At 53.7% G+C, this 71,823-nt stretch overlaps 1 protein-coding gene across 1 annotated transcript; it reads left to right on the top strand.

Annotated features, from left to right (window-relative positions):
* Positions 1 to 43,682: 43,682 nt before the first annotated feature.
* LOC140390515 (zinc-binding protein A33-like) lies at positions 43,683 to 55,319 on the top strand. The gene is made up of 6 exons (XM_072475684.1): positions 43,683 to 44,415; positions 44,506 to 44,601; positions 44,695 to 44,928; positions 47,902 to 47,924; positions 48,022 to 48,137; positions 52,702 to 55,319. The coding sequence occupies exons 1-6, from the start codon at positions 44,005 to 44,007 to the stop codon at positions 53,256 to 53,258; spliced, it is 1,437 nt and encodes a 478-aa protein (XP_072331785.1). The 5' UTR covers positions 43,683 to 44,004; the 3' UTR covers positions 53,259 to 55,319.
* The last annotated feature ends 16,504 nt before the right edge of the window (positions 55,320 to 71,823 follow it).

Below are 71,823 nucleotides of genomic sequence, written 5' to 3'. Positions count from 1 at the left end.
TTCTGACTCAGAGCCAGGGACCTGACCCACTGCACCACAAGACCTCCCAGTAACCAATGGTTGATCCCTCACTCTGAGATTGTGATCCCTAGTTCTATTCTCCCCAGCCAGGGCAAACATTCTCCCAATATACACTCTGGGCAGGATTTTCCAGTCCCCCCTGTTGCCAGGATCATCCACTCCCACTGAAAGTCATTGGCTAGGCCACTGAATCTACCGTGGCGGGTCTCACCTCGACAGGCCGCAACATCCCTACCTCTCAAAAGCCCCTTAACCATTGTGCATTTCAATGCGACCGCTGCTCATTAATCTGAACACCAAGGTGGGAATTTCACGTGCTTCCTGCCCGCGGTGTGTTCCGGTCCCACCGAAGTCAACTCTCCACAGCGGGTTCTTTGGTGGCCACGCAAGAGGGGGCGGCATGTGTGGTGGGATAATTCCGGCCTAAGGAAAATAGGCCTGGGGTGAAATGTCCCAGTCCAGCCAGTGGAATGTTCCAGTCCAGCCCGTGGAATGTTCCAGTCCAGCCCGTGGAATTTTCCAGTCCAGCCAGTGGAATATTCTAGTCCAGCCAGTGGAATGTTCTAGTCCAGCCAGTGGAATGTTCCAGTCCAGCCCGTGGAATTTTCCAGTCCAGCCAGTGGAATGTTCCAGTCCAGCCCGTGGAATGTTCTAGTCCAGCCAGTGGAATGTTCCAGTCCAGCCAGTGGAATGTTCCAGTCCAGCCCGTGGAATGTTCCAGTCCAGCCCGTGGAATTTTCCAGTCCAGCCAGTGGAATGTTCTAGTCCAGCCCGTGGAATGTTCTAGTCCAGCCAGTGGAATGTTCCAGTCCAGCCAGTGGAATGTTCTAGTCCAGCCAGTGGAATGTTCTAGTCCAGTCAGTGGAATTTTCCAGTCCAGCCCGTGGAATGTTCCAGTCCAGCCCGTGGAATGTTCCAGTCCAGCCAGTGGAATGTTCCAGTCCAGCCAGTGGAATGTTCTAGTCCAGCCAGTGGAATATTCTAGTCCAGCCCGTGGAATATTCTAGTCCAGCCAGTGGAATGTTCTAGTCCAGCCAGTGGAATGTTCTAGTCCAGCCAGTGGAATTTTCCTGGTCAGCCAGTGGCATGCATCACCACAGGATCCCATCCCTCGACTAATGGGAAGGGCAGGAAAATCCCAGCCCTCGTCTACTCAATTTTTCCTGTTATGGTACCTGAACCAGATCCCAATTCATATTGAGACCCCAACTATTTTTCAATTTGTAAACTGTGAGGAAAGGCATCTTCACTCCAGGAGCGATTCCACTGACGAGTATTAAAGGAAACTTTATTATTCACACAGAATTTATCGCATTGTATTCCAAGAGAAAAATGCCTTTTTATAATAGTTAAACAGTTCTATAAAAACAACGTAAGGTCTTTTCTAAATTTGTGAAGTGATTAGTGTAGCCGCTTAAAATGGCTAACTCCCGATTAGAATGGCCAAACCCCGATTTAAAATGGCGAACGGAAGAGGCTGATGGGAAAATCAGCCAACAGGACTCAAACAGACAGCTGCAGACAAAACTGTGTATTCGCCTCTGGGGAGGCCAGACAGAATTGATACTTGCAGCCATCAACACAACAACACACCAGCTATCTGCATAGGAAGTAGCAATCCCGGGAACAATATGCTACAAATTAGAAACACAAAGCCAACCCAGACGTTTCGGCGCCAACAGGAGCTTACACAAAGAGAGGTGAATGACCACCCCTCGATCAAGGAATCGCTCCAGCATTGGAGAATATCAAACCAAGTGATTGGGACCAAGTCCAATCACTTGGAACCGGGTACAAGGTCCGCCCCGAGAGGCGGGAAGCCCCTGGGGACTATAAGAATAGGGGCCAAGTTCAAATCGACCCTTCTCCTCTTCTGCACACCCTTCGAGACCCTTCTGCTGACCTTCTACAACAGCCGCAAGAACCGTAAGTCTTACTCCAACGCTCGCTACGAGATAGGCACTCCTGACTATCGACCTGTACCCGCTTTGAATCCCGCAGGCTCAGAACCCATACGAAAGGCCATTCGTTTCCCTGACCGGGTGGGCCATTTCCAAAGTTAAGTATTGGCCTGTTAGTTGTAGGAAGTAGCTTAGAAGTAGAATTAATGTATAAGTGTTGATTACTGTATATAATAAATGTGCATTGATTTAACTCTTACTAAGCGGTGTGTTGGATAATTGATCATTACTCGGACTTGAACCACGTGGCGGTATCCGAAAGATACCTGGCGACTCAAGAGCAAAGGTGATAGAACAAGAGTAATTAAACTAATGCTAAAACGAGCAACATTTTGGCGACTCCTGACGGGACCCGATCTAGAAGTGGAAAACCACTCCGGTAGAACCCAAGAAATTTTGAATTTGAATCCAATTGGAAACAGAAAACCACAAGTGTTCAAGCAGTTCTAATCAATAGTCATAATTCGGAAGTGTGTGCATGCATGCGTAACTAACAGGGCTAGAAGGTAAAACTGATCGATTTTTGTTGCGTCAAAACTGTCGGAAGTCTGTATTTTCGGAAAGTAGCGAAAGCCGTACCCGCATTTACAACACCGCCTTAGCCCCCTGTTCCAAATTTAGAAGAAGCAGTCGGATAGCAAAGATGGCCATGCAGGCAATGCAGCGCCTCATGAACCCTGAGGAATTTGCGGTCGCAGCGACCAGCAGCAGTAGAGTGGGACAGTGTCCCATTTGGGAGGAGGAAATCCGGAAATATCTCAAGGGCAAAGGATGGCCCCTGTGGAATGATTTCTGCGATAATGAGGAATCAGGCCCCGGGAGTATAGGACATACTTGGTGGGAGAACCTGAGCGAGATACACAAAAAGAGCTTGGAAAAAGCTCGCAAGCTGATGACAATCGTGTCCTGTTTGGCACAATTGCGAGGCACAGAGGAGGTCGTCAAGATGCTCCGCAAAGAAGTTGAGGGCATACATCGGATGAGTAAAGTCGATGTAAGCGAAGTTGTAAAAGAGAATTTAGAATTAAGGAGGAAATTGGCAGCAAAAGATGGAGAGGTGACTGACGCCAAACGGGGTCACCAGTCTTGTCTGGCGCATTTAAGCAGTTTCCAGTCGCAATATGAAAAGGCTTATCAGGACACGCAACGTGCAGTCCTGGTAAGAGAAGAGACAGAAAAACAGGTAGAGACGCTACAGAAACAGCGTAGTGATCTCAAGGCAGCGTTAAGAGCACTCCACGCTGCCACCACAGAACAAAGGCAGAGCACCATAGATCACGCAAAGTGCCGGAAGCAGATTGCAGAGCTGCAGTCACTGCTCTCTGTTCAGAAAGGTTTTCAGGAAACCTTTGTGGATAAGTTAGACCAGGAAGACGGCCCTGATTGGGAAGAGTTACACGAAACAGCGCAGAGATATGTTCAGAGAAGATGTGCGCAGGGAAAGCCCCAAAAGAGAAAAGCACCCCAACCTCCCACACAGCAGATAGTTCACGCTCCGATGAACCCTGTAACCACCCTCCGCACAGCCACACCGGACGATGCGGAATATCTATATTCCACCCCCTTAACAGTGACCCAATTACGGGACGCGTGCGAGAAGATCACACCGTTCCTCCCACCTCAGACCCCCACCATTTCTTTGCCACAGTTAGACGTCAGGCGCACATGTACGGCCTGGACGAGAGAGAGCATGTAAAGCTCATGGCTTTAAGTTTAGATCTGTCGGTAGCAGCAGCCCTTCCCGACCCACAGAATGTAGGAGGCACCCTTGCAGAAATGCATACCGCGATCCTGGATGCGATCGGGTATAACCAGGGTGACCCCGTAGATGGCCTCAATAAATGTAGGCAGAAGAAATCTGAGCACCCCACAGCGTTCGCTGGACGCCTGTGGATTCACTTCGCAGCAGTCTTTGGAGACGTAGACCGTGCCCATTTGTCCCCAGACAACATGGCCAAATGGACCCGCACCCTTATCTCCCATGCCACAGAAACAGGACAAACAGCTTGTGCGAATTATGACCCCTCAGAGGAAGCCCACAATGAGAAATGGGTTTTAAAAAGATTGTCCCGCGCCTGGGAGCAGTCTGTACAAAACAAACCCGCAGTTAAAAATCCCGAAGAACAGCAGGCAGAAGCAGACAAACCCGCAGTTAGGGAACCCGAGGAAGAGCAGGCAGACATGCATCCAGATAAAACGCACCAGAACCCCGCATGGGTAAACAAAGGAAGGAACAGCCCCCCACAGAAACCACCGGAATGTCACAATTGCGGACAATTAGGACATTACGCACAAGAATGTCAAGCCCCCCTGAAACAGCAACGGAATCAGCCCACAAATGCCCCCCGAACCAGCAAAGACACCAACAGCCCCGACCCCCCACCCAGGGAACCATACCCAAGGGAACAATGCACCAGAGAGTCTGCTCCACCTTATGTGCCCCAGGGGTCATGTTACAACTGTGGGCAGCCAGGACACTTGCCCGAGATTGCAGGAGACCCCCACCAGCTAGACTAGCCCCCAGATATGAAAGAGAACACCACCCACAGCAGCTACAAGGTCCCAGCTGCCCCATGCAAACTGGGAGCGCTTACCCACCACTTCTCATGGCAGCGTTACCTCAGCAAGGCCACTTCATTTTTGTTTCACGCCTCCTTCCTTTCTTCTTCGGTCACGCTGCACTCCCTTCATATGCTAATTACACCCCAGCCCAAAGGTGATTTACGATGTCCCGTATTCTGATGGAACCTGCAGAATGTTTTATGTTGTTAGTAAGTTTGTTTAATGTTGTATGTCCGACAGGAGAATGTTTCCACCCGCTTGTTCAGTGGAACTAGCTTATCTGCAGAAACTGGTCAAGAGACCACACGCTCGTTCAGAGGAACTAGCTTTTCAGCTGATACTTGTTCGGGTATCAGACGCCCGATCATAACTGCCCTTCTGGTTCGAAGGATAGAACCACTACGGCAGCCCCACCACGATGACTACATTTTTGCCCGTTCTTGTCGGTTGCTCAGGCAGTGGAGAAACGGCTTGAGACCCGCCCTGCCTGGGGACCCCCCCGCTGGTCAACTACGCTCGGGGAGGAGAGATACGGCATTGGTAGCCGTCCTACCCGGGGACTCCATCCATCTCTTACCCGTCGCGACCCATACGCACCTCATTTTGACATTTTTCATTTCAAAAAGTTTTGTTTGTTTCGGGAACCTTTAGGTTGCCGCCATCTGCTATTTACATCCTGGAACATTTGGATGGTAACTCAGCACTGGTTCATGATTGGGAAGTGTGCCGTGTCCTAAAATTTGTTTTTGGAAAAAAAAATAAGGGAGTCACACATAGTGACCAATTATAAAGGGAATAATTATCACCAAAGGACAGACACACTAACATACCGGATATTAAACAAAGATAGTTACAGATACGATGCTTGTTTCTACAGAACTCCAGAAGCTCCAGGACCGGAGAAAATAAAGAGAAGAGAAGAAAGAGAAGGAAAGAGAACAGCCATGAAGACTTCCTTCACCTTGATCAACACACTGTTTGTGGACATTTGGTTGCGCGTGAACGCGAACCCCATGACTTCAAATCCCCCAGCCGTTAATGTTTCACTGTCCCGCAGTACCCAGAGCCCAGTCACCAACGACACTGCATCATCCTGGTGTGCCAGGTTCATAACCTGGTACTCCCTGTCCTATGTGATCGAAACACTGTTCGCGTTGGTGATACTCTGCTGTGTAGTGCAGACTATGCGCCTACGTAAATGGAGGAGAGCCTACCGCGAAAACCCCGGTATATAGGATCAGATCCCCTATGTTCGGTTACGACCAGACCCCCGACCCCCGCGAATAAAATATTAAAGTGCATTCACTTGCGTTTATTGTTGTAAATAAAGAGATGTAAAAAAAAAACTTTTTCATGAGCAAAAATTGTACGATCCTGAGCTTGACTGCCAAGCCAGGAAAGACTGTATGCAATGCTGTGATTTTGTTGGATGATTGAGGAAGGTAGGAAAATGGAATGTTTAGCGAGGGTAGTATATTAAGGATAAATTAGAGGTTCCAAGTTTATTGTTTTGTAATGCATGTCCCTGTCTGACATAGCGCCCTTAGAATTGTTAGTTTAATTTTTTTGTGCATAGGTCAATGCAGAGGCCATGTAGGAGGTGTGTTCCCCGGTCAGGGAATGGAAAGTAACAATCATGATGTGATTCTTCACGCTTCGCGTTAGGATCACAAGGAGGGTAGTGTAGCCACTTAAAATGGCTAACTCCCGATTAGAATGGCCAAACCCCGATTTAAAATGGCTGAAGAGGCTGATGGGAAAATCAGCCAACAGGACTCAAACAGACAGCTGCAGGCAAAACTGTGTATTCGTCTCTGGGGAGGCCAGACAGAATCGATACCTGCAGCCATCAACACAACAACACCAGCCATCTGCATAGGAAGCAGCAATCCCGGGAACAATATGCTACAAATTAGTAACACAAAGCCAACCCAGACGTTTCGGCGCCAGCAGGAGCTTACACAAAGAGAGGTGAATGACCACCCCTCAATCAAGGAATCGCTCCAGCATTGGAGAATATCGAACCAAGTGATTGGGACCAAGTCCAATCACTTGGAACCAGGTACAAGGTCCGCCCCGAGAGGCGGGAAGCCCCTGGGGACTATAAGAATAGGGGCCAAGTTCAAATCGACCCTTCTCCTCCTCTCCGCACCCTTTGAGACCCTTCTGCTGACCTTCTCCAACAGCCGCAAGAACCGTAAGTCTTACTCCAACGCTCGCTACGAGATAGGCACTCCTGACTATCGACCTGTACCCGCTTTGAATCCCGCAGGCTCAGAACCCATACGAAAGGCCATTTGTTTCCCTGACCGGGTGGGGCATTTCCAAAGTTAAGTATTGGCCTGTTAGTTATAGGAAGTAGCTTAGAAGTAGAATTAATGTATAAGTATTGATTACTGTATATAATAAATGTACGTTGATTTCACTCTTACTAAGCGGTGTGTTGGATAATTGATCATTACTCAGACTTGAACCACGTGGCGGTATCCGAAAGATACCTGGCGACTCAAGAGCAAAGGTGATAGAACAAGAGTAATTAAACTAAGGCTAAAACGAGCAACATTAGTTTATTTTGATGATGTCATCCACACACCCAGTGACACACACAGTTACACACACAGTTGCACACACACACCCAGTTACACACACAGTTACACACACACAGTTACACACACACACCCAGTTACACACACACAGTTACACACAGACAGACTTTGGATGAAAAACAGTTTCTGAGAATCTGCTCCGGTTCTGAACCGGATCTGGGAAAAGGTCGGGGGCTCAGGGTGTTGACATCATCCCTGACATCACAATGACTTGACCCCGTGATCAGGGTCAGAGGCAGAGGTCAGGGGTCAGAAACCGCCATTGACAACAGGTTGTCACTAAATGTGTTGTTTAATTTGCAAATTGTAAAATCCCAATCAGACTGTAAATAAAAACAACCCAAATAAAAATGTCAGAGAATTAAAATGAAAAGGAAATTAAATATCATGAACTTTCCCCTGCATTGTAGTGCCACTTTCAGCCAGACGATGGTGATGTTGAGCTGTACAAAGTTCAGTGAAGTTTTACAGCGCAATATCGCCACCTGCTGCTGGATACCTGGTACTGGCAAGAATACCAAAAACCCAAAATGCTTAAACACTCGCTGATCAGACAATTCAGTCAGGACCTTTCTTCACAACTGAAAGAGAATTGGATCAGAAACAATGGAGAGAAAATAAACACGATTCTGAACTTTCCACTTCTATGTTGCTGTCACACACCAAGACCCTATCGGGAAATTCCACCCAGCCGGTATGGACAATATTCCAAAAAGCCCAGGTTGGGAGAGTGAATTTCCCAGTTTGGGGTCCTGCTGTGTGTCAGGAGCTGAATTCACAAATCTGGGTCTAGATTCCGAATACAGAGAGGATAAGAATGACCTCCTGGTTAGGGCAGCACGGTGGCGCAGTGTTAGCACTGCAGTCTCATGGTACTGAGGTCCCAGGTTCAATCCCGGCTCTGTGTCACTGACTGTGTGGAGTTTGCACAATCTCCCTGTGTTTGCATGGGTTTCGCCCCCACAACCTAAAGATGTGCAAGGTAGGTGGATTGAACATGCTAATTTGCCCCGTAATTGGAAAAAATGAATTGGGTACTCTAAATTTATACTTAAAAGAAGAATGACCTCCTGGTTTAATAACTGGGACATTGGTGGATAGTTAGAATGGGAGAATGAAAGTGAAATTAGACAGAGCAACACCACCTCCCCCTGGCTGACAATGGTATTGCAGCAATAAAATTGGATTTTTAAAACCAGTGCAGCAGCTCCTGGTGAGACTGGAACAACATGTTTCCCTGTTCAATTAACCAGCAGATCAAATTAATAACAAAAACAGAAAGTTCTGGCAAAATGTACAGCAGTTTCATTTTACTGTTTGTCTGCACGTTCTCCCTGCGTCTGCGTGGGTTTCCTCCGGGTGCTCCGGTTTCCTCCCACAGTCCAAAGACGTGCAGATTAGATGGATTGGCCATGATAAATTGTCCTTAGTGACCAAAAAGATTAGGAAGGGTTATTGGGTTACAGGGATAGGGTGGATGTGTCACACCCAGGACCCAAATCACACTGCAGCTAAGCTCCCAGCAGACACACACTGCCCAGCCTCACCCCCATCTGTAGGACCTGCCCACACACAAGCCTCTAAGCATGGAGGCGATTGGAGGCACACGGTTACCCTCTCCACTCCACGACCAGGTGCCACCATGCTGGTGGGATAGCACACAGCCCACCCAGTGAGGAGACCCACAGTAAACCCCACTGGAGGAAACAGGACACAGGCCGCTGACACAGGTTTCGGCACCCACTGGTACCCCTGTCGATAGGGATGATCGGTGAGGATAGAGCCTCCCACATCACAGGCCCTGTCCCTCCTCCCTTCACTCCACCTTCCCTGTCCCTCCTCCATTCCCTGTCGCTCCTCCCTTCCCTGTTCCTCCTCCCTTCCCTGTCCCTCCTCCCTTCCCTGTCGCTCCTCCCTTCCCTGTCGCTCCTCCCTTCCCTGTCGCTCCTCCCTGCACTCCAACCCACTACCCCAGCTTCTTCTCCCTCCCTCCGAGGGTCCTACCAGCATCACCACAGGGTGTTGGCGCTGGGTTGGCAGTATCAGCGGGTCTTGTCCGCGGGACGGAGGATGATGACGACTCGCTGGGAGATGAGCTCTGGATCTCCTCATCGTTTGATACAGTCTGACTCCTGCCTTTAGGATCACATTCCACTGTCCACCCGGGTCATCCCTGCATGTGTGCCGGCCAATCCACCTCACAGGACCATATAGCTTGTGGGGAGGGGGTTTGGGGAGATAGTGAGTGGTAACGGCTCACTCACTGGGTAAGCTGACATACACGGAGGCCTCACACTTCTGGCCCTGTTTCCTGCCACCTCTCACTGAGGAGGACCCCAGGTGGGACGTTCAAGTGCACTGGGGCCCTGCCCCCGCCGTACATTCCAGAAGCTCGATACCTGTCCGGATTACAGCTGGTTCCTGGGATCGGGCAGCCCTCCGACTGCCCGCTCCCTCGGGAGTCCCTGCCTCCACCTGATGTGCTGCAGCCTGTGTGAAGTGAGCACCAGAAGGTGACCCAGGAGCCTCTTCACTAAAATGCCCCCCGAGGTGATAGTCTCTGCGATGGTGGAGGGTGCAGGTGACAGCAGTGACGAGAAGTCGCTGTCTTCCCCGGACTGGTGCTCCGGGGTGTTCTGGGGATGTGGCTGGGGGCCAGCGAGCGGAGCTCCTCACTGCACAAAACGGGGCGATGTGCGGCCTCGGCCCCGCGTTCCCCACAGGCACCTTACCCAACGTGGGGGGCGTTTTATCGCCATGTGTTTCTCGGCACTGCGAGCGCCGGGAAACACGCGGTTAAACACGATCACTCCGGGATTTTGTTCCCTTTTAGTTGAATCGCGCCCTTACTCTCCCAAATGGAGAATCCCGGCCATAATATTTGATATTAGGCCACATGTGGAGGTGGTTATTCAATGTGATCCTCCACAGACAAACCTCTACCTGAATCCTCTCCCTGGATGTATAAAAGATATTCATCTGGAGTGAGTGCAATGTTTCCTCAAGGCAATTGAGAAAATGGGCTTTGCTGACACTTTGAGGAAATGGATTGCAATCCAGGGCTTGTTCCCCAGGCCCACAGTGAACAGCAGCTGACTCCATCGCCCTCAGCTCTCCTCCTCCCTCAACAGGCAGACAAAGCCTCATTCCCAGGCTTCCTGCCCCAACCTTGGTCATGGACACGAGTCTGGTCCACAAGGTGGAGATGTATCAGGAGGATGAGGATTGTAGAGGAAGAAAGGTTCAGCTGGGAATGGCGGAGTTTCCACTTGCTGAAGTTTGTAAAGTATGGATGGGTTCTGGAGACAGAGCTTCATCTGAGAGTTCCTGTGTTGGTGATGTTTAGGGAGCCGACAGTTTCAGCTGACCGAGCTGAGAATGATGTTTAGAAAGTGGATTAGGTGCATGAATCAGACATTAATTCCAATCAGGACCATTTTTATCCTCATTTCTTTATAACAAAGCATTTAAACATAAACTCTCTTTGATATTTATCTATATAATGATTCAAATATAAGGCGCGGGATTCTCCGTCCGGCCGCACCGGATTTCAGGTTCACCCCGCCGGCGGGATTCTCCGTCCGGCCGCACCGGGGGCGAAATTCTCCGTTATCGGTGGAACCTCCGCCGATCGGCGCAAAAAACGGCGCAAATCCCACTTGCGTCACGTCATAAAAATGGGCCGATAGTCTGCGGCCCGAAATGGGCTAGCAGCGACGTAACGGGATCCGCGCTTGCGCAGTGGTTCACGCCGTGCAGCGTCATACGCGCTGCACGGCGTGACGGCTCATAAGGCCGCGCAGCTCCCCCCCCACCCGACCGGAACAGCCGACCGCAACACCCGACTTGATGGCTGGCCGTCGCTCAGCCCCGAGGTTCGAGTCACGCGATGTGGAGGCGCTCCTGGATGCGGTGGAGCAGAGGAGGGACGCCCTGTATCCCGGGCACGGCCGCAGAGTTGCCCCACGCCACAGCCGGCGTCTGTGGAGGGAGGTGGCAGAGGCCGTCACCGCTGCGGCCCTAACACCACGGACAGGCACCCAGTGCCACAAGAAGGTGAACGACCTCGTCAGAGCAGGCAGGGTGAGCGTCCCCCATATCCCCCATATCCCCTCTCCCCCAAATCCCCCCCTCCCCCATATCCCCCCTCCCCCATATCCCCCCCTCCCCCATATCCCCCATATCCCCCATATCCCCCCTCCCCCATATCCCCCCCTCCCCCATATCCCCCCCTCCCCCATATCCCCCCTCCCCCATATCCCCCCTCCCCCATATCCCCCCTCCCCCATATCCCCCATGTTCCCCCCTCCCCCATATCCTCCTCCCCCATATCCCCCATATCCCCCCTCCCCCATATCCCCCATATCCCCAAGTGAATCCAGCCCTAACCTTAACCTCTGCAATGCACGCGCAACCGATGGCGTGCATTCATATACCTGCCTAACACTGTTGCCTTTTACCCCTGCCACCACCCCCCCGCCCCCCCCCCCAGGAGAAGCGCGCACACAACAATAGGGAGCATGTGAGGACTGGAGGAGGGCCCGCTGATGAGAGGCCACTGACCGTACACGAGGAAAGGGCCCTGGAACTGGCTGGCGGACCTGAGGACCGGGAGGTTGCTGATGCAGAGGTCGGGGCCCCACGAGCAAGTGAGCCACCAACAGCCCGTCCCCATATCCCCCCCTCCCCTATATCCCCCTCTCCCGTATCACCTGATCACTGCCTGATGTCTAACCATGCATGCTTCATTGTGTATCGCAGGACCAAACGTCCAGGCACCCATCCCCGCAGATGCAGACCGCCCGCAGGATGCCCCTCGGAGACCACGGGAGACGGAGAGACCCGAACCCTCCAGCATGCGACGCCCGCAGGATGCCCCTCGGAGACCACGGGAGACGGAGAGACCCGAACCCTCCAGCATGCGACGCCCGCAGGATGCCCCTCGGAGACCACGGGAGACGGAGAGACCCGAACCCTCCAGCATGCGACGCCCGCAGGATGCCCCTCGGAGACCACGGGAGACGGAGAGACCCGAACCCTCCAGCATGCGACGCCCGCAGGATGCCCCTCGGAGACCACGGGAGACGGAGAGACCTGGAGCAACAGGGAGACGACACCCCCGTCACGTGCGGGAGCGACCACCCAGCGATGAGGGGGGCAGCCACAGGCCCCCGTCACATCCGAGCCAGGACACCACTACCCAGGACACCACTATCCAGGACACCCCTACCCGGGACACCACTACCCAGGACACCCCTACCCGGGACACCACTACCCGGGACAGCACTACCCGGGACAGCACTACCCGGGACAGCACTACCCGGGACAGCACTACCCAGGACACCCCTACCCGGGAAGACGAAATACCGGACAGTGACTCAGAGTGGATGGGTGGAGACGAACCCCCACCCCAAAGTGCCATGGACTCAGTGTGGGACGAAGAGCACGACACAACGCCACTGCTGTCACCAACACCCTCCACCATCGCAGAAACACTCACCACGGTTGGGCACTTTAGTGATGAGGCGTCTGGTACACTCACTGGTGCGCACAACACAGCCGTCCCGGTACAGCAGGTGGAGGTAGGAGCAGCAGAGGGACCGGGCGGTCGGAGGGCAGCCCAGGCCAAGCGAACATCTGCCGCCCAGATGGATCCCGGGTTCCTGCAGTTACCACACCCACACATAGATCCGATGCAACCACCGACACGGAGACGAGCGAATAGGGTGACGGGTGGCTTGCGGCGGCTGCGGTCGCAGGTGGAGGAGTCCACCCGCGTCCAGGAGCTGGGAGTGGTCCCGGTCATGCGTGCCACCCAGGCTGACACCGCACGGGTGGCGTCCGCGGTGGAGGCAATGGGTGCGACGGTGTCAGACATGGGGAACGGTTTGCGAGGCCTGGGGCCTTCCGTGCAGGCGGCGTCTGTGGCCCAGGAAATGGCTGCCCTCTCACAGGAGGCCATGAGCCAGTGCCAGCGCCAGATGGCAGAGGCGCTCAACGCCATAGCCCAGTCTCAGCAGGCCATGGCCCAGTCTCAGCAGGCCATAGCCCAGTCTCTGCAGGCCATGGCCCAGTCTCTGCAGGCCATGGCCCAGTCTCAGCAGGCCATCGCTGAGGGCATCGGCGCCAGTGGCCATGTGCGAGCTGGCGTCGCACTGTCGCAGACAGGGTTCGACAACCCCCTGGGCTCCATGGCTGCAAACCTGCAGACCCCTGTCGATACCAGCACGGGCCTCCAGGACTGGCAGCGCCAGATGTCGGGGGCGCGTCGGATGGCCAGTCCGTTCGCATCCCCCACCCATGTAGAGGCCTGGGGGCCATCGGGCACCCCGAGGGAGGAGGAGGTGGTGTGGTCCGTCCCGGCTCCCTCTGTAGGGGAGGTCCCGGTACACCGCGACACCTCGGACTCCCCCCCTTCCGTCCCAGGTGCATCGGGTGGGCAACGGGCAGGACAGGCTGGCAGCTCGCCATCCCAGTCGCCCGGGCCGCAGCCTGGCCCATCTAGGCCAGGACGCCCCAGGAAACGGCCGCCAAAGGGATCCAGTGTCAGAGGGCAGGAATCACAGGAGTCCACCTCCAGTTCTGCTGTACCGTCTGGGGAACCACGTAGACGTAGTCAAAGGGCCCGTAAGGCCAAACAATTAGACACTGAGTAAGTTGGCACGGGTGCAGGGCACAGATGAGTTTTAGGCGCTAGGGCACGTGCATGAACTCCTTTGGTTATTAAAGTCAATGTTACACCTACCGAAGCTGCCTTTGTGCTCTGTCCAAAGTGTGCGGGGGTGTCATGTACGTTGAGCGCAAGTGTGTGTGTGAGGGGTGGTCTTACCTCAGCCCCAGGTGAGTCTGCCCCCTTCCCCCTGGGCCGCCATCAACATCCCCCGGGCAGAGGACGGGACCGTGCGCTGCAGTGTCACAGCCGCATGCAGGGATGGTCCGGGTGGATGGTGGTACTGTGGCCATGGGTCAGACATAGTCCAACGATGTAGAGCCAGGAGCTCATCGGAGGCGGGTTGTCATCATTCTCCATGGCCTGCGATAGACACGCATCCACCCGCAACTGGGTGAGCCCGGCCCGTTGTGCCGCCGGTGGATCGGCAATTGGGAGTGGGGGGGTGGTGTGCATGCGGGTGGGGTGTGTGGGGTTGGGGAGGGGGGTGAGGGTGCTGGGTGGGTGGATGGGTGGGGGGTGTGGGTGATCGGCTGTTGTCATGGTGTGCGGTCTGTGGCCATACTACCCGATTCCCACGCCCATCTAGTCAGTGAAGCGGGCGTCTATCAGTCTGTCCCGTGCCCGCTGGGCCAGCCGGTAACGGTGGACAGCCACCCGTCTGTGTCTACCCCGTCTGCCCTGACCATTGCCCCCATCCCCCTCATCTGGGGAGGACTGGGCCTCTTCCTGCTGCTCCTCCACTCCGCCCTCCTCTGCCTGCGGCACATCGCCCCTCTGCTGGGCTATGTTGTGCAGGACGCAGCACACCACAATGATGCGGCCGACCCTATCTGACCGATACTGGAGGGCGCCCCCAGAGAGGTCCAGGCAGCTGAAACGCATCTTCAGCATGCCAAAGCACCTCTTGATCACTCCCCTTGTCGCTACATGGGCATCATTGTAGCGGTTCTCCGCCTCATTGCGTGGCCTCCGTATAGGCGTCATCAGCCACGATCGCAATGGGTAGCCCCTGTCGCCCAGCAACCAGCCCCTCAGCCGGGGATGGCGTCCCTCGTACATGCCGGGGATGGATGACCGCGACAACACGAATGAGTCGTGTACACTGCCTGGGTGACGGGCGCAGACGTGCAGGATCATCATGCGGTGGTCGCAGACCACCTGTACGTTCATCGAATAGGTCCCCTTCCTATTAGTGAACATGGCCCTGTTATCTGCAGGTGGCCGCACGGCGACGTGCATCCCATCGATCGCGCCCTGGACCATGGGGAACCCGGCAACGGCAGAGAAGCCCACGGCCCGGGCATCTTGGCTGGCCCGGTCCACGGGGAAGCGGATGTAGCGGTGCGCCATGGCATAAAGGGCATCTGTCACTGCCCGGATGCACCGATGCACCAATGTCTGCGATATGCCGGACAGGTCCCCACTCGGTGCCTGGAATGACCCCGTTGCATAAAAGTTCAGGGCCACCGTAACCTTGACGGACACGGGGAGAGGGTGTCCCCCGCCAGTGCCACGCGGTGACAGGTGTGCCAGCAGGTGGCAGATGTGTGCCACGGTTTCCCGGCTCATCCGGAGTCTCCTCCTGCATTCCCGGTCCGTGAGGTCCTGATATGACTGCCGGGGCCGGTACACACGGGGCGCCCTCGGGTGCCTCCGTTGCCGTGGGGCCGCGACGTCCTCCTCCCCCTCCTCGTCCTGTCGGTCAGGTGTCCCTCCAGCCTGGGCGGCTGCCGCCTGCCCCTCTGCGGCAGCCTGCGCCGCCTCTCTGGCACGCTCCTCCTCCTCCTCCTCCTCCTCCTCCTCCTCATCCAGGGCAACATAGACATGAGCGGCTGCCACCACGGCGGCCAACATCGCTGGATGGTCTGAAAACATGACGGCCTGGTGGGGGGGAGGGGAACGACGACATGTCATCATTGCCCATATCCCCTCCTCCCCCCAGCCAGGTGGCATGGACCGCATGGGTCCAACTGTTGGAGGCTGGCACCTGGCCAGGTGGACCAACTCATTTGCCCTCCCATCACCCACCCCGGCACGGACACCCCCCCCCCCAACCTCCACCCCGGCACGGACCCCCTCCCCAACACCCACCCCAGCACAGACCCCCCCCCAATCTCCACCCCAGCACGGACCCCCTCCCCAACCCCCAACCTCCACCCCGGCACGGACCCCCCCCAACCTCCACCCCAGCACGGACCCCCTCCCCAACCCCCAACCTCCACCCCGGCATGGACCCCCCCCAACCTCCACCCCAGCACGGACCCCCCCCCAACCTCCACCCCGGCACGGACCCCCTCCCCAACCTCCACCCCAGCACGGACCCCCCCCCAACCTCCACCCCGGCACGGACCCCCTCCCCAACCCCCAACCTCCACCCCGGCACGGACCCCCTCCCCAACCCCCAACCTCCACCCCAGCACGGACCCCCCCCCAACCTCCACCCCGGCACGGACCCCCTCCACAACCCCCAACCTCCACCCCGGCACGGACCCCCTCCCCAACCTCCACTCCGGCACGGACCCCCTCCCCAACCTCCACTCCGGCACGGACCCCCTCCCCAACCTCCACCCCGGCACGGACCCCCTCCCCAACCCCCAACCTCCACCCCAGCACGGACCCCCCCCCCAACCTCCACCCCGGCACGGACCCCCTCCACAACCCCCAACCTCCACCCCGGCACGGACCCCCTCCCGGCACTCCCCCGGAGCCCAGCCTACTCTAACCACCCCCCCCCCCCCCCCCCGCCGCACACACACACAAGCCGAGACACACCTCTCCTCACGCAATCAGTCTGCGGCCACGCCATTTCATGCCCAGAGCCAACCCCCCAGGCCGTCACTCACCTCCTCGCTGGTCGGCGTGAGCCTGGAGCACCGGGTCACGCCGATGAAAAGGAGGTTTGATTCACGTCGACGTGAACGGTCATCACGTCGACGGGACTTCGGCCCATCCGGAAGGGAGAATATCGGCAGGCCGAAAATCGGCTGCCTTGCGCAGACCCGTGACATTCTCCGCGGCAGCGGCGCCATTAACGCCCCGCCGACTTTTCTCCCTTCGGAGACTTCGGCGGGGGCGGGGGCGGGATTCACGGCGGCCAACGGCCATTCTCCGACCCGGCGGGGGGTCGGAGAATGACGACCCGGATTTCAGGTTCACCCCGCCGGCGGGATTCTCCGTCCGGCCGCACCGGATTTCAGGTTCACCCCGCCGGCGGGATTCTCCGTCCCGCCGCACCGGATTTCAGGTTCACCCCGCCGGCGGGATTCTCCGTCCCGCTGCACCGGATTTCAGCTTCACCCCGCCGGCGGGATTCTCCGTCCGGCCGCACCGGATTTCAGGTTCACCCCGCCGGCGGGATTCTCCGTCCGGCCGCACCGGATTTCAGGTTCACCCCGCCGGCGGGATTCTCCGTCCCGCCGCACCGGATTTCAGGTTCACCCCGCCGGCGGGATTCTCCGTCCGGCCGCCCCGGATTTCAGGTTCCCCCCGCCGGCGGGATTCTCCGTCCCGTCGCACCGGATTTCAGGTTCACCCCGCCGGCGGGATTCTCTGTCCCGCCGCACCGGATTTCAGGGTCACCCCGCCGGCGGGATTCTCCGTCCCGCCGGCTGGTCAATGGGGTTCCCCATTGTGGGGCAGCCCCACACCATCGGGAAACCTCCGGGCTGCCGGCAAAATGGAGAATCCTGACGGCGGAGAATCCAGCCCAAGATATAAATCAGGACAGAGGAACTTATCTGAGTTTTACCAGGGTTAATGACATCCAGCATTCCTCTCCACACTGGGAACGGGAAAGGGCTGTTGAATTTTCCGATGGACAGGACACATCTGCTCCTGACAGCTTTTTACCCCGATTGTGAATCCTGTAAATAGTTGATTATAAATTGACCATAAACACTTTGCTGAGTAATTTTCCCAACTTGCACTGAGTTTCAGTAAAGTTCATGTCCTACCGGTCTTCCGGTGACAGCCATGGAGTGAGTGGTCGCACATTTGGGAGCTCCCGCTCGTGGCGGTCTTTTTGGGGCTTTGCCCCCGGTTTTCAAGTGGAAGTGAGGCGGAAAAAGGTTCAGGAGTGTGAGTCGAGGAGATTGACCCTCTAGTTTATGGAGCTGAGGACCAGAAGTGCCCGAAAAAGAAGGAACAAGTTGGTCGAAGTGGGTGTGGAGCTGGAAATGCACGTGGAGATGGCGAAGGGGCAGGAAGCGGCCTTGCCGGCTCAGTGGTCGGCGGAGCAGCTGGTGAGCTTCTTGAATGAGGAGTTCACCCAGCAACGAAAGGAGAGTCTGGAGGACCTGGTCCAGGCGGTGGACTCGATCAAGGCTGTGGTTGACCGCGTGGAGACGAGACTGGCAGCTCAGGGTCGGGCAATCCAGACGTTGGAGGAGTTGGCGGGGGAGCTCGACGAGCAGGTCACCTCGATGGCAGTGGAGATGGGGCTGATGTGGGACCACCAGAAGCAGTTGGAGGAGAAGGTGGAGGAGGTGGAGAACCGGTCACGCAGGCAGAATATTGGGATCATGGGTCTGCCGGAGACGTGCGAAGGGGCCGATGCCGGCACGTCCACAGGGAAGATGCTCGAGAAGCTGCTTGGTGAAGGTGCGTTTGACCGGCCGTTGGAGGTGGACCGAGCTCACAGGGCGTTGATGAGGAGGCTCCGGGGGGAACGAGCCGCCGAGGGCGATGGTGGTGCGGCTGCACCGGTTCCTTGGTAAGGAGCGAATCATGAGGTGGACCAGGCAGGCGAGGCGCTGCGCCTGGGAGGGCAGTGAGATTCGCGTGTACCAGGACCTGAATGCAGAGCTGGCCAAGAAGAGGGCAAGTTTCAATAAGGTCAAGGCGTCCCTCTACAAGAAGGGGGTGAAGTTTGGACTATTGTACCCGGCACGCCTATGGGTGACGTATGGGGCCGGGAACTATATTTTGGATCTTTGGAAGAGGCAGCGGTGTTTATGACAGACAATGGACTGGCAGGAGAAGGTAGACCTTGAACTCTGGTGGAAGGACTTTTGTTCGGGACCATTCCTGTTTTCCCTTGGTTTCTGGCTTCAGTTCTGTTTTTTTCTTTTTTGTTCTTTGTCAAGGGATGAGGGCGGCTGGTTTCTTTGTTCTGTTCCTATTGATTGTTTGCACTAATGTTTGAGCAGGGGGAGGGGAGCGGGGGGAGGGGAGCAGGGGGGGGGGGAGGGGAGCGGGGGGGAGGGGAGCGGGGGGGAGGGGAGGGGAGCGGGGGGGGGGGGGAGGGGAGCGGGGGGGAGGGGAGCGGGGCGGAGGAGGAGGTGTGTGGGCGGGTGAGGAAGGCAATCCGGGGGTAGATAAACATCAACGATACGGGTGAGGTGTCGGCGGGTATGGTCTGGGAGGCGCTGGAGGAAGTTATCGGGGGGAATTAATTTCTATTCAGGCACACCAGGAGAAGGCGGAGCAGGGGGGAGATAGAGAGGCTGGTGGGAGAAATCCAAAGGTGGACAGAATGTTCGCAGAGAGCCCAGAGGAAGGGCTTTTGAAGGAACGCCAGAGGCTACAATTGGAATTTGGTCTTCTATCCACGGGCAAGGCGGTGGGACAGCTGAGGAGGGTGAGAGGGGAATTAGCGAGCAGGATGCTCGTGCATCAGTTGTGGAAGCAGGAGGCGGCGAGAGAGATGGGGAAAGTGAGAGATACGGGGGGGGGAAGGTGGTCTTGGATCAGGCGGGGTGAATGGAGTGTTTTGAGATTTCTACAGCAAGGTGTATAAATCAGAACCCTCAGCCGGAGAAGAGGGGCTGAGGCAATTTTTGGGAGGACGGGGAGCTGGTCAAGGGCCTGGGGGCCTCAATTGGGCTTGGGGAGGTAATGGAGGGGCGAGAGGCAATGCAATCGGCTAAGGCCCAGTGACCGGAAGGATACCCGGTGGAATTCTATAAGAAGTTTTGCGGGGTGCTGGGGTCACTGTTGGTAAGGGCATTTAATGAAGCAAAGGAGTTAGGAGTGCTCCCCCCGACGTTGTCGCAGGCGTCGGTCTCTCTCATTTTGAAGCAGGACAAGGACCCGGAAAACTGTGGATCATACAGACCAATCTCCTCACTCTTGGAGGAGTGTCTATGTAGCTGCAGCTTGTCAGCCTCCTGAGTGTCAATCTCAGGCCTGGCGAATCCAGCACCGTTTCTCATTGGAATCGATTGTGTTCCACGTGGCGTCGGTGCTAATCCCTCAACAGTCGCTGAATCGCTACAGATGCGGCGCCAGTTTTGCTGTTGTGGAACTCCACGAATCCTGCCCCAGAGTCAACACTGAGCCTCATGAACAGAGAATTCAGCCCAATGTAGTTACAAATATATCCAATAGGGAGTTCAGGAGAAGCGTCTTTACTGAGAGAGTGATGACAGTGTCGACCTCAGGATCACACAGTGTGTTTGGGGTGAAGGGTAAAGATATATTTAATGAGAAACTAGATAAGAACATGAGGGGGAAAGAAACAGAAGGGCATGTCGACAGGAATCAAGTGTTCCCGGAAATCCCACATCAATTTCCTGTCAGTTTCTCAAAACAGCTTCAGTTCTTCCTGGTGTTCCTCACAGTGAAGTTTACTTTCCTTCTCTTTCCCATTCAGCTTTAATTTTCGAGCTTTCTCAGACAGATTCAACAAAGAACAATACAGCACAGGAACAGGCCCTTCGGCCCTCCAAGCCTGTACCTGTCATGATGCCAACCTTTGCCAAAACCCTCAGCACTTCCTTGTGCCGTATCCCTCTATACCCATCCTATCCATGTGCTTGTCAAGATGCCTTTTGTTTTGTTATAAAACATTTTATTGAGGCATTTATGGTTTTAAAACAACAAAAGACACAAGTGCAGATATTTTTTTAAATTTTAGAGTCCCCAATTATTTTATTTTCCAATTAAGGGGCAATTTAGCGTGGCCAATCCACCCAACCTGCACATTTTTGGGTTGTGGGGGAGAAGCCCACGCAGACACGGGGAGAATGTGCAAACTCCACACAGACAGTGACCCAGGGCCGGGATTCGAACCTGGGTCCTCAGCGCCGCAGTCCCAGTGCTAACCACTGCGCCACATGCCGCCCTGCATGTTCGCCCATAAACATAGTTCAACGCGTAACACACCAACACACCCCTCCATCTCCCACAGTTCTTGGCTAAGCTAGACCGACATAGTCTAACTCCCTCCCCCCTACCCCCCCTTGCTCCCTGACCCCCCCAAGAAGTCGATAAACGGCTGCCACCTCCGAACAAATCCTAATGATGATCCTCTCAGGGTGAACTTGATTTTCTCAAGCCTGAGAAACCCATCCATGTCGCTAACCCATACGCCTGTTTTCAGGGGCTTTGAGTCCCTCCACGCGAGCAATAACCGTCTCCGGGCTACCAAGGAGGCAAAGTCCAAAACCTCAGCGTCTCTCGCCCCCTGGACTCCCGTGTCTTCCGACGCTCCAAAAATCACCTTTAACGCCCTGGACATGACATAAATTTTAAAAAATAAAACATCTGCAAATCCCGGCCTGAATCCCCTAACATGTGGACATGATTTGCGGGCCGTCCTGCACATCGCCCACACCTTCCTCTACCCCAAAAACCTGCTCATCCGGGCCACAGTCATGTGTGCCCGGTGAACCACCTTGAATTGTATCAGGCTGAGCCTGGCACATGATGAGGACGTATTGACTCGGCTCATGGCGCTGCCTCTACCCGCTCCCACACCGACCCCTCCCCAACTACCCACTTCCTAATCATGGTTAAATTCACCGCCCAGTAGTAGTTCCTAAAGTTCGGCAGTGCCAGCCCTCCCTCCACTCGGCTCCGCTGCAGCAACATTTTCTTTACTCGCTGGGTTTTATGCGCCCACACAAACCAAGTTCACCCGCTTAAAAAAGGCCTTTGGAATAAAAATAAGGATACACGGAAAAGCTAACAAAAATCTTGGGAGAACCGTCATCTTTATGGTCTGTACCCTCCCCGCCAGTGACAACCGGAGCATGTCCCACCTCCGGAAGTCCTCCTTCATTTGTTCAACTAACCTTCCCAGATTTAATTTGTGTGGCTACTCCCATCTCCTTGCCACCTGAATACCCAGGTACCGAAAACTATCGTGAAGTACGCCACGCCTCCTGGGGGCCATTGCCAAAGGGCCGCTCAGAAATCTTCCGCTCACGATCGGCTGAGTTCCCGACGGCGTGGAACTAACCACCTATTGCCGGTCGGGATGCTCGCGTGGAGCTATGAAGCAATTGTGCTATCCACAATGCTACCGTGCTGCCCTATAGGCGGCTGGCGATTTAATGTGCGGGGGTTGAGGCTCGGGCGCATCATCGGGATGGCTCCACAGTCCGAGTCCGCCATGGAGCACGGCGCGGCCGCTGGAGGTCACCGCCGTGCGCAGGCGCGGCCTCTGACCCAGAAGTGCGGGGGCGCATATCTGCAGCAAAAGCTGCGAGATTCACTCCGGGTCCCTGCTAGCCCCCTGCAGGGCTATGAATTCATTTAACATTTTGCAGGAATTTCAGGAGTAAAACTCCACGGTTTTTACACCGGCGTGAGGGACATAGCCTCAATAATGGAGAATCCAACCCCTTTTCTTCGGTCAACATCGATGCAAACTACTCATTTAGTACCTCGCCCATTTCCTCTGGCTCAACACATAGATTCCCCCCACTGTCCTTAAGTGGTCCAATCCTTTCCCTGGCCACCCTCTTGCTTTTTACATATCAATAAAAAGCTTTGGGATTCACCTTAACCCTACTTGTCAAGGACTTTTCATGAACCCCCCTAGCCCTCCTAATTTCCCACTTCACTACCTTCCTACATTCTTTCTGCTCCTCAAGAGTTTCCACTGTCCCCACGCTTCTAGACCAGACAAAAGTCTCCTTTTCTTTTTGACGAGGTTCACAATATCCCTCGTTATCCAAGGCTCCTTAAATTTCCCAGACTTATTCTGCGTTCTCTCAGGAACGTGACTTTTCTGAATCCTAATCAACTGTCACTAAGACCCGATTGGCTCTGAGGTTTCTTTCTGGAAACTCCTGTCTACATCCCGGGCAGGAGTTTCTCTCCTTTTCCCAACTTTGGGTGATACAGGAGCGGCAGAAGTTGTGTCCACACTCCAGTGAAACCGGATCAGTGAAGAAATCAAGACAAATGGGACAAATTACCTTCTCGGACAAACTTTTCTCCTGCTGTCTGGAAGCCATGTTCACACTCAGCACTTCCTGATTCAAACCACTTTCAGTTCCAATGTCCCTGCTCTGCTGCTGAACACATTCAGTTCAGTAATTCCCTCATGACGCCCACTGCAATCCTCAAGGAATTATTGTTATTTGCTGCTCTCGGTCCCGCCCACTTTGAGAGCTGGAGACATAACCCGGAGCAGAATGGAGAATAAACAGGGTTAGAGTGAACGACAGGGAATAATTGAACCCAGGCGATGGGAGTGAAGGTCTGTTGGTGGTGGGGGTGGCTGGAGAGAGGATGGGAGGAGGTGGGGATTGTGTCCTGTGAGTGACTGGCAGCCTGCTGCTCTCCTTCATATACTTCTGTCTCAAAGCAGCCCCAGGCACGGATGGTCAAGTTGTGTTTTACTTTGTGGGAAACACAAACTGAAACATATTGTCCAGCTCCTCCTGACCTTCCCTTTAAATCCACCATGATCCTCTCAATTGTCACTTTGGGAGCCACTCCACACAACTGAAGACCCTCATCCCGGGTCCCATTCTGGGAAATCTCCCCTTGCACCATCCCTTCAGCCTTGACATCCTTCCCAAAGTACGGTGTCCAGAATTAGCTGTAACCTCGGTGGACAAGCAGTGGAAATCCTGTCGGGTCTGTTGACACCAAGTTGTTTGTAAATTATCAGACATGTCGACCAGTTTATTATCCAAACATTTTAACCAGATGCCCTTATTTGCGAGATGAACACAGGAGAAACACAGGTTTACAATTCAACCCAAATGTATTCACAAAAACAATAAAACAGTTATTCTCCCAAATTACCCCAATTATAAACTGCCCAAGACTCTAATACTACCGTGCCGATGAACTCGATTGAGCTGCGGGTCCAATTCTCTGAGTCTCAGTCATCTCAGGGCTCTCGTCTGCGAAGCCAGGTCTCGTACGCCTCTTCCATCCATTCTCTGGTCCGCTGTTGAGTTTTCTCCCCTGACTCTGCGTCAATTCTGAGCTGGGGAGGGTCCCAGGACGTCACCATCTTTTCTCCCTCTTCGCGTTCTTCCAGAAGTTTCTCTGGCCCTCAGCCAATGAGGTCACTGGGTGGCGGTTGCAATATCCAATGGAGTTACCGATTGCATCGCTGTGGGAACACAGACCAGAATGGGGCCGATTGTCTTCCGATCTTCTGTTGATAGAACAAGCCCAGGCATGCCCCAGCTGTGCGTATTCAGGCCCCTGACCTTCCCGTTGCTTGCCATTTTAACACAAGACCCTGCTCCCATGCCCACATGTCTGTTCTTGACCTGCTGCAATGTTCCAGTGAAGCTCAACGCAAACTGGAGGAACAACATCTCATCTTCCGGTTAGGCACGCGACAGCCTTCCGGTCTCAGCATCGAATTCAACAACTTCTGATGATTAGTTCTACTCTACCTCGACCCCTCTTTTCACTCCATTTCATTTTAATTGTCTTTTACCTTTTCTTTCTTTCTTGTCTTTCTTTATATATATTTACCCCCCCCCCCCCCCCCCAATCTTATCCACCTTTCCTTACCCTTTCTTCTCTTTGCTTCCACCTTCCCCTCCCCCCACATCTACATCTGTCACAGTTTACCCTCTGATGTTAGTTTCTCTGCTGTTTGGCCTTTCACACCTTTTGTTCTCTCCGGGGACTGCCATTAACACTCTTTCCCCTTGGTTTCTGTGGCTATTCACACCCTGTTTCCCTGGGTTTCTGGGATTATGACTCATCTTTCATTCTCACTCCACAGTATAAATATTTCCCACTTTCTCTGTCTGTTAGCTTTGACAAAGGGTCACCTGGACTCGGAACGTTAGCTCTTTTCTTTCCCTACAGATGCTGCCAGACCTGCTGAGATTTTCCAGCAGTTTCTCCAGCATTTGGAGTATTGCGTGCAATTCTGGCCGCCGCATTATAGGAAGGATGTGGAAGCATTGGAAAGGGAGCAGAGGAGATTTACCAGAATGTTGCCTGGTATGGAGGGAAGATCTTATGAGGAAAGGCTGAGGGACTTGAGGCTGTTTTCGTTAGAGAGAAGAAGGTTAAGAGGTGACTTAATTGAGGCATACAAGATGATCAGAGGATTGGATAGGGTGGACAGTGAGAGCCTTTTTCCTTGGATGGTGTGATGTCTAGCACGAGGAGACATAGCTTTAAATTGAGGGGAGATAGATATAGGACAGATGTCAGAGGTAGGTTCTTTATTCAGAGTAGTAAGGGCGTGGAATGCCCTGCCTGCAACAGTAGTGGACTCGCCAACACTAAGGGCATTCAAATGGTCATTAGATAGACATATGGACGATAAGGGAATAGTGTAGATGGGCTTTAGAGTGGTTTCACAGGTCGGCGCAACATCGAGGGCCAAAGGGCCTGTACTGCGATGTTCTATGTTCTAAGTTCTCTTTGCCCCAGCTGTTTTTCTTTGTCCTGTACATTCAAACTTGGCTGTTTGAATTCCATTCAGGCCTGTCTGTGGTTCTGACTGTGGTTCAGTTAAAGTATCCAATTGTCTATTGGCCATTTTACCACAATCATTTCTCCGGGGTCACTGTAGGTTCCCACTTAATTCAGTCCAGAGATCCCTCCATGGAAATGCAACCTCAAGGTTAGGCCATAATAAGACCATGAGGCAGAATTGGCCATTAAGCTCATCGAGTCTGCTCCGCTATTCAATGAGGTCATGGCTGATCTGATATAATCCTCCACTCCATTATCCCGCCTTAGCCCCAAAATCCTTGATTCTGGACTGGACTGTACGCAGAACAATACTTTTCACTGTAACTTATATGTACACGTGACAATAAAACAAATTCAACAAATCCAATCAAATCCGATTCCCTCGCTGATTAAAAATCTGTCTATCTCAGCCGTGAACATGCTTAACGACCCAGCCTCTACAGCTCTGTGCGGGAAAAAATTCCACAGATTCACTCCTCTCTGAGAGAAGAAGGGCGGGAATCTCCCTTCTGGGGACTAAGTCCAGGTGATGTCTAACTCGTGCCTTGTACAGTTTTAGCAAGATTTCCCTATTTTTCTCCTCCATTCCCTTTGAAATAAGGATCCACATTCCATTTGCCTTCCCCATTACCTGCTGAACTTGCACGTTGTTTTTTGTGATTTATTCACGAGGACCCCCCAATCCCTCAGTGCTGCAGCTTTCTGCAGTCTCTCTCCATTTAAATAATATTCAGCTCCTTTATTCTTCCCACCAAAACATTTTCCTGCATTATATTCCATCTGCCAAGTTTTTGCCCACTCCCATACCTGCCTCTGTCCCTGTGTCGACTCTTTGTGTCATCCTCAACACTTCCCTTCCCACCTATTTTTTGTAATTTGCAAACTCGGCAATTCTTAATCAAATTGTAAACATGACAACAATTCACCTTTAAATGGTACCTCCCTCTCCTGGAGAGGGGGTGGGGGGGACGGGGACGTGGGTCATCCATGAGACCCAGTGTCCTTTTCTTCATTTCAGCGTTCAGTTGAATTCACAAAGAGGATCCAGTTTCAGTGTCAAGGATTCTAGATCAGTGATCATACAGCGGGGGGAGGGATTCTCCCTTAGCTGCCACCGAAATCGCCGTTAGCACCTCCGCGATTCTCCAGACCCGGTGCCCTCCAGCACCTCCGCGATTCTCCAGACCCGGTATCCTCCAGCACCTCCGCGATTCTCCAGACCCGGTACCCTCCAGCACCTCCGCGATTCTCCAGACCCGGTACCCTCCAGCACCTCCGCGATTCTCCAGACCCGGTACCCTCCAGCACCTCCGCGATTCTCCAGACCCGGTACCCTCCAGCACCTCCGCGATTCTCCAGACCAGGTACCCTCCAGCACCTCCGCCATTCTCCAGACCCGGTACCCTCCAGCACCTCCGCGATTCCCCAGACCCGGTACCCTCCAGCACCTCCGCCATTCTCCAGACCCGGTACCCTCCAGCACCTCCGCGATTCTCCAGACCCGGTACCCTCCAGCACCTCCGCGATTCTCCAGACCCGGTACCCTCCAGCACCTCCGCGATTCTCCACACCGGTACCCTCCAGCACCTCCGCGATTCTCCAGACCCGGTACCCTCCAGCACCTCCGCGATTCTCCACACCCGGTACCCTCCAGCACCTCCGCGATTCTCCAGACCCGGTGCCCTCCAGCACCTCCGCGATTGTCCAGACCCGGTACCCTCCAGCACCTCCGCGATTCTCCAGACCCGGTACCCTCCAGCACCTCCGCGATTGTCCAGACCCGGTACCCTCCAGCACCTCCGCGATTCTCCAGACCTGGGGCGTCATTCTCCGACCCCCCCCAGAGGGTCGGAGAATGGCCGTTGGCCGCCGTGAACCCCGCCCCCACCGGTTGCCGAAGTCTCCGAAGGGAGAAAAGTCGGCGGGGCGTTAATGGCGCCGCTGCCGCGGAGAATGTCACGGGTCTGCGCAAGGCAGCCGATTTTCGGCCTGCCGATATTCTCCCTTCCGGATGGGCCGAAGTCCCGTCGACGTGATGACCGTTCACGTCGACGTAAATTAAACCTCCTTTTCATCGGCGTGACCCTGTGCTCCAGGTTCACGCCGACCAGCGTGGAGGTGAGTGACGGCCTGGGGGGTTGGCTCTGGGCAGGCGATGGCGTGGCCGCAGTCTGAATGCGTGAGGAGAGGTGTGTCTAGGGTTGTGTGTGTGTGTGTGTGCAGCGGGGGGGTGGGGGGGGGGGGGTGGTTAGAGTAGGCTGGGCTCCGGGGGAGTGCCGGGAGGGGGTCAGTGCCGTGGAAGGGGATGGGGGGGTCCGTGCCGGGGAGGGGGACGGGGGGGGGTCTGTGCCGGGGACGGGGATGGGGGGTCCGTGCCGGGTTGGAGGTTGGGGGGGGGGGTCCGTGCCGGGGTGGAGGTTGGGGGGGGGTCTGTGCCGGGGAGGGGGATGGGGGGTCCGTGCCGGGGTGGAGGTTGGGGGGTCCGTGCCGGGGTGGAGGTTGGGGGGTGTCCATGCCGGGGAGGGGGATGGGGGGTCCGTGCCGGGGAGGGGCATGGGGAGTCCGTGACGGGGTGTAGGTTGGGGGGGGTCCGTGCCGGGAAGGGGGATGGGGGGTCCGTGCCGGGGTGGAGGTTGGGGGGGTGGACCGTGCCGGGGAGGGGGATGGGGGGTCCGTGCCGGGGTGGAGGTTGGGGGGGGTCCGTGCCGTGGAGGGGGATGGGGGGTCCGTGCCGGGGAGGGGGATGCGAGGGCAAGTGAGTTGGTCCACCTGGCCAGGTGCCAGCCTCCAACAGTTGGACCCATGCAGTCCATGCCACCTGGCTGGGGGGAGGAGGGGATATGGGCAATGATGACATGTCGTCGTTCCCCTCCCCCCCACCAGGCCGTCATGTTTTCCGATCATCCAGCGATGTTGGCCGCCGTGGCGGCAGCCGCTCATGTCTATGTTGCCCTGGATGAGGAGGAGGAGGAGGAGGAGGAGGAGCCTGCCAGAGAGGCGGCGCAGGCTGCCGCAGAGGGACAGGCGGCATCCACCCAGGCTGGAGGGACACCTGACCGACAGGACGAGGAGGGGGAGGAGGACGCCGCGGCCCCACGGCAACGGAGGCACCCGAGGGCGCCCCGTGTGTACCGGCCCCGGCAGTCATACCAGGACCTCACGGACCGGGAATAAAGGAGGAGACTCCGGATGAGGCGGGAAACCGTGGCACACATCTGCCACCTGCTGGCACACCTGTCACCGCGTGGCACTGGCGGGGGACACCCTCTCCCCGTGTCCGTCAAGGTTACGGTGGCCCTGAACTTTTATGCAACGGGGTCATTCCAGGCACTGAGTGGGGACCTGTCCGGCATATCGCAGACATCGGTGCATCGGTGCATCCGGGCAGTGACAGATGCTCTATATGCCATGGCGCACCGCTACATCCGCTTCCCCGTGGACCGGGCCAGCCAAGATGCCCGGGCCGTGGGCTTCTCTGCCGTGGCCGGGTTCCCCATGGTCCAGGGCGCGATCGATGGGATGCACGTCGCCGTGCGGCCACCTGCAGATAACAGGGCCGTGTTCACCAATAGGAAGGGGACCTATTCGATGAACATACAGGTGGTCTGCGACCACCGCATGATGATACTGCACGTCTGCGCCCGTTACCCAGGCAGTGTACACGACTCATCCATCCCCGGTATGTACGAGGGACGCCATCCCCGGCTGAGGGGCTGGTTGCTGGGCGACAGGGGCTACCCATTGCGATCGTGGCTGATGACGCCTATACGGAGGCCACGCAATGAGGCGGAGAACCGCTACAATGATGCCCATGTAGCGACAAGGGGAGTGATAGAGAGGTGCTTTGGTGTGCTGAAGATCCGTTTCAGGTGCCTGGACCTCTCTGGGGGCGCCCTCCAGTATCGATCAGATAGGGTCGGCCGCATCATTGTGGTGTGCTGCGTCCTGCACAACATAGCCCAGCAGAGGGGCGATGTGCCGCAGGCAGAGGAGGGCGGAGTGGAGGAGCAGCAGGAAGAGGCGCAGTCCTCCCCAGATGAGGGGGATGGGGGTAATGGTCAGGGCAGACGGGGTAGACACAGGCGGTTGGCTGTCCACCGTTACCGGCTGGCCCAGCGGCACGGGACAGACTGATAGACGCCCGCTTCACTGACTAGATGGGCGTGGGAATCGGGTAGTATGGCCACAGACCGCACACCATGGCAACAGCCGACCACCCACACCCCCCACCCATCCACCCACCCAGCACCCTCACCCCCCTCCCCAACCCCACCCACCCCACCCGCATGCACACCACCCCCCCCCATTGCCGATCCACCTGCGGCACAACGGGCCGGGCTCACACAGTTGCGGGTGGACGCGTGTCTATTGCAGGCCATGGAGGATGATGACAACCCGCCCTGCGGTGAGCTCCTGGCTCTACATCATTGGACTATGTCTGACCCATGGCCACAGTACCACCATCCACCCGGACCATCCCTGCATGCGGCTGTGACACTGCAGCGCACGGTCCCGTCCTCTGCCCGGGGGATGTTGATGGCGGCCCAGGGGGAAGGGGGCAGACGCACCTGGGGCTGAGGTAAGACCACCCTCACACACACACTTGCGCTCAACGTACATGACACCCCCGCATGCTTTGGACAGAGCCCAAAGGCAGCTTCGGTAGGTGTAACATTGACTTTAATAACCAAAGGAGTTCATGCACGTGCCCTAGCCCCTAAAACTCATCTGTGCCCTGCACCCGTGCCAACTGACTCAGTGTCTAATTGTTTGGCCTTACGGGCCCTTTGACTACGTCTACGTGGTTCCCCAGACGGTACAGCAGAACTGGAGGTGGACTCCTGTGATTCCTGCCCTCTGACACTGGATCCCTTTGGTGGCCGTTTCCTGGGGCGTCCTGGCCTAGGTGGGCCAGGCTGCAGCCCGGGCGACTGGGATGGCGAGCTGCCAGCATGTCCTGCCCGTTGCCCACCCGATGCACCTGGGACGGAAGGGGGGGAGTCCGAGGTGTCGCGGTGTACCGGGACCTCCCCTTCAGGGGGAGCCGGGACGGACCACACCACCTCCTCCTCCCTCGGGGTGCCCGATGGCCCCCAGGCCTCTACATGGGTGGGGGATGCGAACGGACTGGCCATCCGACGCCCCCCCGACATCTGGCGCTGCCAGTCCTGGAGGCCCGTGCTGGTATCGACAGGGGTCTGCAGGTTTTCAGCCATGGAGCCCAGGGGGTTGGCAAACCCTGTCTGTGACAGTGCGCCGCCGGCTCGCACATGGCCACTGGCGCCGATGCCCTCAGCGATGGCCTGCTGAGACTGGGCCATGGCCTGCTGAGACTGGGCCATGGCCTACAGAGACTGGGCTATGGCGTTGAGCGCCTCTGCCATCTGGCGCTGGCACTGGCTCATGGCCTCCTGTGAGAGGGCAGCCATTTCCTGGGCCACAGACGCCGCCTGCACGGAAAGCCCCAGGCCTCGCAAACCGTTCCCCATGTCTGATACCGTCGCACCCATTGCCTCCACCGCGGACGCCACCCGTGCGGTGTCAGCTTGGGTGGCACACATGACCGGCACCACTCCCAGCTCCTGGACGCGGGTGGACTCCTCCACCTGCGACTGCAGCCGCCGCAAGCCACCCGTCACCCTCTTCGCTCGTCTCCGGGTCGGTGGTTGCATCGGATCTATGTGTGGGTGTGGTAACTCCAGGAACCCGGGATCCATCTGGGCGGCAGATGTTCGCTTGGGCTGGGCTGCCCTCCGACCGCCCGGCCCCTCTGCTGCTCCTACCTCCACCTGCTGTACCGGGACGGCTGTGTTGTGCGCACCAGTGAGTGTACCAGACACCTCATCACTAAAGTGCCCAACCGTGGTGAGTGTTTCTGCGATGGTGGAGGGTGTTGGTGACAGCAGTGCCGTTGTGTCGTGCTCTTCATCCCACTCTGAGTCCATGGCACTTTGGGGTGGGGGTTCGTCTCCACCCATCCACTCTGAGTCACTGTCCGGTATTTCGCCTTCCTGGGTAGTGCTGTCCCGGGTAGGGGTGTCCTGGGCAGTGCTGTCCCGGGTAGTGGTGTCCCGGGTAGTGGTGTCCCGGGTAGTGGTGTCCTGGGTAGTGGTGTCCTGGGTAGTGGTGTCCTGGGTAGTGGTGTCCTGGCTCGGATGTGACGGGGGCCTGTGGCTGCCCCCCTCGTCGCTGGGTGGTCGCTCCCGCACGTGACGGGGGTGTCGTCTCCCTGTTGCTCCAGGTCTCTCCGTCTCCCGTGGCCTCCGAGGGGCATCCTGCGGGCGTCGCATGCTGGAGGGTGCGGGTCTCTCCGTCTCCCGTGGTGTGCGAGGGGCATCCTGCGGGCGTCGCATGTTGGAGGGTGCGGGTCTCTCCGTCTCCCGTGGTGTGCAAGGGGCATCCTGCGGGCGTCCCTGGAGGGTGCGGATCTCTCGGTCTCCCGTGGCCTCCGAGGGGCATCCTGCGGGCGTCGCATGCTGGAGGGTTCATGTCTCTCCGTCTCCCGTGGCCTCCGAGGGGCATCCTGCGGACGGTCTGCATCTGCGGGGATGGGTGCCTGGACGTTTGGTCCTGCGATACACAATGAAGCATGCATGGTTAGACATCAGGCAGTGATCAGGTGATACGGGGGAGGGGGATATAGGGGAGGGGGGATATGGGGACGGGCTGTCGGTGGCTCACTTGCTACTACGCCCCCGACCTCTGCATCAGCAACCTCCCGGTCGCCAGGTCCGCCAGCCAGTTCCAGGGCCCTTTCCTCGTGTTCGGTCAGTGGCCTCTCATCAGCGGGGCCTCCTCCAGTCCTCACATGCTCCCTATTGTTGTGTGCGCGCTTATCCTGTGGGGGGGGGGGGGGTGGCAGGGGTAAAAGGCAACACTGTTAGGCAGGTATATGAATGCACGTCATCGGTTGCGCGTGCATTGCAGAGGTTAAGGTTAGAGCTGGATTCACTTGGGGATATGGGGGAGGGGGGATATGGGGGATATGGATGAGGGGGATATGGGGGAGGGGGGATATGGGGGATATGGGGGAGGGGGGATATGGGGGATATGGGGGAGGGGGGATATGGGGGAGGGGGGATATGGGGGAGGGGGGATATGGGGGAGGGGGCATATGGGGGAGGGGGGATATGGGGAGGGGGGATATGGGGGAGGGGGTATATGGGGAGGGGGTATATGGGGAGGGGGATATGGGGGAGGGGGATATGGGGATATTGTGGAGGGGGATATGGGAGAGGGGGGATATGGGGGAGGGGGGATATGGGGGAGGGGGGATATGGGGGAGGGGGAATATGGGGGAGGGGGGATATGGGGGAGGGGGGTTTATGGGGGATATGGGGAGGGGGGATATGGGGGATATGGGGGAGGGGGATATGGGGGAGGGGGGATATGTGGGATATGGGGGAGGGGGGATATGGGGGATATGGGGGAGGGGGGATATGGGGGAGGGGGGGATATGGGGAGGGGGGTTTATGGGGGATATGGGGGAGGGGGGATATGGGGGAGGGGGGATATGGGGGAGGGGGGATATGGGGGATATTGTGGAGGGGGGATATGGGAGAGGGGGGATATGGGGGAGGGGGGATATGGGGGAGGGGGATATGGGGGAGGTGGGGATATGGGGGATATGGGGGAGGGGGGTTATGGGGGATATGGGGGAGGGGGGATTATGGAGGATATGGGGGAGGGGGGATATGGGGAGGCTCACCCTGCCTGCTCTGACGAGGTCGTTCACCTTCTTGTGGCACTGGGTGCCTGTCCGTGGTGTCAGGGCCGCAGCGGTGACGGCCTCTGCCACTTCCCTCCACAGACGCCGGCTGTGGCATGGGGCAACTCTGCGGCCGTGCCCGGGATACAGGGCGTCCCTCCTCTGCTCCACCGCGTCCAGGAGCGCCTCCACATCCCGTGACTCGAACCTCGGGGCTGAGCGACGGCCAGCCATCCAGTCGGGTGTTGCGGTCGGGTGTTTCGGTCGGGTGGGGGAGCAGCGCGGCCTTATGAGCCGTCACGCCGCGCAGCGCGTATGACGCTGCACGGCGTGAACCACTGCGCAAGCGCGGATCCCGTTACGTCGCTGCTAGCCCATTTCGGGCCAGAGACTTTCGACCCATTTTTCCGACGTGACGCAAGTCGGATTTGCGCCGTTTTTTGCGCCGATCGGCGGACTTTCCGCCGATAACGGAGAATTTTGCCCCTGCTACCTCCAGCACCTCTGCGATTCTCCAGACCCGGTACCCTCCAGCACCTCCGCGATTCTCCAGACCCGGTACCCTCCAGCACCTCCGCGATTCTCCAGACACGGTACCCTCCAGCACCTCCGCGATTCTCCAGACCCGGTACCCTCCAGCACCTCCGCGATTCTCCAGACACGGTACCCTCCAGCACCTCCGCGATTCTCCAGACCCGGTACCCTCCAGCATCTCCGCGATTCTCCAGACCCGGTACCCTCCAGCACCTCCGCGATTCTCCAGACACGGTACCCTCCAGCACCTCCGCGATTCTCCAGACCCGGTACCCTCCAGCACCTCCGCGATTCTCCAGACCCGGTACCCTCCAGCATCTCCGCGATTCTCCAGACCCGGTACCCTCCAGCATCTCCGCGATTCTCCAGACCCGGTACCCTCCAGCACCTCCGCGATTCTCCAGACCCGGTACCCTCCAGCATCTCCGCGATTCTCCAGACCCGGTACCCTCCAGCACCTCCGCGATTGTCCAGACCCGGTACCCTCCAGCATCTCCGCGATTCTCCAGACCCGGTACCCTCCAGCACCTCCGCGATTGTCCAGACCCGGTACCCTCCAGCACCTCCACGATTCTCCAGACCCGGTACCCTCCAGCACCTCCGCGATTGTCCAGACCCGGTACCCTCCAGCACCTCCGCGATTGTCCAGACCCGGTACCCTCCAGCACCTCCCCGATTCTCCAGACCCGGTACCCTCCAGCACCTCGGCGATTCTCCAGACCTGGTACCCTCCAGCACCTCCGCGATTCTCCACACCCGGTACCCTCCAGCACCTCCGCGATTCTCCAGACCCGGTACCCTCCAGCACCTCCGCGATTCTCCAGACCCGGTGCCCTCCAGCACCTCCGCGATTCTCCAGACCCGGTACCCTCCAGCACCTCCGCGATTCTCCAGACCCGGTACCCTCCAGCACCTCCGCGATTCTCCAGACCCGGTACCCTCCAGCACCTCCGCGATTCTCCAGACCCGGTACCCTCCAGCACCTCCGCGATTCTCCAGACCCGGTACCCTCCAGCACCTCCGCGATTCTCCAGACCCGGTACCCTCCAGCACCTCCGCGATTCTCCGTCTCCGATGGGCCGAGTGGTTCACTTGTGCTTTTAAAAATGGTGAAACCGGCATCGTGGCTGCTGAGGGAGAGAGAGGGGTACGGAATATGTCCATCATCACCATAGCTGTTGAGTTCGGGAGTGAGAGCTGGGACCTTAGAATCAGCGCGGGAATTTTGAAAAGCGCGGGGGCTGCGAGACAGAGGGGACCATTTAAAAGGTCGCTGTCTGTGGTGAGGTGAGTACAGATTAACTTACTTGCCTTGCAGGTCAGCTGTTGAGTTCGGGAGTGAGAGCTGGGACCTTAGAATCAGCGCGGGAATTTTGAAAAGCGCGGGGGCTGCGAGACAGAGGGGACCATTTAAAAGGTCGCTGTCTGTGGTGAGGTGAGTACAGATTAACAACTTGCTTACCTTGCAGGCCAAGTCGATTTCAGCAGGAGCGGAGCAGGTTAGTCCATTTCTGCGGGGGCAGTGCGGAAGTGATTTCTGGGAGGTAAGTTTCTCCTTTAAATAAATTTTTAAAAAAAAAAATTCTAGTGTTTAAGGTGGGAACAGGAAGTCGACCCGCGGACGTCTGGGAAGACCCTCACCAATAAATTCTGGTGGAGAGGAAACCCGAGACACTACACGTGTAGTGTCTCCCACCCGCCCTCCTCCTCTAACCTAATAATAAAACCCTTTGGTGTGAGGTAAGTACCATATTTTATTATTGTTATTAATAATTTTTATTCTTTATTTTTTTTTTATATATAAAATTTTTTTTAAATTTAGTTGTTAGCCAGATCTTGGTAGAAAGTTAGAGGAATGGCAGGGAAGGGAGTGCAATGTTCCTCCTGCAGGATGTTTGAGGTGAGGGATGCCGTTAGTGTCCCTGCTGATTTTACCTGCAGGAAGTGCTGCCATCTCCAGCTCCTCCAAGACCGAGTTAGGGAACTGGAGCTGGAGTTGGAAGAACTTCGGATCATTCGGGAGGCAGAGGGGGTCATAGATAGCAGCTTCAGGGAATTAGTTACACCAAAGATTGGAGATAGATGGGTAACTGTAAGAGGGACGGGGAAAAAACAGTCAGTGCAGGGATCCCCTGCGGTCGTTCCCCTGAGAAACAAGTATACCGCTTTGGATACTTGTGGGGGGGGCGACTTACCAGGGGTAAGCCATGGGGTACAGACCTCTGGCACAGAGTCTGTCCCTGTTGCTCAGAAGGGAAGGGGGGAGAGGAGCAGAGCATTAGTAATTGGGGACTCTATAGTCAGGGGCACAGATAGGAGATTTTGTGGGAGCGTGAGAGACTCACGTTTGGTATGTTGCCTCCCAGGTGCAAGGGTACGTGATGTCTCGGATCGTGTTTTCCGGGTCCTTAAGGGGGAGGGGGAGCAGCCCCAAGTCGTGGTCCACATTGGCACTAACGACATAGGTAGGAAAGGGGATAAGGATGTCAGGCAGGCTTTCAGGGAGCTAGGATGGAAGCTCAGAACTAGAACAAACAGAGTTGTTATCTCTGGGTTGTTGCCCGTGCCACGTGATAGTGAGATGAGGAATAGGGAGAGAGAGCAATTAAACACGTGGCTACAGGGATGGTGCAGGCGGGAGGGATTCAGATTTCTGGATAATTGGGGCGCTTTCTGGGGAAGGTGGGACCTCTACAGACAGGATGGTCTACATCTGAACCTGCGGGGCACAAATATCCTGGGGGGGAGATTTGTTAGTGCTCTTTGGGGGGGTTTAAACTAATGCAGCAGGGGCATGGGAACCTGGATTGTAGTTTTAGGGTAAGGGAGAATGAGAGTATAGAGGTCAGGAGCTCAGATTTGACGTCGGAGGAGGGGGCCAGTGTTCAGGTAGGTGGTTTGAAGTGTGTCTACTTCAATGCCAGGAGTATACGAAATAAGGTAGGGGAACTGGCAGCATGGGTTGGTACCTGGGACTTCGATGTTGTGGCCATTTCGGAGACGTGGATAGAGCAGGGACAGGAATGGATGTTGCAGGTTCCGGGGTTTAGGTGTTTTAGTAAGCTCAGGGAAGGAGGCAAAAGAGGGGGAGGTGTGGCGCTGCTAGTCAAGAGCAGTATTACGGTGGCGGAGAGGATGCTAGATGGGGACTCATCTTCCGAGGTAGTATGGGCTGAGGTTAGAAACAGGAAAGGAGAGGTCACCCTGTTGGGAGTTTTCTATAGGCCTCCAAATAGTTCTAGGGATGTAGAGGAAAGGATGGCGAAGATGATCCTGGATATGAGCGAAAGTAACAGGGTAGTTATTATGGGAGACTTTAACTTTCCAAATATTGACTGGAAAAGATATAGTTCGAGTACATTAGATGGGTCGTTTTTTGTTCAGTGTGTGCAGGAGGGTTTCCTGACACAGTTTGTTGACAGGCCAACAAGAGGTGAGGCCACATTGGATTTGGTTTTGGGTAATGAACCAGGCCAGGTGTTGGATTTGGAGGTAGGTGAGCACTTTGGGGACAGTGACCACAATTCGGTGACGTTTACGTTAAGGATGGAAAGGGATAAGTATACACCGCAGGGCAAGAGTTATAGCTGGGGGAAGGGAAATTATGATGCCATTAGACGTGACTTGGGGGGGATAAGGTGGAGAAGTAGGCTGCAAGTTTTGGACACACTGGATAAGTGGAGCTTGTTCAAGGATCAGCTATTGCGTGTTCTTGATAAGTATGTACCGGTCAGGCAGGGAGGAAGGTGCCGAGCGAGGGAACCGTGGTTTACCAAAGAAGTGGAATCTCTTGTTAAGAGGAAGAAGGAGGCCTATGTGAAGATGAGGTGTGAAGTTTCAGTTGGGGCGATGGATAGTTACAAGGTAGCGAGGAAGGATCTAAAGAGAGAGCTAAGACGAGCAAGGAGGGGACATGAGAAGTATTTGGCAGGAAGGATCAAGGAAAACCCAAAAGCTTTCTATAGGTATGTCAGGAATAAGCGAATGACTAGGGACAGAGTAGGACCAGTCAAGGACAGGGATGGGAAGTTGTGTGTAGAGTCTGAAGAGATAGGCGAGATACTAAATGAATATTTTTCGTCAGTATTCACTCAGGAAAAAGATAATGTTGTGGAGGAGAATGCTGAGCTCCAGGTAAATAGATTAGATGGCATTGAGGTAAGTAGGGAAGAGGTGTTGGCAATTCTGGACAGGCTGAAAATAGATAAGTCCCCGGGGCCTGATGGGATTTATCCTAGGATTCTCTGGGAGGCCAGGGAAGAGATTGCTGGACCATTGGCTTTGATTTTTATGTCATCATTGGATACAGGAATAGTGCCAGAGGACTGGAGGATAGCAAATGTGGTCCCTTTGTTCAAAAAGGGGTGCAGAGACAACCCCGGCAACTATAGACCGGTGAGCCTCACGTCTGTAGTGGGTAAAGTCTTGGAGGGCATTATAAGAGACAAGATTTATAATCATCTAGATAGGAATAATATGATCAGGGATAGTCAGCATGGCTTTGTGAAGGGTAGGTCATGCCTCACAAACCTTATCGAGTTCTTTGAGAAGGGGACTGAACAGGTAGACGAGGGTAGAGCAGTTGATGTGGTGTATATGGATTTCAGCAAAGCGTTTGATAAGGTTCCCCACGGTAGGCTATTGCAGAAAATACGGAGGCTGGGGATTGAGGGTGATTTAGAGATGTGGATCAGAAATTGGCTAGCTGAAAGAAGACAGAGGGTGGTGGTTGATGGGAAATGTTCAGAATGGAGTTCTGTCACAAGTGGAGTACCACAAGGATCTGTTCTGGGGCCGTTGCTGTTTGTCATTTTTATCAATGACCTAGAGGAAGGCGCAGAAGGGTGGGTGAGTAAATTTGCAGACGATACTAAAGTCGGTGGTGTTGTCGATAGTGAGGAAGGAAGTAGCAGGTTACAGAGGGATATAGATAAGCTGCAGTGCTGGGCTGAGAGGTGGCAAATGGAGTTTAATGTAGAGAAGTGTGAGGTGATTCACTTTGGAAGGAAAAACAGGAATGTGGAATATGTGGCTAATGGAAAAGTTCTTGAAAGTGTGGATGAGCAGAGGGATCTAGGTGTCCATGTACATAGATCCCTGAAAGTTGCCACCCAGGTTGATAGGGTGGTGAAGAAGGCCTATGGAGTGTTGGCCTTTATTGGTAGAGGGATTGAGTTCCGGAGTCAGGAGGTCATGTTGCAGCTGTACAGAACTCTGGTACGGCCGCATTTGGAGTATTGCGTACAGTTCTGGTCACCGCATTATAGGAAGGACGTGGAGGCTTTGGAACGGGTGCAGAGGAGATTTACCAGGATGTTGCCTGGTATGGAGGGAAAATCTTATGAGGAAAGGCTGATGGACTTGAGGTTGTTTTCGTTAGAGAGAAGAAGGTTAAGAGGAGACTTAATAGAGGCATACAAAATGATCAGAGGGTTAGATAGGGTGGACAGTGAGAGCCTTCTCCCGCGGATGGAAATGGCTAGCACGAGGGGACATAGCCTTAAACTGAGGGGTAATAGATATAGGACAGAGGTCAGGGGTAGGTTCTTTACGCAAAGAGTAGTGAGGCCGTGGAATGCCCTACCTGCTACAGTAGTGAACTCGCCAACATTAAGGGCATTTAAAAGTTTATTGGATAAACATATGGATGATAATGGTATAGTGTAGGTTAGATGGCTTTTGTTTCGGTGCAACATCGTGGGCCGAAGGGCCTGTACTGCGCTGTATTGTTCTATGTTCTATGTTCTATAGTTTACTGACAGGTTGCTGGCTGGGGGCCTTCTGCCAGGGCCGGGGGGAGTACTAGGGGGTGGCTAGGAGATGGGCTGTAGGGTTGGGGTGGGCGGGCACAGGACACCATTGCCGCAGCCGGCAAGGCCGCCACGTAGCTGCGCCAACCGCTGACTGCCCACTTTGAACCTGGTGCCAGGGGTCGTATAGGTGTCCCCCCAGGGCACCCCCCCTGAGTGCCCTCTGGCCCCAAATGACCCACAGCTGTGTGGGCACACTCCAGCACAAGCAGTGCCATGTTTTGTCTGGAGTAAGTATGTGTGGGGAGTGTAATGTGTATGTGTGGCTGCAGCTTGTCAGCCTCCCGAGTGTCGAATCCCGCACCGTTTTTCATTGGAATAATTGTGTTCCACGAGGCCCCGGTGCTCGGCCCTGAATGGAAGCCGAATTGGTCCAGGGGCGGCGCCGCTTTTTCTGTCGTAAAAGTCCACAGATTCTCCGCGGCGTCGACACTTCGGGCTGGGTTCTCCCATTTTGTGGCTAAGTGCCGACGGCGGCATGGAAACCGTGGCGTTTTACGACGCCAAAATCGGCGCCCAATCCTCACCGATCCTGGGACCCGTGCAGGGCCAGCAGCCGCGGTGGGTGAAACTCCCGGCTCCCACGACACAAACGGCTGAGGAATGGCCGGATCCGTGACGCGCAGGCGCATGGCGACGACCAGCTTTAGCTGCAGATACGGCCCCGCCAGCCGTGCGCGGAACAACCTGCCAAATACTGCCCCCATGGCTACCCCATGGCCTCCCCCGGCAGTCCCCCCTCGCCCTCGCCCTCGCGGAAGCCCCCCCCCAGCCAGCAGCATGCCTCCCGGCCGACTGTGGCACCGCTGGTCACAGTCCGCAGCCCCCACTCCGGGTTCCCAACCGCTGAGACTACATTTTGATAAGATCCTTCACAAGAGGTTAGTTGGCAAAAATTAAAGCACATGGGATTGTGGGAATGTACGTGGATCAGGAATTGGTGACAGACAGGAAACAGAGAGTGGGAATAAATGGATCTTTTTCCGAGTGGCAGGCAGTGACTAGTGAGGTACCACAGGAGTCAGTGTTTGGGCCCCAGCTGTTCACGATATATAAACACAACCTGGATGAGGGAACCAAATGTAACATTTCCAAGTTTGTGGATGACACAAAACTGGGTGGAATTGTGAGTTGTGAGGAGGATGCAAGGAGGCTTCAAGGTGATTGAGACAAGTTGAGTGAGTGGACAAACACATGGCAGATGCAGGATAACGTGGCTAAATGTGAAGTTATTCATTGCGGTGTGAAAAACAGAAAGGAAGAGGATTATTTAAATGGTGATGTATTGGGAAGTGTGGATGTACAAAGGGATCTGGGTCCTTGTACACCAGCCAATCAAAGTGGAGAGGCAGCTGCAGCAAGCAATTAGGAAGGTGAATGGTTTGTTGGCCTTCATTGTGAGAGGATTGGAGTTCAGAAGTAGGGATGTGTCACTGCAGTTATACAGGGCCTTGGTGAGACCACACCTGGAGTATTGTGAGCAGTTTTGGTCTCCCTGCCTGAGAAAGGATTTACTTGTCACAGAGGGAGTGCAGCGGAGATTCACTCGGCTAATACTGGGGTTGGGGGGACAGTGCAATGAGGAGAGAATGATTCGACTGGGCCTGTGTTCACTCGGGTTTAGAAGGATGAGAGGAGATCTGATTGAAACGTATAAAATTCTAACAGGGCTGGAGAAACTAGATCCAGGGAGGATGTTTTCCCTGGTTGGGGAATCTCGAACCAGGGGACACAGTCTCAGGATACGGGGAAGACTATTCAGGACTGAAATTAGGAAATATTTCTTCATTCAAAGGGTTGTGAACCTGTGGAATTTTTGACCACAGGAGGTTACCACAAGTCACTGAATATATTCAAGAAAGAGACAGATACTTTTGACATTTCAATGGCATCAAGGGGTTTGGGGAGAAAGCGGGAATGTGGCATTGAGATAGAGGATCAGACACAATCATAGTGAATGGTGGAGCAGGCTCGAAGGGCCGAATGGCCGACTCCTTTTTGATATGTTTCCAAGTTTATGTGTGGGGTTTGGCGGAGGGGCTGGGTCCCTGTGCTTGTGGGGGGTGGGGTTGCCCCTGTGCTTGTGGGGAGGGGGTTCCCCGTATCCGTGGGGGGTGGGGCTGTATTATTTTAACACAGATCAGGGCGCCCCGATCTCGGTGGAGCCGGCGTTGCCGGATCTATCAGGCCCCGCCCTGCCAGCGTGAGGGTGAAAACCACGGCCATAGATTTTCTGAGCTCAGAGTGCCAGAGAATCTGGAGAGAAAGCTCAGCTGTGCAGCTGGAGAGCTACACACCGGCTTTCTCTCTCTAACCAGCTCTCTGTGCACAGAGAGCAAAATCCCACCCAATGTGTCAAAGAGCAGCACGGAGTTACTTCCTTATGGATTGTGAAAAAGGTTCAGGAATGACCAGGATGCTGAAGAGAACGGAGATTCTCGTCATTCACAAAAAGTCCCATCTGGTCAGTGTGTGAAATAGTCCCTCCGAATCAAACTGCCTCTGCCCGGCTTCACACACCGATCCCTGTTTGGGCAGAGATGTGAAAGTGAGTGTCTGCCTCCTCAAAACCAGGCCATTCCCGATTGGCAGCTTTGATTGGCAGCCTGCCCTGGGGAAGGAAAACTCTGATTTGAAACCCCAGCCATGGGTCAAATAGTAAAGTCTTCATTGGCTGACAGTGCGGAAGGAGACAGACAAGACCAATGGTCTGGATGTAGAAAGAGCTGCTGAGGCCCTCCAGCTTGTTCAGTATCGAGGAAAAGGACAAGTGTCAAGTTAAAAGCTGCAGCCTTTCAGCTGCTACACTGTGACACACATTACACCAGTGCAGCAATAGCTGCCTCAGAGCAGAGAGCGGCTCTGTACAAACCTCACCCACTTCAATATACTCACTGTGCAGCTTGTTCAACAAATCAACTCAACCAACACCCCCAGCATCAGTATGAAAAGCCCTGAGGGCTGGGGGAGGAGTCAGCCAGCACCAGAGACATTTCAGACTCGCTTTTAATGTATTTTTAAAAGTATTTTTATTCTCCTTTTACACATTTTCTCCCGCATTTACACCCATCAACAATAAACAATAATCAGCAAGATATGTCAAACCCCATAATAACAATGATCCCACCCGCCCACCAACTCCCAAACATCAGCCCACATGTTTACATAAACAAATGACAAAAAGGAATCAGGGATTACCCATAGTCCCCCTTAATCTACACAGCCCCCCTCCCCCCCCGCCCCCTGTCCCCCCCACCCACCCACCCCCAACTAATGTTCGATGTTATCCAGTTCTTGAAAGTGCATAATAATTAGTGTCCATGACTTGTAGAACCCCTCCGAGCTTCCCCTCAGTTCGAACTTCACCTTCTCAAGGGTCAAGTATTCCAACAGGTCCCCCCGCCACGCCAGATCACTGGCTGGAGAGGATGCTCTCCACCCCAGCAGGATCCGCCTTTGGGCGATCAACGAGGCGAAGGCTATGATATCTGCCTCTGCACCCGTTTCCAACCCTGGCTGGTCCGACACCCCGAATATGGCCTCCTGGGGACCCGGGTCCAGTTTCACACGCACCACATTGGAAATGACCCTAAACACCTTCTTCCAGTACTCCCCTAGCTTTGGACAGGACCAAAACATCTGAATGTGATTCGCGGTCCCCCCCCTCCCGCAACGCTCACACACATCCTCTACTCCTTCAAAAAAATCGGCTCATCCTCGCCCTCGTGAGGTGCGCTCTATATCAGACTCGCTTTTAATTCAAATATTATTCTTGGAAAAAATTCAGACAACCTTGTAATTCTCCAAAGCTGATTTTTATCAAAAAATCTTCATTTTCACAGTGATATAAGTTTCAGTCAAAATTCATAACAAATAAATACCAAACATCCAACTTGAGTTGGAGTCAGGCTGGGTTTACGTAAAGGGACAGGACAGGAGGAGCTGGACAATATGTTTCAGTTTGTGTTTCCCACAAAGTAAAACACAACTTGACCATCCGTGCCTGGGGCTGCTTTGAGACAGAAGTATATGAAGGAGAGCAGCAGGCTGCCAGTCACTCACAGGACACAATCCCCACCTCCTCCCATCCTCTCTCCACCCACCCCCACCACCAACAGACCTTCACTCCCATCGCCTGGGTTCAATTATTCCCTGTTGCTCCCTCTAATCCTGTTTACTCTTGATTCTGCTCCGGGTTTTGTCTCCAGCTCTCAAAGTGGGCAGGACCGAGAGCAGCAAATAACAATAATTCCTTGATGTGGAGATGCCGGCGTTGGACTGGGGTGGGCACAGTAAGAAGTCTGACACCAGGTTAAAGTCCAACAGGTTTGTTTCGAATTGCTAGCTGTCAGAGCACTGCTCCTTCCTCAGGTGAATTCCTTGAGTATTGCAGTGAACGTCATGAGGGAATTACTGAACTGAATATGTTCAGTAGTGGAGCAGGAACATTGAAACTGAAAGTGGTTTGAATCAGGAAGTGCTGAGTGTGAACATGGCTTCCAGAGAGCAGGAAGAAAGTTTGTCCGAGGATTTAATTTGTTCCATTTGTCTTGATTTCTTCACTGATCCGGTTTCACTGGAGTGTGGACACAACTTCTGCCGCTCCTGTATCACCCAGTGTTGGGAAAAGAAGGAGATAAACTCCTGCCCGGAATGTAGACAGGAGTTTCCAGAAAGAATCCTCAGAGGAAGTCGGATCTTAGTGAATCTGGCTGAGAAAGCTCGAAAATTAAAGCTGAATGGGAAAGAGAAGGAAAGTAAACTTCACTGTGAGGAACATCAGGAAGAACTGAAGCTGTTTTGTGAAACTGACAAGAAATTGATCTGTGTGATTTGTAGAGATTCGCGGAAACACAAATCTCACAACTTTCTGCCGATTGTAGAGGCTGTTGAAATCTACAAGGTAAAAGGGAACAGATTTGATCCCCTGATTGTCTGATCACATTTTCAGGATCTAACACTTTTATTTTCTGATTTTCTCTCCCAATCCCAGGATGGGGTGAAATCTTCCTTCGATTCTCTCACAGAGAAGAAATCGACGGTTCTCGAAATGGAGCAGCAGCAGAAACAGAAGATTTCCCAAATTAGGGTAAAGTCTCCCTGTGCTGAGCTTCCAAATTTAATCCATTATTTTGTTGTTTATATCACAGAAACATATTATTTTTAATGTTTCTTCTTGTAGAAACAGTCGGTCAGTCTGCAGAGCCACATCACTTCCGAGTTCACTAAAATGCACCAGATTCTCACTGAGAAAGAGCAGCGTTTCATCCGAGATCTCAGGGAAGAAGAGGGAAAAATTCTAAAACCAATGGAGGAAAATCTTTGTGAAATTCAGGAGAATTTAAATTCTATTCAGGAGAAACTCTCAAAGTTGGAAAACCAGTTGGAACAAAAAGACGGAGTGAGATTTCTGAAGGTGAGGGATTATATTTCAGTTTCGTTCAGTGAAAGTTCACAGTCACAACATGATTCACACGAGCCTCCTCCCATCCTACTTCATTTCCCTGTCAATATATCCTTCTGTTCCTTTCTCCCTCATCTGTATCCAGCTTCTCCTTAAATGTAGCCCTGGCTTTCCCTGGGTGGGTGGAATTTAATGCTGTTCCCCCCAGGGTACATTTAGTCAGGGTGTGGGGTGAGTGGAAGGGGACTTTCATAGAATTTACAGAGCAGAAGGAGGCCATTCGGCCCATCGAGTCTGCACCGGCTCTTGGAAAGAGCACCCTACCCAAGGTCAACACCGCCACACTATCCCCATAACCCAGTAACCCCACCCAACACTAAGGGGAATTTTGGACACTAAAGGCAATTTATCATGGCCAATCCACCTAACCCGCACATCTTTGGACTGTGGGAGGAAACCGGAGCACCCGGAGGAAACCCACGCACACACGGGGAGGATGTGCAGACTCCGCACAGACAGTGACCCAAGCCAGAATCGAACCTGGGACCCTGGAGCTGTGAAGCAATTGTGCTATCCACAAGGCTACCGTGCTGCCCCGGGACATGGGGAATGACACTGTGTGGAGCTTCTGTTGTCTTTCCATCTCTACACAGATTAAGTCCGTGGTGGTAAGTCTTGTGCGACAGCCTTCCTGTAACCAATTCAGCCCCTTCACAGGGCAATGAATGTTCTCATCCTGCTGTCACTGGTATTCCCCCAGCAATGAGCAGGGGTCTCACAATACGGGAAGCCTGAAAATCAAACCCTGTTGGGATTACTGGTGGAATATTGGGAGGGGGTGGGGGGAGAGGTGGTGGGATTGAGGATGTAGCGGGAATGCCCTTGTTCAGTTGCACTGTGTACCTGATTGAGGGACTGTAAGAGGTTCACGCTCCCGTTTCCTCTGACTGATGGTTCTCGACTCGAGGATTTTGTAAAGAACAAAATTACACAGACACGGGGATTGGCTCAACCACAAACTTGTTGTTTAGTGAAAACACTCCCAACACCCGAATACAAAGAGCTGTAAATAGTGTAAATCACATCACACAGCATTTAATTGGTTTTCCAATTTAAATCCCTCCACAATTTAACCTCGGCTTCCACATAAACACACAAATCACCACAACTTATTAAAAAGCCTCTCCTGAAAATCCACAGACAAAACCCCACATTTCAGCCCAAACGTTCCTCAATTCAAACCCAAATCCCCCCCGGATTTGGATGTTACACTGAAGTTATTTTAAAACCTCAGCCCCAATCCCCCTCGGATTTGGCTGATAAATTACAATTCCCCACCCGGCTGCTCCTTCTGGTGTGAATTGTAGGCCCGGGAGCCAGGTTGACCGTTCTTGACCCTCCTTCTTGACTGCAGTGCCAGACCCTTGGATCTTGTCCTTTTAATGATGATTCTTATCGGAATATCACAAACACATTTCCTGAAGCCATCCTGCTGGAGGGTCAGTGCTCAGCACCTTTCAATCTCTTTGCACACTCATTTTCAATCCCAGGGTCGCGGCGTTCCGGATCGCGGGAAGTGGGATCCTCATAAAATCCAACCCATGGGGTTTAAACTGAATTGAAAAAGCAGCAGTTAATGATGTTGGAATCAGGTTTAAACTGGCTTCACAGACTCATTAATGAGACTAATTAACTTCCTGCCGCTAGTCCGGTGCATTGACCCCTTCCCGACTCTGACTTAATCCCGGGAGGTTTTCCTGCCAACAACAGACTGAGCCGTGTCCTCGCGTGTGATTCCCTGTGTCCGGACACCATGCTCGCTGCTGTGACAGACTGGAGTAAATTCCACCCCGTGTGACAGTGAGTTCCACATTCCCATCACTCTCTCGGGAAAGAAGTTTCTCCTGAACTCCCGATTGGATTTATTTGTAACTTTATGGTTGTGTTATGTAATTTGGAAGAACACAAGCTGCCACTTGATGCAGTTTTGAGTAAAAGTTGCTCCAAACTTTGAAGTGAGTTCAATGTGTTTTATAGAAATATTAGCACAGTTCTCAATGAGTTCGACTCTCTGCTAATCTAAATGTAGTAACTCAGTCTAACTGAACCAGCCTTGCTCTGAGCCACGTGCTGGGGTGTGATGCTGAGGATACACCCTGTCTCACTCTCTAGATGTTGGTCTGTGGAAAGAGGCGGGGTGAGTGCCTCATCCCTTTTATAGTGAGATACCACCCCTCAGTGTCCTGACTGCTCATTGGTCGTGTCCAGATTCAGTGTGTTCATTAGCTGCATGTTTGCATAGCATAGAACATACTGTGCAGAAGGAGGCCATTCGGCCCATCGAGTCTGCACCGACCCACTTAAGCCCTCATTTCCACTCTAATCCCATAACCCAATAACCCTCCAAACCTTTTTGGACACTAAGGGCAATTTAGCATGGCCAATCCACCTAACCTGCACGTCTTTGGACTGTGGGAGGAAACCGGAGCACCCGGAGGAAACCCACACAGACACGGGGAGAACGTGCAGGGTTCGCACAGTTAGTGACCCAGTGGGGAATCGAACCTGGGACCCTGGCGCTGTGACGCCACAGTGCTAGCCACTTGTGCTACCGTGCTACTATATCATGACATATATTATGTTTCTATCCCTATTTCTGGATTCTCTACAGTATCAACATCTTCACTGAATCTATCAAACCCGACTCCTTTCATCATTTGAAAGATCTCTATCAGGTCTTCTCTTTTCTACAGGAAAGTTGATCAATCTTTGCTGTTAGTTGAAGCCTCTCAGTTGCTGTCAATCTTTTTGATACTTTCTCCTGTGCTTCAATATCCTTTGTGCAACATCCTCTTTCTATTCCATGTCTGCAGCAATGGGAATTGACAATTCTCAGCAGCTTGTAACAATGTGAGGGTCATTTCTGCTTTCTGGATATAGACAGTCCGTCTCTGTCAACTCAGATTTGTGTTTTGTTTATTTCAGGAGGAAGCATCTCGGAAGAGGAGGTAGGACATGAACTTTACTGAAACTCAGGGCAAGTTGGTAAAATTACTCAGCAAAGTGTTTATGGTCAATTTATAATCAACTCTTTAATATTTACAGGATTAGCGATGAGGATAAAAATCTGTCACTAGCAGATGATGTCCTGTCCATCGGAAAATACAACAGCCCTTTCCCGTTCCCAGTGTGGAGAGAAATGCTGGATGTCATTAACCCTGGTAAAACTCAGATAAGTTCCTCTGTCCTGATTTATATCTTATATTTCAATCATTATCCATATAAATATCAAAGACACCGGGCGGGATTCTCCGGTCCGCCAGCCCCCTTTTCCTGGGCAGCGGCCCTCACCGGCAGCAGGATTCTCCGTCTCCGCCACCTGCCAATGGGATTGCCCATTGTGGCCACCCCACACCGCCGGGAAACCCGTGGGCGTGGGAGCGCTGCCGGCGCAACGGAGAATCCGTCGGCAGAGAGAATGTTTAAGAGCTTTGTTATAAAGAAATGAGGATAAAAATGGTCCTGATTGGAATTAAAGTCTGATTCATGCACCTAATCCACTTTCTAAACATCATTCTCAGCTTGGTCAGCTGAAACTGTCGGCTCCCTAAACATCACCAATACAGGAACTCTCAGATGAAGCTCTGTCTCCAGAACCCATCCATACTTTACAAACTTCAGCAAGTGGAAACTCCGCCATTCCCAGCTGAACCTTTCCTCCCCGAAAATCCCGGAGTGACCGTATCTAACCGCGTGTTTCCCGGCGCTCGCAGTGCCGAGAAACACATGGCGATAAAACGCCCCCCACGTTGGGTAAGGTGCCTGTGGGGAACGCGGGGCCGAGGCCGCTCATCGCCCCGTTTTGTGCAGTGAGGAGCTCCGCTTGCCCGAACTCCTCAGTGCAGCGAGAGATCGGGACGCCATTTTAAAATGATATCCCGATCTCCCAGGCCACCGACGCCAACCCGACACCCCCCTCCCAAGACCCAACTCACTTTGGGAGGGCCCCAGCTCCCCCCGCAACACACACGCTGGACACCCCCAGCCCGATCACCAGCACACAGAAAATGGCAGCCTGGCACATTGGCAGTGACAGCCTGGCAGTGCCCTTGTCAGCTAGCAGTGTGATGCGACCATCAATTCACTCAAAGAGACGAGGAGAAGTAAACCGTGGTTTTAATCAGCTTAGAACAGTGCCTGCCTGCGACTGGTACAATACTGGGAACCGCCTGCAGGTCAGCTGCTCTTTATACTTCCTTTCAAGGGGAGGAGCCATGGGCAGAGCCCGTACATGCCCCAACATATCCCCCTGTGGGTGAAGCCACACAATGGCCCATAGAATATAGAACATAACAGCGCAGTACAGGCCCTTCGGCCCTCGATGTTGCGCCGACCTGTGAAACCAATCTAAAGCCCATCTACACTATTCCCTTATCGTCCATCTGTCTATCCAATGACCATTTAAATGTCAGGCAGAGCATTCCACGCCCTTACTACTCTCTGAGTAAAGAACCTAACTCTGCCATCTGTCCTATATCTATTTCCCCTCAGTTTAAATCTAAGTCCCCTCATGCTAGACATCACCATCCGAGGAATAAGGTTCTCACAATGCATCCTATCTAATCCTCTGATCATCTTTTATGCCTCCATTAAGTCACCTCTTAACCTGCTTCACTCGAATGAAAACAGCCTCAAGTCCCTCAGCCTTTCCTCATAACACCTTCCCTCCATACCAGGCAACATCCTGGTAAATTTCCTCTGCACCCTTTCCAATGCTTCCACATCCTTCCTATAATCCGGCGACCAGAACTGCACGCAATACTCCAAATGCGACCGCACCAGAGTTTTGTACAGCTGCAACATGACCTCATGGCTCCGAAACTCAATCCCTCTACCAATAAAAGCTACCACACCGTATGCCTTCTTAACAACCCTATCAACCTGGGGGGCAACTTTCAGGGATCTATGTACATGGACACCAAGATCTCTCTGCTCATCTACACTGCCAAGAATCTTACCATTAGCACAGTACTCTGTATTCCTGTTACTCGTTCCAAATGAATCACCTCACACTTTTCTGCATTAAACTCCATTTGCCACCCCTCAGCCCAGCTCTGCAGCTTATCTATGTCCCTCTGTAACCTGCAACATCCTTCCGCACTGTGCACAACTCCACCAACTTTAGGGTCATCTGCAAATTTACTCACCCATCCTTCCACGCCCTCCTCCAGGTCATTTATAAAAATGACAAACAGCAGTGGCCACAAAACAGATCCTTGTGGAACACCACGAGTAACCAAACTCCAGGCTGAACATTTCCCATCAACCACCACCCTCTGTCTTGTTACAGCTAGCCAATTTCTGGTGGAGCCCACAGGGTTAACAACATAACACAACAGCAGAACATGATACAAATGCACTGGTGAATTATTAGCACTATACATTCCCCACACAGGGCCACCTGGGTGCCTGTGTGCTTTGTTTGGGGTGAGCTCTGCTATTCCCCTGCTTCCCCTGCAGTGGGGCTGAGCTTCTGATGAGTGAACTGAGGAGTGGCAGCACCTGGTGTGTCACTGATTGAGCTTGGCCACGCCCATCCCGGTGATGGCTCAGCCGGGGTCTGAGGCTTTCCAGAGGGGCGGCCTGGGTGGCTCCCAAATGACCAGAGGCTCTGTGAACATTTCCAGGACACAGTGAGCAGTCAGCAGAGTGAGCAGCCAGGGGCCTGTGAGTAGCACCAAAGGGGTGTGTTTAAAACCCAGACTGCAGCAATGGGGGTCTGAGCCAGGCCACCCCGATCCCGAGGGGGACACCCCGAGTGCACAGACCTGTCACCAAGTCGCTCCCCGTTACTCCCCCCGGCCCAGGCAGCCCCCCCAGCAAGTCCCACAATTATTGAGGCTTTTTGAGGGTTTTTCCCCTCTCTCTGCCCCTCAGCAGCCATGGAGCCCAGTCCCCGTTTGTAAATACTTGCACTAATTCACACCCGCGAGACTTCTGCCTGAGAGGGGCGGAGCATCGTGGAAGGGCGGAGCATACTGTGTCCAATCCGCTGATTAGATTTAAATCTATGTAAATGAGGGTGTTACATGGGCCCGCTGCAGGGCACAAACTTTGATTTCACCGCCAGGGAGGGACTGGAGCCTGGCGTCGGAATCAGTGCCGGGCACAAACCTCGATTTGTGCATTACGCCCGATTCTCCGCCCGATCGCACTTCCGGTGCCGTGAAGCGGAGAATCCCCCATATTTGTTTCCACGGAGCAGAACGGAAATATCTCGGTGTTGAGATCTTCATCTAAATTTGAGAAGAAGTTAGTTTATTTTGATGATGTCACACACACCCCACACACGCAGTTACACACACACACACACACACACACACACAGTTACACACACACATCGTTACACACACACAGTTACACACACACACAGTTACACGCACACACAGGGACACACACACAGTTACACACACACAGTTACAGACACACACACAGTTACATCCACACTCACAGTGACACACACACACACAGTTACACACACACACACACACCGACACACACACAGTTACACACACACACAGTTACAGACACACACACACAGTTACACACACACCGACACACACAGTTACACACACACCCACACACAGTTACACACACACACACACACACACACAGTTACACGCACACAGTTACACGCACACACAGTTACACACACAGTTACACACCCAGTTACACACACACAGTTACACACACAGTTACACGCGCACACGGTTACACACATACATAGTTACACACACACAGTTACACACACTCAGTTACACACACACACCCACACAGTTACACACACACAGTTACACACACACATACACCGACACACGCAGTTACACGCACCCACACCGTTACACACACACACACAGTTACACACACACTTACACGCCCACAGTTACGCACCCACCCACTGTTACACACACACACATGCATACATTTACACACACACAGACACACAGTTACACGCACACACACAGTTACATGCACACAGTTACACACATACAGTTACACACACAGTTACACGCACACACACACGCACACACAGTACACACTCAGTTACACACACACAGTTTCACACACGCAGTTACACAGTTACACACACACACAGTTACACACAGTTACACACACACACACACAGTCACATACACACAGAGTTACATACACAGTTACACACACACACACAGTTACACACACACACTGTTACACACACATAGTTACAGACACAGTTACACGCAGTTACACACACACAGTTACACACGCACACTGTGTCTCTCCCCGATCCCCAGTGAGTCCCTCCCCCGATCCCCAGTGAGTCTCCCCGATCCCCAGTGATTCTCCCCCCGATCCCCAGTGAGTCTCCCCGATCCCCAGTGAGTCTCTCCCCAATCCCCAGTGAGTCTCCCCCCGATCCCCAGTGAGTCTCCCCGATCCCCAGTGAGTCTCCCCGATCCCCAGTGAGTCTCCCCCCCCCGATCCCCAGTGAGTCTCTCCCCGATCCCCAGTGAGTCTCTCCCCCTGATTCCCAGTGAGTCTCTCCCCCGATCCCCAGTGAGTCTCTCCCCCCGATCCCCAGTGAGTCTCTCCCCGATCCCCAGTGAGTCTCTCCCCCCGATCCCCAGTGAGTCTCTCCCCGATCCCCAGTGAGTCTCCCCCTGATCCCCAGTGAGTCTCCCCCGATCCCCAGTGAGTCTCTCCCCGATCCCCAGCGAGCCTCTAATTTTCTGTTTTTTCTCCCAGTCTCTGTGACCCTGGATGTGGAAACAGCGAATCCCTGGCTCGAGGTGTCTGAGGATCTGAAGAGTCTGAGACGGGCCGGGACCCGGAGGAGTCTCCCTGACACCAGGAAGAGGTTTACATACTGGTTCTGTGCGCTGGGATCAGAGGGATTCACATCGGGGAGACATTACTGGGAGGTGGAGGTGACGGGGAATCGGGGCTGGAGACTGGGAGTAGCCGCAGAGTCTGTGGAGAGGAAGAGAGATGTCAGACTGAGCCCAGAGACTGGATTCTGGACCATGAGGCGGTTTGAGGACCAGTTTAATATAAATTCCTCTCCTGAATCCCGTCTCCCTGTCGGTCAGATCCCCGGGAAGGTGGGAGTTTATCTCAGTTATGAGTCTGGGACAGTTTCATTTTACAACGTGGACACCAAGTCCCATCTCCACACCTTCACCGGGAATAAATTCACTGAGAAACTTTATCCTTTCTTCTCGACTTGGGATGTAAACCAGTTTCTGAGAATCTGCTCCGGTTCTGATCCGGATCGGGAAAGGGGCGGGGCCTCGGGGTGGTGACATCATCACTGACATCACAATGACTTGAGGGTCAGGGGCAGAGTTCAGGGGTTGGGGGTCAGAAACTGCCCTCGACAACAGTTTGTCACTAAATGTGTTGGTTAATTTGCAAATTGTAAAATCCCAATCAGACTGTAAATAAAAACAACGCAAATAAAAACGTCAGAGGATTAAAATAAAAAGGAAATTAAATATCTTGAACTTTCCCTTGCAGTTCATTGTAGTGCCGGTTTCAGCCACACGATGGTGATGTCGAGCTGTACAAAGATCAGTAAAGTTTTACAGCGCAATATCGCCACCTGCTGCTGGATACCTGGTACTGGCAGGAATACCAACAACTCAAAATGCTTAATCGCTGATCAGACAATTCAGGCAGGACCTTTCTTCACAACTGAAAGAGAATTGAATCAGAAACAAAGGAGGGAAAGTAAACATGAGCCTGGACTTCCCACTTCCATGTTCCTGTCACACACCGAGTCCCTATCGGGAAATTCCACACAGCCGGTCTGGACAATGTTCAGAAAATCCCAGGTTGGGAGAGTGAGATTTCCCAGTTTGGGATCTTGCTGTGTGTCAGGAGCTGAATTCACAAATCTGAGCGTGTATTCCGAGTACAGAGAGGATAAGAATGTCCTCCTGGTTTAATAACTGGGACATTGGTGGATAGTTCGAATGACCAAAAAGGTGAGGAGGGGTTATTGGGTTACGGGAATAGGGTGGAAGTGAGGGCGTAAGTGGGTTGGTGCAGACTCGATGGGCCGAATGGCCTCCTTCTGTCCTGTATGTTCTATGTTTTAGGTCCAGTCTGTGGAGAGGGAAACAGAGTTGACATCTCGAGTGGAATATGAATCTTTTTCAGATGATTTCCAGCAGTCTCAGTATTTTGTTTTTATTACAACAGATCGAATTGTTAGATTGTATAAATATAGTTTACTTGATGCAACAACATTACTTGTCAGCAAAACAGTAAACCTAAAACCACAAACTGTTTCTGGATTTATTTTTAACCCAGCAATTTCTCAGAATCTTTATGTTATTCAGACCCTCAAATATATTTCAATGTTCAATTAGTTCACACACCTTCACTTCAGTCACTAATATCTGCTGATGTCTCTCCAGGGTTCCTCTGTTTTGATCTTTATTCAGGTAAATAAATAAAATCATTTTTTACATACAAATCCTAATTTCCGTGGAGCCACACCGCCCCCTGCTGGTTGAGATCGGGTCTCCAGAGATTTATTTGTCCTGCATTACTGACTTTGCTGGTGGTGCTGGAACACAGCTGTTTCTTTTTGGGGAGACGATTCTGTTGACTGTTTACAAACTTAACTATAACTAGTGAAGGGAGCATCACTGTTTGTGTCAGTGAGTGGCTCCATTAGTCTGTGTAGATATTAGGGATGGACAACAAATGCTGGCTTTGCCATTGACACCCGCCTGTTCTGAGCTGCCACCATGTTCTGAGATTGGGTTCTTTGGCTCGGACTCTGGGTCTGGGACGTGGTTCTCAGACAGACTGGAGACAGACTTTAGTATCCGCTTCAACACTTGTTTATTAGGATTACTTCTGAACCGGTTACAGAATAGGCACGTAGCTCTTAGGCATGATTCCAAACTCTCCCTCGAGAGTCGAACACATGACTGACGAGAGTCATTGTTACATCATCATCAACGTCACACAATAGAATATCCCACCTGTTAACCCTTTAAACACATCAACCCTTTCTAGACACGTTTGTCATAATATACACCAGTATATCATGGTGCAGACACACACTGATGGACACACAGTGGGACCAATCAGCATACCAACACCGCAGCCAATCACCAGTGAGAGCACACGCATTATAAAGACAGGGGGCATCAGAGTTCCCGCTCATTCGAGTAGCAGCTAGCTGGGAGCACAGAGCTCCCAGCCTGCAACACAGACATTCACCATGTGCTGAGTGCATCTACTGGTTAGGACAAGGCAAAGGTCTTTAGTTAAAGCTGGTATCGTATTTACCCACAGTTCAAGTATGTTTAAATAGTTAATCTTTCAATAAAATAGTGTTGCACTACTTCAAGTGTTGGTGACCTACATGTGATCCAGAACACCCAACACATCATGATACCAGGAGTGGTTGCATACTAGCACTTCTTAGACCTACCTGCAAGTGATCTGCCTTCCGCCAGCATTCCGTCATCCTGCAACCTGGACAACATCAGCCCGCCGCCGCCGCTCCGCATCGCCGGCAACCTCGGGGCCAACTGGAAGATTTTCAAACAGCGCTTCCAGCTCTTCCTCGAAGCCACGGACAGGGAGGGTGCCTCAGACACCAGAAAGATTGCTCTTCTGTAAGGTTTTCGGGCAATTCGGCCCTTTTGGAAAAACTCAGAGACTGTAAACTGACTTTTCAGCCAAGAGAACAGAACCAGTTTTCCCAGCAGGCTTGGTCCGCTGAGCTGAGTAGGGACATAAGTACATAAATATTTACAAACACCCCCCTAGGAGCTACAAGGAAGAAGGAGCCAGACAACAAGATAACATCAAAACACAGACAAAGGGGCACGGGAATGCACAGGAGGCTTGCATGCAAGCAGGACAATGGGATGGTCATAGCCCCATGCAAATGTAAATGACCTGGCCTCCACCAGAGCAGAATCCAATTAACACCCCATCAACATAGCGAGGTGAGAATAGCAGCCATCTCCGGAGCAGCTGGAAGACACTGAAATTCTCCACAAAAGAGCCTAACCTCGTTATCCTAGAAATCAGACTGTCTAAGTTCAGCATATTGCGCTGGAAAAGCCCCTAGAAGATCAGCGGTAGAGAAAAACCAAGTTGGAGGCGGACCTGGGGGAGGTACTCCAATCTTGACAGAAGCTACCGGCAGAAAAAACCAAGTTGGAGGCGGACCTGGGGGAGGTACTCCAATCTTGACAGAAGCTACCGGCAGAAACTCACTGGGAGGAGGGGGGCGGAGCCAGCGCCAAATTCAAATCGCGCAGGTCTGAAAAAAACCAAGTTGGAGGCGGACCTGGGGGAGGTACTCCAAGCTTGACAGAAGCTACCGGCAGAAACTCACTGGAAGGAGGGGGCGGAGCCAGCGCCAAATTCAAATCGCGCAGGTCTGCCTAGCTGGAAGGGGCGGACCTGCGAGGAATACCCGGAAACATACAGCTCTGACCGGCTCAAAGGGGGCGGGACCAGCGGGAACTTTAAAACTTACCTTTTTCAATGCAAAAGGGGCTGGCCGATCACAGAACAAAGCCAGGTAAAACAATATAAAAGGGGCTGTGTTTCGATTGAGGGTCTCTTCGTTCTTGGCTCGACCTCTGCACCCCTGACTTGACCTCTGCAGCCTGTGACCGTAAGTACCCTGCAGCAGCTTGCGAAACTCCCTTGACTTTAATAGTGGTTGAGGCTTTGGGGAAGGGAACTTGTTTTGTGCCTTGTGATATTGCTAAAAACTGTGTAATCATAAGAATTTTCGTTGTGTCCGCTGTATTACTTTTGAATAGACTTAGTTGTATTAGAGCATAAGATTTTATTGTGTTTCTTCTGTTGATGATTTTGACCTGGGTTTTGCAATAAACCTTGATTTGATGATAATTGGAGTCGTTTAAATTCTTCAATCTTTCACCAGCGATCTCTGACCAAGTCATTGTTAAAATACTCCTCACCTTAATTCCGGGTTCAGGAATCGAGGGTCATCTTGAGCGATTCACTCAGGACAGACTGCTGGTTAGGGAATAAACAGCAGTGTCCTATTCTCTCTCTTGGGAAAGCTACTCTAGTGGAGTAGGAACCGGGTGAGTGTTGCACCACCGGCAAGAGAGAGAATCACCTGGGTATTGGTAGGGGTCTGGAGATCTGTGTGATATAAGTCTCAGGCTGTCGGTTAGGAATAAACGGCAGGCTTGAATCAGTGCTCTCTTCAGTGGAAGTGTCCCAGTGCGACATCCCCTGGCCTCTGAAGTTTCAGTGCCAGCTGGAGAGAGACACACACAGATATTCAAACCCCAGATATCGGCCCAGTAGTGGAGTAGCGGAGATGGCACCCTCTACAATGGCGACCGCGGCAGGAGCCCGGTGGTTTGGAGTATGTGACTTGGCAGAGGGGGTGAGGGAACGAAGCAAAATGGAGGAGAGAATATCCTCATATTTGTGGCAAAAGGTCAACCTCACCAAACCTTGGGTTTCAGAATTGATCAATGCGGAGCAACCGGTAATGGCAGCGGCTGCATGGACAGAAAGCAAGGCGCACAAAAGGCACTTGGAGAAGGCAGTTTGGCTAGTTTGCCTGTCCGAGCAGGTAGTCAAGACAGAGGATAGGGTCGAAGAGTTAGAGCAGGAGTTGAGAGAAGTGAGGGCCAGCGCAGGGGACAGCGCTAGCGCAGCGGAACGACTGCGGGAAGAATTGGCAGAAATTAAACAGGACAGCGCGAGTGTAGCGGAACGACTGCGGGAAGAAATGGCAGAAATGAAACAGGAAAGCGAGTCTAACCGGTGTGAGAAGGACTATCTCCACTGCCAGATAGTGGAGGGTAAAGAAAAGGAACGGAGGCTCCAGGAACTCTATGCTCGGAGTACAGAGCAGTGTAGGAAGCTGGAGGGGAAGTTCCGGGACATCCAGGCAGCATACCGAGTGGCTCGCGAGGAAGTAGGGGACTGTGCCCATGGGCCGTGCCAGGCACGAATAACGGAGTTGGAGGAGGCCTTGTCCAGGTTCAGGGGACAGATACACCTGGTAGGTCCAGGGGGGTTCCCTAGGGGCAAGGTGCTCCTCGCAGCGGATGATTCCCCAAAGGCCAAGGGGAATAGACCGCCTCCTGAGGCACCGGGATTGTGTCCGGGCCGGCAGGGGGGGATCGGACTGCACGTTCAGGGGCAAGTCCAAGGGGGGTCGGCAGGGTACCCCCAGCTGGCGGCGTGTCCGCCTGGTTTCGTATGTGGGTCCCCATGGGATGGGGACAGACCGCTGCCTGGGATGCCGGTGATGGGGCCGGGTCAGCAGGTAGGGTTTGGACCGCCCGGTCAGGGGCAGGTCCAAGGGGGGTCAGTGGTGTATCCCCAGATAGCGGCGTCTCCTATATGGGTAGTTAGCCCGGGGACAGGGGGGCTACCCAACGAGGCAGGAGAGCTGGACAGTGGGGAGGAGGAGCAGGAACCCCAGGTAGGGCAGCTGTGCCCTGTCAGGCAAAGGAGGTATGGTCCCCCGGCGGGGATGGCAAATAGGGGACCGGTTGAGGGCGACATTATCGTTCCTCATGGGGCATCCGCGCTCAGGGGGATGGTGGCCCACGTTCCCAGACTAACTCCAAAGGGGGATCCGTCGCTGCATTTTATGGAGGTGGAACAGGCAGCCAACATCAATGACTGCGACGAAGGGGAGCAAATAAAGATGCTCCTGATAACCCTAGATGCCCAGCTATGCAGGACAGTGACCTCTGGGAATGGGGGAAGACCTGACACATGGGCGACAGCACAGACTGCTGTTCTGGAGGCAATGGGCTTGAATCTGGGGAGCCCTTTCATGAGGGTGGGGGAAACCAAGCAGCAACCAGGGGAATCTCCCACTATGTTCGCAGACAGGCTGTGGACTGTCTATGTGGAGGCGTGTGGGGCTCCCGCGGATAGGCAGAATTTAGATGAGAGAACAGCCCACTGGCTGAAGACCCTCGTAGCTAACTGTCTCCCTCACGTTAGGGCAAAGGCCGAACACTGGTTCGACCCGCAGAGTCCGGACCTTAATGAGGCAGAGGTCCTTAGGAAACTCACCCTTGCATATCGTAATGGGGAGAGGGGTGAGGACAAGCCCCTTAAGGGTAGGGTGCATGAAATCGCGCCAGCAGCCCCTAAGAGAGAGTGGAAGCATGAGGGCACCCGGACCTCCGACGAGAAACCGGTATGCTACGGGTGTGGGAAGGCCGGGCATTTCAAGAGGGAATGTAAAAACCCTAGCAAGCAGGAGAGGGCTCCCGCAGTAGAGAGTCAGACCCCGGCGGTAGGAGCAGCTGCCCCGGGAACCATCGAGATAAGTAAAATTTTAGCCCTTTTGCAAGGCTCAGGACAGGTGGCAATGGCAACGGGCCAGGGCCTGCCCGCACCCACACCACAAGAACCCGTATGACTACCCAGGGAGCAGCCTCAGGAAAAAGGGAGCGCAGGGGTAGTTCTAGCCCCAGACCCTGGTCCGGTCCAGGTGCAGGGTCCCATTCTGGAGGCTGCCTCAGGGGCTATTTGCAGTTTAAATCCCTTAAGGTGGGACCCATGCGAACGCCACATCAGTCAATTTAAATTGTTCCACCCCATAAGGACAAAAAAGAGCAAGGTGGGGGGAAGACGGGGGGTGGTAGTGGAGAAACCCCCCGTAGAATTAACGACGGTGGGGGAGGTCCCTGACTCCACGGTCACACAACCGGTGACAAGGTGCTGTCCCGAAGGGGCAGTCCCAAAGAGACCGACAGTGCTGCAAGCACCCAGCCCAGGGACAGTAACGATTCCCAAGCCCTTACCTGTGGGTCAGGTGGCCTGCCTTAGTATAGAGGCTAAGGAGGCGGAGGAAGTGGAGGTATCACCTTGGGTTTGGGAACCAGTCAGGGGACGAAGGAGCAATCGGGTCTCCAAGCCCCCGGTAAGATGGTCCCCATCACACCTCCCTGTCACCCGGTCCCGCAGTAAGGGGGCCCGAGTGGAAGGGAGCGATGAGGGATCACCGAACCCTGTTGGGAAAGGAGAGGCAAGGGGCAGCCCGAACCCCCGGGAGGGGACGGTCTGGCCCGAGCCATTGGACCAAACAGGTGAACTGCCCCAGTTTAGCGGGGCACAGTTTTAATTTGGCCACCCGGAGACGGGTGGCATTGTATATATCATATTCCTTTTTCTTTCCCCCTGCTAGTTCTAATTAGTGTGTAGTTGTGTGTGAAGTATTTAGGATCGTGGGTACACAGAAGCGCCTGGTGCAAGGGTAAAATGATGAAGCACCAGGCACTAGGACCCTGGTGCAGCCGGGCTGTAAACACAGAATCACAGACAGGCTGCGGCAATTTCAAAGCGGGAGCTGCTGCTGCCGCCGGATAGCGGCAGGCACTAGGACCCTGGGGAGCCGGGCTGTGGACACAGAATCACAGACAGGCTGCGGCAACTTCAAAGCGGGAGCTGATGCTGCCGCTGGATAGAACCCATGCACTTTAAGGTAGGTAGGGCTGTAGAGGCAAGGATGTGTTTTGTTTTTTACAGATGGGGCACCCGACGATGTGGAGTTTGCTGATCCTGGCGATGGTGGGACCGGGAGAACTCCGCAGAGGCGAGACAGAAGAGTCCTTCGACTGACCGGGTTAGGGTGACTGGGGGCAGGCGGGTGTGTTTAACCTGTGAGGGGGACGTTCCTTTGGGGAGATGGTGGTGGCCCAGGAAGCTGAGGCTGGACATGAGGGATCGGTCCTCGGACTGGGAACGCCTGGACACCAACACCTAACGGACCATCACGGGGTCACCGGGTAGGATCACCGTTTGCGGGGATAAGGGGTGGGCTTCTGACCGGGGCATTTATTTGTGTTCATGGGGATCTACCAAGGCATGTCCACAAGGGGCATTAATCACTTTTGTAAGGTGGTGGCAGAACCCAGGGAACGGGATAAATTGACCGCAGTGGGGAGGGATGTGTAACGCCCAGGGAAGGGATGACTGTAGAAGCTACCGAACTGCTGGTTCAGGTAAAGCGACCCCTGCCCACAGCCCAACCGATCGACCCTCACAACTGTCCGATCACCACCAGGGGGGGGCCTGAGAATGGTTTAGTGTTTGCCCCCACAAAGGAAATGTTGTACAGGGGGTACATTATGCTGTCGCCTCAGTTGGACTAAACCTCTCAGCTGCAGGTATCGACGATGGAGGATACATGAAGAGCCCTCAACGGGAAGAAGCGAAGTGCAGCCAAGAAAGGAGGATCCTTGGTGAAATAAACAGATGCAATTGTAAATAGTTGTATGGATTCGCGTGAAATGTGTACTTGATTGTGATATATGTACAGGGACCCTTACGTTTGGGGTCCCGGTGAAATGTGTACTTGATTGTGATATATGTACAGGGACCCTTACGTTTGGGGTTCCGGTGAAATGTGTATATGTTACTGTCTGCTTGAATTAAGTATGGTCTTGTCTTTCCCTCTCATTGAAATCAGGGGTAGCCTAGATTAAGGGAACTGTCTTGGGAATTGTAATTTCGCATGTTGTTGGGGGGGACATACGGTCCACACAAAAGGAAATAATTGCCCTTCACCTGTGTCGATACGGTCCAAGCAGGTAGGGACGTATCGAAGGGGCATCTGTAAGGTTTTCGGGCAATTCGGCCCTTTTGGAAAAACTCAGAGACTGTAAACTGACTTTTCAGCCAAGAGAACAGAACCAGTTTTCCCAGCAGGCTTGGTCCGCTGAGCTGAGTAGGGACATAAGTACATAAATATTTACAAACACCCCCCTAGGAGCTACAAGGAAGAAGGAGCCAGACAACAAGATAACATCAAAACACAGACAAAGGGGCACGGGAATGCACAGGAGGCTTGCATGCAAGCAGGACAATGGGATGGTCATAGCCCCATGCAAATGTAAATGACCTGGCCTCCACCAGAGCAGAATCCAATTAACACCCCATCAACATAGCGAGGTGAGAATAGCAGCCATCTCCGGAGCAGCTGGAAGACACTGAAATTCTCCACAAAAGAGCCTAACCTCGTTATCCTAGAAATCAGACTGTCTGAGTTCAGCATATTGCGCTGGAAAAGCCCCTAGAAGATCAGCGGTAGAGAAAAACCAAGTTGGAGGCGGACCTGGGGGAGGTACTCCAATCTTGACAGAAGCTACCGGCAGAAAAAACCAAGTTGGAGGCGGACCTGGGGGAGGTACTCCAATCTTGACAGAAGCTACCGGCAGAAACTCACTGGGAGGAGGGGGGCGGAGCCAGCGCCAAATTCAAATCGCGCAGGTCTGAAAAAAACCAAGTTGGAGGCGGACCTGGGGGAGGTACTCCAAGCTTGACAGAAGCTACCGGCAGAAACTCACTGGAAGGAGGGGGCGGAGCCAGCGCCAAATTCAAATCGCGCAGGTCTGCCTAGCTGGAAGGGGCGGACCTGCGAGGAATACCCGGAAACATACAGCTCTGACCGGCTCAAAGGGGGCGGGACCAGCGGGAACTTTAAAACTTACCTTTTTCAATGCAAAAGGGGCTGGCCGATCACAGAACAAAGCCAGGTAAAACAATATAAAAGGGGCTGTGTTTCGATTGAGGGTCTCTTCGTTCTTGGCTCGACCTCTGCACCCCTGACTTGACCTCTGCAGCCTGTGACCGTAAGTACCCTGCAGCAGCTTGCGAAACTCCCTTGACTTTAATAGTGGTTGAGGCTTTGGGGAAGGGAACTTGTTTTGTGCCTTGTGATATTGCTAAAAACTGTGTAATCATAAGAATTTTCGTTGTGTCCGCTGTATTACTTTTGAATAGACTTAGTTGTATTAGAGCATAAGATTTTATTGTGTTTCTTCTGTTGATGATTTTGACCTGGGTTTTGCAATAAACCTTGATTTGATGATAATTGGAGTCGTTTAAATTCTTCAATCTTTCACCAGCGATCTCTGACCAAGTCATTGTTAAAATACTCCTCACCTTAATTCCGGGTTCAGGAATCGAGGGTCATCTTGAGCGATTCACTCAGGACAGACTGCTGGTTAGGGAATAAACAGCAGTGTCCTATTCTCTCTCTTGGGAAAGCTACTCTAGTGGAGTAGGAACCGGGTGAGTGTTGCACCACCGGCAAGAGAGAGAATCACCTGGGTATTGGTAGGGGTCTGGAGATCTGTGTGATATAAGTCTCAGGCTGTCGGTTAGGAATAAACGGCAGGCTTGAATCAGTGCTCTCTTCAGTGGAAGTGTCCCAGTGCGACATCCCCTGGCCTCTGAAGTTTCAGTGCCAGCTGGAGAGAGACACACACAGATATTCAAACCCCAGATATCGGCCCAGTAGTGGAGTAGCGGAGATGGCACCCTCTACACTTCTCCTCTCCACGGCCGGGGACCATGCCATCCACATTTTCAACTCGCTCACCTTTGCAGATGACGAAGACAAGACGAAGTTCAAGACGGTTCTACTCAAATTTGACACTCACTGCAGCGTGGAGGTGAATGAAAGTTTCGAACGCTACGTGTTCCAGCAGCGTTTGCAGGGTAAGGACGAACCTTTCCAATCCTTTCTAATGCACCTCCGCATCCTTGCGCAATCTTGCAGCTACGGGCCCACCTCCGACTCCATGATACGCGACCAGATCGTTTTCGGTGTTCAGTCGGACCCCCTACGTAAGCAGCTCCTCAAAGTAAAGCAACTCACCCTCGCGACCGCCATCGAGACCTGTGTTCTACATGAAAATGCCACGAGTTGATATTCCCATATACAAGCGGCTGTAACGCGGCAAGGTCCCCACGAGGCAGAACGGGTCCAAGTGATTGAGCACCTCCAGGGCCTCAGCCTGGATGAGGGCGGCCATTTCGCGCGCTTTTCACAGACTGGGTCAACCGACTGGGTCAGTTCCATGGTGTGCGTAAAAAAGCCTTCAGGCGATCTCAGAATCTGCATTGATCCAAAGGATCTGAATCGCAACATAATGAGGGAGAATCATCCGATCCCCAAGCGCGAAGAGATTACATGTGAGAAGGCTCACGCCAAGCTCTTCACCAAACTTGATGCCTCGAAAGGATTCTGGCAAATCCAACTAGACAGATCCAGTAGGAAACTGTGTACCTTGAACACCCCTTTTGGCAGATATTGTTACAACAGGTGCCGTTTGGGATCATATCGGCGTCAGAAGTGTTCCACAGGATCATGGAACAAATGATGGAAGGCATTGAATGTGTTCGCGTCTATGTCGGCGACATAATCATTTGGTCCACCACCCCGCAGGAGCATGTCAGTCGCCTCCAGCGCGTGTTCAAACGCATACGGGAGCAGGGCCTACGCCTCAACAGAGCCAAATGTTCCTTCGGTCAGACGGAACTCAAGTTCCTAGGGGACCATATCTCCCAGTTGGGTGTGCGGCCGGATGCGGACAAGGTGGCTGCTATCACGGACATGAAAAAGCCAGAGGACAAGAAGGCGGTCCTCCGATTTCTGGGCATGGTCAACTTCCTAGGGAAGTTCATCCCTAACCTCGCCTCTCATACCACAGCTCTCAGGAACCTGGTCAGGAAGACGACAGACTTCCAATGGCTTCTTGCCCACGAGCGCGAATGGAAAGAACTTTAAAAAAAATATATATTTTTTTAACAACTCAATTTTTTCCCCTTACAAACAATAACCCCCGCCCCCCCTCCCCCGTAACAAAATAACGCAAATTCTCCCTGAGCAAGATATGTACATGGCAAGATGGTATATTGACATAGCTTTATACACTGGCTCTTGGCCGCGCGTTCCATTTCTCCCACCCCTTCATACCACCTCCCGCTCGTCCATCCCCTCAAACAGTCTCTCGTTCCCCCCCCCCCCACCGGGTTGCTGCTGCTGCTGACCGAACTTCCTCTAACGCTCCGCGAGGTATTCTAGGAACGGTTGCCACCGCCTGTAGAACCCCTGTGCAGACCCTCTCAAAGCAAACTTAATTCTCTCCAATTTTATGAACCCCGCCATGTCGTTAATCCAGGCCTCCAGGCTGTGGGGCTTCGCCTCCTTCCACAATAGCAATACCCTTCGCCGGGCTACTAGGGACGCAAAGGCCAGAATTCCGGCCTCTTTCGCCTCCTGCACTCCCGGCTCATCCACTACTCCAAATATTGCTAGCCCCCAGCTTGGCTTGACCCGGACTTTCACCACCTGGGATATTACTCCCGCCACTCCTCTCCAGAACCCCTCCAATGCCGGGCATGACCAAAGCACATGGACATGGTTCGCCGGGCCCCCTGAACATCTTTCACATCTATCCTCTACTCCAAAGAACCTACTCAGTCTCCCTAAGTAATCTTTCCTCCGGGGCCTCTGCGTATCTCCTGTCCACTTGCAAGATCTCGCCCACTAACCTCTCCCTTTCCATGCCCTCTGTCTTCTCCCTCTGAGCCCTAATGGAAATCAGTTCTCCCCTGATCACCGCCTTCAACGCCTCCCATACCACCCCCACTCGCACCTCCCCGTTGTCGTTGGCCTCCAAGTACCTTTCAATGCACCCCCTCACCTTCCCACACACCACCTCATCAGCCAGCAGTCCCATGTCCAACCGCCACAGCGGGCGTTGGTCCCTCTCCTCTTCCAGCCCCATTTCCACCCAGTGCGGGGCATGGTCCGAAACGGCTATGGCCGAATACTCCGTCCCCTCCACTCTCGGAATAAGCGCCCTACCCAGAACAAAGAAATCTATCCGGGAGTAAACCTTATGTACGTGGGAGAAAAAAGAAAATTCCCTGGCCTGCGGTCTTGCAAACCTCCATGGGTCCACTCCCCCCATCTGATCCATAAAACCCTGAGCACCTTGGCTGCCGCCGGCCTCCTGCCCGCCCTTGATCTGGAGCGGTCCAGTGCTGGGTCCAGCACTGTATTAAAGTCCCCTCCCATTATCAGTCCTCCTGCCTCCAGGTCCGGAATGCGCCCCAACATGCGCTTCATAAATCCAGCATCATCCCAGTTCGGGGCGTATACATTTACCAACACCACCCTCGTCCCTTGCAGCCTACCACTCACCATCACATATCTCCCTCCATTATCCGTTACGATAGTCTTGGCCTCAAATGGCACATGCTTTCCCACCTGAATTGCCACCCCTCTATTTTTCGCGTCCAATCCCGAGTGAAATACCTGTCCTACCCATCCCTTTCTTAACCTGACCTGGTCCGCCACCTTCAGGTGTGTCTCTTGGAGCATGGCCACGTCCGCCTTCAGTTCCTTCAAGTGCGCGAATACTCGAGCCCTCCTCACCGGCCCATTCAGGCCCCTCACGTTCCACGTTATCAGCCGGATTGGAGGGACTCTCACCCCCCCCCCCCCCCCATTGCCGACTAGCCATCTCCTTTTCTGGGCCAGTCCCTTGTCCGCGCCTCCCTCACTCTCCAGTCCCCCAGAGGGGGGACCCCTGTCCCAGCCACCTCTTCTGTGTCCCGTTCTCTTTCGGCCAGTGCAGCAGCAACCCTTTCCCCCCCCTTCCCTCCCTCCCTCCTCTCCCCCCACTTCCCTCCCCCCCGCTAGATCCCCGTCTAGCTTTTTTGCTCCCCCCATATCTCTCCCGTAAGTCAGCTGACCCCTGCTGACCCCGGCTTCTCCCGCCATCCCTTTGACCCCCCTGTGTGGGAATCTCCCAATTAATATACATTCCTTCGTTCCCCTTCCCACCTTTCTTGCTGCGCGCGGGAAAGAAAACCCCGCACTTTCCAAAGACTGCCCCGCCCCCCATGGCGCAGCTCCTGTCGTGGCCTTGTCTCTCTCCCCCAGCCCATATAACATTTCCTGTGCGTGATTGACCCCCTATGTACAACAACCATCATACTTCAACCCTCAAACACCCCCCTCCCACACAAACCCTCAATTAGAGTCCAGCTTTTCAGTTAGTATAAAGGTCCACGCCTCTTCGGGCGTTTCGAAGTCGTGGTGTTGGCCATTATGTGTAACCCACAGTCGCGCTGGCTGCAACATTCCAAATTTCACTCCTTTCCGATGCAGCACCGCTTTGGCCCGGTTGAAACCCGCTCTCCGCTTAGCGACCTCCGCGCTCCAATCCGGGTATATTCTGATCTCCGCATTGTCCCACTTGCTGCTCCGTTCCCTCTTGGACCATTTCAGGACCCTCTCTCTGTCCGTGAACCGGTGAAATCTCACCACCATCGCCCTTGGCGGCTCATTTGCCTTGGGCTTCCTCGCTAGCACTCGGTGCGCCCCATCCAGCTCCAGCAATCCCGGGGGGGCCTCCGCACCCATCAGCGCCCCGATCATCGTGCCCGCATATGCCGCGGCATCGGCCCCCCCACTCCTTCTGGGAGACCCAGGATCCTCAAGTTGTTTCTCCTTGACCTGTTCTCCAGGTCTTCGAGTCTTCCCGCCCACGTCTTGTGCAGCGCCTCGTGCCGCTCCACTCTCTCCGCCAGGCCCACGAGCTCATCCTCGTTCACGTTCACGTTTTCCTGGATCTCCCGGATCTTCACCTCTTGGGCTTTCTGGGTTGTCCCAAGTCCTTCAATTATCGCCAGCATAGGCGCCACCATCTCCTTGCGCATCTCCTCAAAGCAGCTCTTGATGAACTCCTGCATCTCTTCTTTGTCTGTTGGCGCCGCCATTTTGTTTTGTTTTCCCTTCTTCTCTCGCTGCTCCAGGGCCGCTTTTTTTGCGGTTTCGCTGCGGGTCCGATCCATGCAGGTTGGTTGGGGACCTTTCTTCTTCCTTCCCCACGGGTTGATTTTCAAAAAAATGCCGTTGGGGCTCCGTTATCGGGCCCGAAAGTCCGTTTTCACGGGAGCTGCCGAATCGCGCGGCTCAGCTCCGCATCGCCACAACCCGGAAGTCAATGGAAAGAACTTAAAACCAAACTTACCACGGCCCCGGTATTGGCCTTTTTTGATCCAGCGAAAGAGGCAAAGATTTCGACCGATGCCAGCCAATCTGGCATTGGGGCAGTGCTCCTGCAACGCGATGAGGCCTCATCATGGGCCCCCGTTGCATATGCGTCATGTGCCATGACCCCCACGGAACAGTGCTACGCGCAGATAGAAAAGGAGTGCCTGGGCCTTTTGACCGGTGTCGTCAAGTTTCATGATTATATGTACGGCCTTCCCCAATTCACCGTCGAGACCGACCATCGCCTGCTGGTCAATATAATACAGAAAGACTTGAACGACATGACGCCTCGCCTCCGGCGCATTCTGCTTAAACTCCGACGATACGACGTCCAGCTCGTATACACCCCGGGCAAAGACCTGATCATAGCCGACACTCTGTCCAGGGCAGTCAACACCCCGTGTGACCCAGCGGGATTCATCTGCCAGGTTGACGCCCATGTGGCCTTCGTGGCCTCCAATCTACCTGCCACGGATGAACGCCTCGTCCAAATTCGGCACGAGACAGCGGCTGACCCCCTGCCAGAGCGTGTCATGCGCCACCTAACAGACGGGTGGCTCAAGGGCCAATGCCCGCAGTTCTACAACATCAGAGACGATCTGGTGGTAGTCGATGGTGTCCTACTGAAGCTGGACCGCATTGTCACCCTGCACAGCATGCGGCAGCTAGTCTTGGAACAGCTACACGAGGGCCATCTTGGCGTGGAGAAGTGCCGCCAACGGGTCCGAGAGGCAGTGTACTGGCCCGGCATCAATGACGACATCGCCAACACAGTGCCCAACTGCCCCACCTGTCAGCGCTTCCAGCCGGTCCAACCACGTGAGACCCTACAGCCCCATGAGCTGGTCACGTCCCCTTGGTCCAAGGTCGGCATCGACCTGTTCCATGCGCAGGGCAGGGACTATGTTCTGATTGTAGACTATTTTCCTAACTACCCGGAGGTGGTACATTTGCACAACATCACATCGTCTGCAGTCATCCGTGCCTGTAAGGACACCTTTGCTCGTCACAGCATCCCACTCACTGTGATGTCGGACAATGGCCCCTGCTTCGCAAGCCAGGAATGGTCCAACTTTGCCAGGAGGTACAACTTTGTGCATGTGACACCCAGCCCAGCACAAGTGGCTAGCACTGTGGCTTCACAGCGCCAGGGTCCCAGGTTCGATTCCCCGCTGTGGATCACTGTCTGTGCGGAGTCTGCACGTTCTCCCCGTGTGCGCGTGGGTTTCCTCCGGGTGCTCCGGTTTCCTCCCACAGTCCAAAGACGTGCAGGTTAGGTGGATTGGCCATGATAAATTTCCTTTAGTGTCCAAAAAGGTTAGGAGGGGTTATTGGGTTACGGGGATAGGGTGGAAGTGAGGGCTTAAGTGGGTCGGTGCAGACTCGATGGGCCGAATAGCCTCCTTCTGCCCTGTATGTTCTATCTCTGCTCTGACTGAGGCTCCCGAGAGACACTCTGCATTTCTTTGACAGCCCCTGACCAGAAGATTCTGGAAGAAATGCACAGCGGCAGCCAGTTGAGGTGGAGGGGGAAACATATAGTGTGGCGGAAATCTGCAAATTATAGACACAAATTGGAAAGATTGGGGTCATTATCTCAGGCTACTGATCCTGGGATGGAGGGAAGATCTAATGAGGGAAGGCTGAGGGACTTGAGGCTGTTTTCGTCAGAGAGAAGGTTAAGAGGTGACTTAATTGAGGCATACAAGGTGATCAGAGGATTGGATACGGTGGACAGTGAGAGCCTTTTCCCTCGGATGGTGATGTCTCGCACGAGGGGACATAGCTTTAAATTGAGGGGAGATAGATATAGGACAGATGTCAGAGGTAGGTTCTTTACTCAGAGAGTAGTAAGGGCATGGAATGCCCTGCCTGCAACAGTAGTGGACTCGCCAACACTAAGGGCATTAAAATGGTCATTGGATAGACATATGGACGATAAGGGAATAGTGTAGTTGGGCTTTAGAGTGGTTTCACAGGTCGGCGCAACATCGAGGGCCGAAGGGCCTGTACTGCGCTGTAATGTTCTATGTTCTTTGTCAGAACTGGACAAAGCTAACCACGAAACAGATTTGTTTTAACGTCCTGAGGCAGGAAAAGTGGGTCGGGGGGGAACTAAAGTTAAGGACTGTAATAGGGCAGAGAATTGAAGATGTTAAATCACAAATAAAGGCTGATGGTGCAAAACAAACGGGCGTGGTAATAAAGTAAAGAATCAACTTGCTGGAAAAACAAGGGAGGGGTCTGGGCAAGACTGCAAGAAGAGAAGTCGCACATCTCCCGCAAAGTGCAAACATAACTTGGACGCAGACCTGTTCCCATAGCAACAAATTGTATTTGGAGGAGGTGAGCGCAATGAGTGGAGAAGCTGTTCGACGTGAGAACAGGTCGGGCCAGGTCAGAGGAGGGTGCTGGTGGATGGGGATTAGTTGGGCCTCATTTCAAGGCAGAAACAGAGACACTCCCTGAGGGGACGAGGATGTGGAAGATGTGGATGGCATGGTCCCCGGCCGTGGAGAGGAGAAGAACAATCTTTCTGGTGTCCGAGGCACCCTCCCTGTCCGTGGCTTCGAGGAAGAGTTGGAAGCGCTGTTTGAAAATCTTCCAGTTGGCCCCGAGGTTGCCGGCGATGCGGAGCGGCGGCGGCGGGCTGATGTTGTCCATGTTGCAGGATGACGGAATGCTGGCGGAAGGCAGATCACTTGCAGGTAGTTCTAAGAAGTGCTAATATCCCTCAACGCCTGGCATCATGATGTGTTGGGTGTTCTGGATCACATACAGGTCACCAACACTTGAAATAGTGCAACACTATTTTATTGAATCATTAACTGTTTAAACATACTTGAACTGTGGGTAAATACAATACCAGCTTTAACTAAAGACCTTTGCCTTGTCCTAACCAGTCGATGCACTCAGCACATGGTGAATGTCTGTGTTACAGGCTGTGAGCTCTGTGCTCCTAGCTAGCTGCTACTTGAATGAGCGGGAACTCTGATGCCCCCTGTCTTTATAGTGGGTCTGCTCTCACTGGTGATTGGCTGCGGTGTTGTGTGTGTTGATTGGTCCCACTGTGTGTCCATCAGTGTGTGTCTGCACCATGATATACTGGTGTATATTATGACACCTGTTACATCTCTAATGGTGCCCTGTTCCGATGGAAGGTACAGAAACGATAACAGTGTCTGTGTCTCTCTCCACAGATTTTTCTGAGTATTTCCAGCATTTTCTGTTTTTCATTTCAGATGCAGAAATATTCCTGCTTCATAATCATTCATAATATTTCATTTATTTCACCTCATCCATCTTTACAATATGGATTCTGTGCTCATTCCTTGCTTCTGCATGCATGCTAATAACTTCAAGCTCTAATTCACCACCGTCTCTCTTGACTCCTGCACAGTCTCAAAATTATCCCACTGCTTGTCCGACATCAATACCGGAACTTTTCTCCAATTAAATAGCGGGTGACTGAAGCCATTGCCACGATCCAATGGTCACGCTGCGCCCAAAAAGCAGCTCACCGTGTGGAAAATAAAAGCCGGGAGACTCCGCTCCCAGGATCTACCCAGCTCGCAACGCCTGGTGAGATCTAACGTGATCTCGCAAGGCGTTACGATGTAAATGGGCGGAATCACTTTATAGCAAATCTGCATATCAGAGAGAGACAGCTAGTCTCGCGTTAATGTGCAGATTCCCCAGGTACCTGAGTCTTTGTGATTCATTCCCTTTGCCTCAGAGGCTTGGGTGAGTGCTGTACAGAACTGGTCCCCACAAACAGGGACCAGACATGATGGTGCTTGTGGGGGCCTCCCTGGGGATTGGAGGTCTCCAGCTGCATGCCCTTTGGACAGGTGGCACCCTGGTGCTGCTGGTGACACCTGGGCACCCTGCACTGCCAAGGTGCCCAGATGGCACTACCAGCTGGCAGGAGCATTGCCAGGTTGGCACTGCTAAGTTGCCAAGCTGGCATTTTTCTGAATTGGCCTGTGGTGCCCTCCTAAAGTGGGTTG

This window comes from Scyliorhinus torazame, chromosome 14 (genome assembly GCF_047496885.1).
Source record: "Scyliorhinus torazame isolate Kashiwa2021f chromosome 14, sScyTor2.1, whole genome shotgun sequence".
In the NCBI taxonomy this organism is placed as follows: domain Eukaryota; kingdom Metazoa; phylum Chordata; class Chondrichthyes; order Carcharhiniformes; family Scyliorhinidae; genus Scyliorhinus; species Scyliorhinus torazame.
Note: the sequence above shows the minus strand (reverse complement) of the source record. Positions and strands in the feature narration are given on the sequence as shown.

Bases quoted from the DNA above. Each gene is read 5' to 3' on its own strand.
- LOC140390515 (XM_072475684.1), top strand. From the start codon at position 44,005: ATGGCTTCCAGAGAGCAGGAAGAAAGTTTGTCCGAGGATTTAATTTGT. The intron at 44,602-44,694 runs GTAAAGTCTCCC...TTCTTCTTGTAG, and splicing joins AGAAGATTTCCCAAATTAGG to AAACAGTCGGTCAGTCTGCA. The intron at 47,925-48,021 runs GTAGGACATGAA...TAATATTTACAG, and splicing joins GAAGCATCTCGGAAGAGGAG to GATTAGCGATGAGGATAAAA.